Source organism: Stenella coeruleoalba (assembly GCF_951394435.1).
Source record: "Stenella coeruleoalba genome assembly, chromosome: 17".
Lineage (NCBI taxonomy): Eukaryota > Metazoa > Chordata > Mammalia > Artiodactyla > Delphinidae > Stenella > Stenella coeruleoalba.
Genome location: NC_137163.1, coordinates 58,571,685 through 58,632,632, shown reverse-complemented (window position 1 = coordinate 58,632,632; position 60,948 = coordinate 58,571,685). Strand labels below are relative to the sequence as shown.

General features: G+C 36.8%; 1 pseudogene across 1 annotated transcript; it reads left to right on the top strand.

The window, feature by feature from the left end:
• The first annotated feature begins 20,917 nt into the window (after nt 1-20,917).
• Nucleotides 20,918-27,778, top strand: LOC307176384 (glyceraldehyde-3-phosphate dehydrogenase-like; annotated as a pseudogene). Its single transcript has 2 exons — nt 20,918-21,058; nt 27,300-27,778. The product of its transcript is annotated as a glyceraldehyde-3-phosphate dehydrogenase-like (transcript).
• The last annotated feature ends 33,170 nt before the right edge of the window (nt 27,779-60,948 follow it).

The window sequence follows — 60,948 nt, the reverse complement described above, 5'->3', positions numbered from 1 at the left end:
GTCTGTAGAGGTGGGATTAGTGTCTGGATGTGGTATAGAGAAGGATAAAACAGATGGGATGTAATCAACATTTCAGAAGAGGTAATCATCCTGCAGATGATCCTCACTTGCTCCAGGGTCCTTATTTTCAGTAAGAATGTGTCATTATGTTTTGTCTTTAATTGGTTATTCCTTTTTGAATTAAAAAAAATCACTGGGACTGAATTAAGAAGGCTGCCTGAACTACCTTTGATGATCTAGATATACTTGCTGGGCTTTAGATTCCTAGTCTGTTAAATAAAGGTCTAAACTGTAATATTTTATATTTCTACTGATTTTGGAAATCATACTCTGTAAGTCAATTTCTGATCAGTGATGTAACACTGCACAGTTCCAGGTGGTACTCCCCATGTAGAGCACACGGCAGCCCAGATCTGCTGAGTCAATATTTTAATTAATTGTATCTTGTTCTCATTGCAGTTAATTAGTATCATGGCCAGATTTTACTAAGCATACCGAGTTTAATTTACAGACACATAAATCACTGACAAATTCCTTTGGCATTTCAATATAAGAGATACTAAGATTTTTCAACGAATCTTTGGACATCACTTCCATTTTGAAAAATGAGTTAGCCAGGAATCAAAACTAAAATAAAGAAAAGCATTTGAAATTAGGGAGAGAATGTTTATAACAGTAATCTATTTTCTAGACTAGGAAATGTTTGCTCCCATTTTGTTGTTTTTGTTTTCTGGTCAAGTCTTTTTCTGAAGGTGAACAATAAAGAGCAAATGTAGAACTAAGTGAAAAATTCTTCCTTTAGAGTTTCTCATGGCGGGGGGTATTTTCTTGTTAGTTTGATTTTGTTTTTTAAAAACCATCATTCCTGGACCAATCTGCAGCAGCCACCAGCTACTTCTAATCTTATGGCTCTAGTTTAATTCTCCTTATAGAATTTATCATAATTCCATGTTTTTTGGTTATTCATTTATTTATTATCTGCAGCTCCACTAAAATAAGCTTCATGATTATGGGGATGTTGCCTATCTTGTTCATCACTGTATCCTCAATATTTCGAATAGTTCCTGGTATATAGCAGATAGGCAGTTGATATTTGTTGAATAAATGAATGAGAACAGCCTCCTGTATGTCTCAAGAGAGAAGTAGTGGAGTGTAGTGGATAATGACAAGTTCACCAGAAACCAACAACCCAGTTTCAAATCCAAGCAGGATTAGTTACATAATTTACAGGGCCCAATACAAAATTAAACTGCTGAACAACTTATGAAAAATTTATTGAGAATTTTGAGATAGTGACAGTAGAGCATTAAATCAAGCACGGCCGCTTCTAAATATGGGGGACCTTCAATGCAACTACACAGAATGCATGCTCATGAAACTGACCCTGAGTAACCTTAGGCAAGATGCTTAACCTTCTGTACCTTTTTACTCATATCTATTCTATTTCCTTATTAGGATGTTGCTACAATTAAGTGAATGAATGTATGTAAAACTCTTAGAACACTGTCTTTACATAATGAGTACTGTAGAAGTGTTAGCGCTTGTTATAATAAATATATATTATCACTATTATATAATATAATAACAAAATAACATTATTATTGCCATCATTATTCTTTTCTGCTCTATTCCTAGAGCACTTACTAAATAGCAAGGACTTAATAAATTGTGTTGAATAAGAAGAAGGAAAGAAGAAAAATGCATGTTGTCAAACTGAGGTCTTATGAGTGTATAAAACATCGCATACAGAGACATAAGTGAAGCTTGTAAAGAGTTTTTTTCTAAAAAAAGTACTTATCTTTAAAGAATCATCAGTAGATACCAATGCAATCTACGTCTTTAACTTAGGACATCATAAAAACTGGAAAGGAATCGAGGATGATTAAATCTATAATTTTGGAATAAAGTTTTATTTACTTTATACAATTAATTTTGGTATGCAAATGCATACATAGGCACACTATTTACAATGATATTAGATAATATGTGATAATTTTCTAGTATTAATTTCTAATCACTTCCTAAAAAAGAACTGATGATCTATCCTGTCAGATGAAAGTAAGGGAAATATCTGTCTTTATCTGGTCTCCTCCTGCATTTCTCTTATTATCTGGCCCTTCCCATGTCCCAAACTTGTTTCTTATAATAGGTGTTTTCTAGAATAAGGGGCCTTCAGTTTTTACAATTGTAAAATATAGCAAAATTCCATGATGACAACAGTTAGATTTATCAAATCTAATATGTTGTCATATTTGTTTTAGATTACAAAAAATACTAATTCAGTAAATTCAGCCATTCAATATTTTTTTGAGCTTCTACTGTATGACAGGTGCTGTACTAGTTATAAGAGGTACACTATAACAATGAAGCAATATCCTTGCACCCAGGGGTTTACATTCTAATGGGGAGAACATGCAATAAACCAAAACATCAGTACAAAATACACATATTGTATACAAAATACATAGTATGTCAGGGGTTGAGAGATGCTGTGGAGAAATTTATGCAGAGAAGGGGAAGAGAGTGACGGGGGTGCTACTTTGGATAAGGGTGGTCAGGGAAATCCATTCTGATCTGGTGGCATTGAAGCAGAATCTTAAGTGAGGTGAGAGCACAGCCCATGTGGAAGGAAGGGTGTTCCTGGAAGATGGAAGGGTCAGCCCCATGCCTGCAAAAGTGGAAACGTGTTTACAGTGTTGAAGGAGCATTAAGGAAGTCAGAGCAGCTGGATTTCATTCTGCACATCATAGGAAGCTCATGGAGTGCTTTGAGCAGAGTCCTGACATGATTGAACTAATCTTTTAAAGGAAAGAGGTCTGGCTGCTGTTTAGAGAACAGACTCCAAGGGGTTAGTTTGGAGGCAGGAAGATGAGTAAGAAAACTACCACAGTGGTCCAGGCAAGAGATAGTGGTAAACTTAGCTAGTGTGGTGGTGAAATTGGTAAGTAGTGATTCAGTTCCATATACACTGTACATATTTTGATATTTGAACCATCAAAATTGGCTTATGGATTGGATGTAAGGTGTAAGAGATAAAGAAGAGTCAGGAGTGTCTCAAAGGATTTTCATCTGAGCACCTGGATAAATGGATTTGTCATTAAATAAAGAATCATGGGAAATGCTGGAAAGGAGGAATTCTTTTGTTTGTTTAAAAATTTTTGGTGCATGTGGGGTTCTTAAAATCATGTGGTCAGTTTTTAAAATGTTAACTTTCAAAAAGCTGAATTTCAAAAGAGTTCAAAAGTGGAAGATTTTTTAAAAAATTGAAGCTTCCTTTTATGATCCAGAGGAAACTGTTATCCTTAATTTAGTGTTTATTATCCTCGTGTGTCTGCTTTTATTACTACTATGTGATTATGATCAAAAATAATATACATCTTCCATGTTTTTAAATTCTATATAATGGATATCATACTAGATAGAAAGTATGGCCACTTTTTTCTTTCCATATTGGATTGCATAAGATTTATCCAGGCTATATATCTATCTATTTCATTCATCTAAACTATGTTATTCTATGCCATTGAATAGATATTAAAGTAGTTTCCTTTATCTATCATAAAAATTCTTTTAGATATTCTTGTACATGTATTCTTGTGCACATGTGCTAGAGTTTCTCCAGGAATTGTATCTAGAAGGTAATCTACTGGATCAAAGGATACAGACATCTGCAGATATAGTTGAATTGCTGTGTTTTATCAATTCATTCTTCTATTAGTCTCCATGAGTGTTCATAATTTTCCATACCATCATCAACGTGATTTTAATTTTGTCAGACATTTTTTTCCTTTTGCCAGTCTAATGAGTTGGAAATTATACTCATTGTGTTTTACTCTGCATTTCTCTGCTTTCTACTGATGAGTTGGGCATTCTTTGATATGTTCATGAATATTCTGTTGTTCTTTTTCTGTAAATTCCCTGTTCACATCCTTTGCTGATTTTTCCATTTGATTATTTATAGTTTTATTATTAATTTACAAGAGCTCTTGTTCTCTCTCTCACTTTCTTTCTCTTTTCTTTCTGGATGTTAATTCTTGATTGGTTAGGTGTATTATTTGTTTGTTTGTTTGTTTTTGCGGTACGCGGGCCTCTCACTGTTGTGGCCTCTCCCGTTGCGGAGCACAGGCTCCGGACGCGCAGGCTCAGCGGCCATGGTGCACGGGCCCAGCCGCTCCGCGGCATGTGAGATCTTCCCGGACCGGGGCACGAACCCGTGTGCCCTGCATCGGCAGGCGAACTCTCAACCACTGCGCCACCAGGGAAGCCCAGGTGTATTGTTAATAATATCCCTGAGTTGATTGTCTCTCTTATTTGTTGAGAGTTTTAAACAGTAAGGAAACTTAACGTTCTTATGCAGCACAAATTCCAGAGTAGTTGTCTTAAGATTGGTCAATTTGGTGACTTCAGCAGTCATCAAGGATACAGATTCTTTCCATCTTTCAGCTCCATCATGCTTAAGGTCTCTGTTTTGCCCTTTGGCTTGTTCCTGTGTTGTCACTGAGGCGTCACACCCAAACATGGAAAAAATTACTAGAAAAGTTGCTGGTTTAATGTTTTAAGAGCAAGCACTCATCTTTTCTGAGGCACACCCATCACATTTCCAATGTACTATTCATTGGTTCAAAGGCTATCCCAAAACCAATCATAAGCAAAGAGAATGGTAAAAATCAGTAATTGATAAAGTCTTCAAGAATTTACTTCTGAGCTGGGAATGGTGTCCCCTTCTTTGAGAGGTAAGAATTTGAACACCATCAGAGTCCTTTTAGCAAGGAAGATGGGAATTCATGCTTACTTTGTAGGCAAAATGCTAGTTACGTTAATAGTTTGTAGCTATTGTAAATGGGTAGGTCAGCTGGATTTTCTAAGCATTTACTACTGATTAATATTAATACTAATAATTGTATTTTTTTTTTTACAAGAAAACTTAATGAATTTCCTTACTAGCTCATCATGCTTCAGTGGTAGTGTGTCTTGCTAGGTAACTGGTAAGAAGTTCCTTTACTATTCTACTGTAGCTTAAAACATTAAGCCCAGTTTAAAATTATTTTATTCTGACAACCAAAAATCAGCTTTGAATTCTGCTGAAGTCTATTGCAGCCACCAGTGACCCAGTCTCTTATAATACACACAGGATTCACAATGTGTCCCATTCACAATTGACCACAAAAAGGGAGATAAGATTGGGATTGACATATACCCACTACTATATATAAAATAGATAACTAATAAGGACTTACTGGGTAGCACAGGGAACTCTACTCAATACTCTGTAATGGCCTTTATGGGAAAAGAATCTAAAGAAGAGTGGATATATGTATATGTATAACTGATTCACTTTACTGTACACCTGAAACTAACAGAACATTGTAAATCAACTATACCCCAATAAAAATTGAAAAAAAAAAATCAGGCTAAATCTTGTACTTAAAATTAAAACCCAGCAAGGGTTGCCATCTGAAGGTTTTTTTTCATCTTGTGCTTCCAAGTCCATCTGGACTAAAAGATAAAGCTTTATATAGATCATGTAAATGGCACATACAGATTACATTCTAGAATTGTCATTAAAAGGCTTTTAACAGGTCAGAGACATTCAGTGTCATCCAAAGGTTGTCACTACCCTGTGGCTTCCTTGAGAATTAAATTACAATCTGAGAACTTCAATAAGTCAGTGTTAAATTAGTTCCTTTGTTTGCTTTTCCTTAGTCTTGTCAAAAGGAAGATTGATGTGCAGTTTTGGGTTTTTTTTGCACTCAATACAGCTTATCTTACAGGAATGTGGTGTCTAAGTCAAAATTCCATTTAGATGCAAAGAAATTCGCTAGTGTGTGATGATCTTTTCACCTCTCCTCCAGTTTCCCTCCCTCTTAAGTAAGCAACCATTTACTCCTGTTTATCCCTCGCTCCATACCCTCTCCACTTCTGTGATGCTGAATACTATAATCTCGAGTCTCACTACATAAGTGGGAAAAAAGAAAGAGTTCTGCAAAGGTGGGAGCTAAGAGAAAACACCTGCAGGGTCACTTTACAAATGAAATACTAAAAAGCAGTGCTTCTTGCTTGGTAATAGCACAGAACCTTTAAATCACAGGAATTAGAGACAGGAGACCCGTCAGGTCACCCTGTCCACCTCCTATAGCATGTTTATGCATTTCATGTGAAATGACATGAACAGTGAAGCATCTGTAGCAGCCCTGGGGAGACTCTACTCTCTGATAATATGTCTTCCTGTTGAGAAAATATAGCTGAGAGCAGTCCAGCTTTTCTTTTGCCTAATTTCACATTGTTCTGCTCTGCTATATCCTTTAAAAGTGCAACCACACTTTCCTTTGTTCCCCCACCTTTAAAACCTACAACCTTGTAATATGACAAAATTGTTATTGTCTTCCTTTGTAATTATTTGAGCCAAGCTATACAGATTTGCCTCTTAAAATACTACTTTGGACATCAGTCCTCATTGCTAAATTCATCTAAATCCACTGCTTTTCTAAAGGGTTATTCACTACACTCCCACTTGCTCTAATTCAGGAACTATGTTTCATATAATTTTATTTTGGGTGTGTGTGTGTATTTATAGAATCAAGGAGTTTGCTCAGTTCTTATAGAAAATGAATATGGTGCTCAAGCCAGTGACTGGACCTCACAGTTCTGCCAAGATTCAGAGAAATTTGCCGTCAGCTCCTAAAGCCATGATTTATTTTTCTCCAAGATATCATTAAGTTTAGTATCCCACAATTCTAAATTTTTCCTGGAGTATCAGGCTGTCCAAATATATCATCTGAATAAATATACTGTTATTTAATACATCTTGCTCTGGGCAAAACTTGAGGATAGCTGCACGACTGACTCTTTCTTGAATAAGTTATTCCATCTAAATGTTTTTAAAAATGCCATGTGTTACACCATCTTCTATAAGAGAAAACGCCACACTTTGCAGTTACAAAACTCCCACTTCTGCTAGCTTGGAAATGGAGGGATAAAAATCTCCACTCAAGGTGTCAGGGTAGGCAAACCCTCAGTTGAATCTTAAAGATACAACTTTCATTCCAAGATTTCTGTGGAAGGTGGAGAGACTCTTGTGGTTATTTCTGTTTCTTCCACACCGGTTCCACCACCACCACCATGCTGGCTTCAAGTTGTGCACTCCTTACTGCTTACCATCCTGACCCAAGAGAGGACATGCAGGCTTTCCCATAGTGCACAAGGGCAAGCAGACAATATTTAAACAAGATTGTGGTGAAGGGTTTTGGGCAACATAGAGACAGAGAATCTTGCATGCAGATTATAACTTGAGTTCTTGGAATTATAGGTCTCATTCCCCATTAATTTTTGGCTTAGGTCCAGTTAGATATTTTCTGTTTCACCCAGGTGTCAAAATGTAGACACTATGATGCTTCAAACTTAAGAGTCTTCTGAACCTAAGAAGAGTGATGCTGAGAGAGCAGTTACTTATCCTACCCTCTGGAAACTTGACCGAAGCTAGGAGTTGGACTCTATTGCCCAGGCAGGACAGTGGAATAGTGATAATACTTTTACAACTTCTCTCAGAGGCGATCAGAATGCTTTTGGGTCAACAACACAACATAAAACAAACCCCCCAACAAACTTGTCTCAGATTGCACTACAGTAAAAGGAAAGAAGGGATGGAAAAAAGGTTGCTGGAGCAGGGGGAGGGAGAGAGGATTGGGGAGAAATGGCTGGTGGGTCTGGAGAGACAGAGAAGGAGGGAGAGAGAATTACGTTTTGAGTGCTTACTGTGCAGGCACATACTAGATGTCCATTATCTCATTTACTCATTACTCAAACAATCTGCAGGTAAATGGACTCCCTGGCTCATACCCTTCTATCCATACAACCCTGCACCATTTTTCAAAGACATGAGATTAATGAGACTATAATGTTGGTAAAGTGTTCCAATTTCCTTTGAGAAAAAGTCATAAAATTTTATTGTTATTGTTACTCTTATTACGGAAGCTCAATGAATGCTTTAGTAGTGCCATTGATGTAACTAATATTACTCTCATTTAGAGAAATAAAATCAGAAAATAAGAATAAGAATATTTGTTGAGTTTTAGATTCAGCCAGTTATTTAGTTTAACTGCAACTTTTTGAAGATCAGAATCCTGAGGTCTAAACCTATAAGCAAGGTCACAGATGGTCTTAGGGGCAAATGTGAGAACTGTCACCCATTAGGTGCTCTTTCTAATGCTTGGTTCTTCCAAGGAGTGAGAAAGAGATTAAATGAAGGTGAAAGGTCTGAAACATTCAGTCTCGTCAGTCTATAATAGTTAAAGATAAAAATGTAGCAATAATTTCTCTACTTTTTTATGGAAATAACAATGGGCTCAATTCAGATGATTTGCTTTTCCAAGAGCGCAGACATTTCCCCCCTTTTTTATGAAGGAGGGTTAATTGTGTTAATTATGAAAAAAAAATGATGTAAAGGACAGAAGGGTATTGTAAAGGCACATAAGGTTATGTACATATTCAAGTACAAACAAGAACCCTGGTATGACTTATTTTAATTTTGCCATTTTTAAACATCTTTCTAATGGGAAGTAATGCAGTTTCCTCAATAGCACCAGCTGGAACTGTCATTGAAGAATGGAAGGAAGAGAATTTGACCTGAGGTTTTAACATGGCCATTATATGTTCAATTATCATTTGCCTAAGCTTGGGCTTTATTATGTTCAGATTTTTTTCAACATGCTCTACATTTTTTTTTTAATTAGTAGAATTCTACACTTTGTTCAGTCTTGTTCCTGACTAGACCCTAAGCAGAAAGAAGTGTTCATGTGATCATACTCTTGTTTTTAGAGAAGAAAACTGAGACCTAGAGAAAACAAATGCTTCAACCAAGGTCCCACAGTTAGCGGGTGCTTGGAATTTAATATAGGGCCACCCTCACTGCAACATTCTTCCATTTCATTGACTATAAATTTGGATAGACAAGTCTTTTAATTTATTTTACCTTGAGTTTCTCATAAACTTTTTTTCTAAAAGGACAATACAAAAAGGAGAGAGGAAATTCTCTGCTGGCTGTCACTAAGGAAAAGGAAGGTAGAAGGTACCCAGTAGCCCTGGCTGTTGTCCTGTGTGTTGGAATAGCAAAACTAAGCCTTTGTGTTGCATTGAAGCCAGCGACTATTACATAGCCATACATATGCCTGGGGATAAAAACTCATGATTGATGCAAAATCTGCAAGTGCAATTATTCCTTCATTCCAATCCATTAGGCATTTCCCTACCACCACCCTTCAGGTTCCTTTTTGTCTTTCTTATTCTTGCTACAGAAAGTGTCCAGCACTGAGAATTGGGGGAAAAGGAAGAGGGGAGATACAGGAAGTGCCCAGGAGGAAGGGAAAAGAGACCCCAGCAAATGACTTTAATGTATAGAAACGCTGTTGGTATCTCGGTCTAGAAATAAATTCATTGTCTGACTCACAGCACCTGCATGTTAATTTTTGGTAATCTCACCTCCTCACTGGAACAAAAAATTTGTCCCCATCATCACCTCCTCTCTACACTCCTATCCACCTTCCTAGGAATCTTGTTTTCCTTTACCAACCTATTTCCTGTAATTGAAAGAAAAGGATAGGGAATCTCTTTGTTTTATAGACGAGCAGTTTGTATTTACTTTACATAGGGGAACATTATAATTTTGTAGCTAAAGCTCTAATACAGTATATAATAAAGATTAGATGCCGAAAATATTTGTTAGCTTGATTGGATTTGGTGATGAGTTTAGTAGTCAGTTTTTGAGTACCTACCACTGGTCAGGCTTTGTGGAAGGGGAGAGAGTCCCTGTGATTAAAGAACTTACTGTACTTAATGGAAGAGAAATACAGGTAAAGAGTAAAAACAGTGCCACCTGATAAATGTCATTAAGAGACAGGAACAAATCTCAGTGGAATCATTAAAGGGAGAATGACAAATTCCCCAGGGGAGTCAGGAAAGGCTTGAAGAAGTATTAGTGCTAGAACTGAATTTTAAAGGATAACTAGGACTCAGGATCATATATGAAAAAAAGCTTTCAGGCTGTGTAAAGACTTGGACATTACAGGAACTTGGCACATTTAGAAGTTCAGTGTGGCAGGAGTATTGAGGGAAGTGGCAGGAGATGGTATAGGGTGGAGCCAGAGTTTGAAAAGTCTTGTACATCATACTGGCGAGCTTGGATTTTATTCTGTGGGCAGCAGAGGCTTTCAACCTGAGAAGTAGTGGGATCAATTGTTTTTCTTTTGAAGAAAGGAAATCTAGAGATGATATGTATGATGGTCTTGACAGAGAAACTAATTGGAGAGCTATGTCAATAGCCCCAGTGATGTGAAGAGGATTCTCAGTGGGAGTGGAGATAGGGGACCCAAGACAGATTAACAGGAGAAAAAACATTTTAATGTGTATACATTGAGGTCTCATAGAAACAGGTCCCCCAAAGTAACCAAAGAAGGCTGTTTATATATCATTTTTAGACAAAGAAACAATTATTTGTGAAGATTTAACAAAACAAAGGGGCTTGTGCTAGGGGTAGCAGACCAATGAAGAATTAACAATTCTTAGCCTTGAATCCCCCCGATCGTGGTGCTGAGGATGCATTCTATCCCCCTGGTATAAGGAGGATACGTTCACATGGGAGATTTATTTCCCGCTTTCAAGGAGAAAAGTCGGCGTCAGAGTGTTGTTGTTGTTTTAACCATTTCCCCTAACTGGCTGTTTCTTTCAAAACTTTAATTCAAAATAACCCATATGCTATTGAGGCACATTTTGGGGGCAGCCTGCCCTGAACCCCAACAGTGGCATGTCAGTAAATTAATTTGAGAACACAGATGCAGGTAAGGTTTTCATTTATTCAACACATCTTTCACTGATTCTTCCGTGCACCAAGAGTTGCTTAGGAACCTGGCATAAGATGACTGAGAAGTAGTTCCTGCCATCAAGAATCTCAGTGCTGGGCAGGGCGGATATGGGATTCAAAGTTAATTACATCGGGCTTCCCTGGTGGCGCAGTGGTTGAGAGTCCGCCTGCCGATGCAGGGCACACGGATTCATGCCCTGGTCCGGGAGGATCTCAAATGCCGCGGAGCGGCTGGGTCCGTGAGCCATGGCTGCTGAGCCTGCGCGTCCGGAGCCTGTGCTCCGCAACGGGAGAGGCCACAACAGTGAGAGGCCCGCGTACCACAAAGAAAAAAAAAAATGTTAATTACATTGTGGTAAATGCAGTAATGATTAATAATGCAAACTTTTAATCTTAAAGGATAACTAGGACTCTCTAAGGGTCATCCATGCTAGCCACCTGACTTAGTGCCTTCAGGCTGCTATAATATAGACTGGATAGCTCAAACAACAGAAGTTTATTTCACACAGTTCTGGAGGCTGGGAAGTCCAAGATCAAGGTCCTGGCAGATCCCATATCTGACTAGGGTAAGGACTTTCTGGTTTGCCGATGGCTGTCTTCTCATTGTATCCTTACATGGTAGAGAGCAGAGAGAGAGAAAGTAAACCGGATTTTTTTTTTAAGGGACAGTAATCTCATTCGTGACAGCTCCATTCTCCTGACCTAATTACTTCCCAAAGGCCCATCTCCTAATACCACTCACATTGAGGGATTAGGATTTCAACATATGACTTTTGGGGGACACACATTCTTCTAAATATTTTACATGAACCACCTCTTTATATCTTTATAGCAATCTTAAAAAGGAGGTGCTATTATTATTCCCACTTTACATGTAACAAGGTGAAGCACAGGAAGATTAAGCAGCTTGTCCAAAGTCATAGAACTGGTAGTGCTGGAGTCAATATTTAACCTCAAGAAGTGTGGCCCCTGAGTCCATGCTATTGAACACTAAACACACTTCCTCTCTGATGGAGGCATATGCAGGATATTCTGTGCGTGAAGGAAAGTGTGTTAAGAATTTTATTTTGGATGTTAAGTTGGAGGTGTAAAATATCAAAGTTTATTTTTCGCTGGAGACAATTGGATATTTGGATTTAGAGGCTGGAAAATAGATGAAAGCTAAAGACATAATTGAAATTTGCATATAACTAAAGCAATGTGAGTGTATTTTCAGGGGAGAGTACTTGGTCCATGTTTAGAAGGCCCTAGTCTGGGAGCCTAACACACAGTGAATGGACAAAGGGTAAGCCAACAAAAGAAAGAGCAGGAATGGCCACAGGATTACTAGACAACGGAGAGAGTTGAATACAGATATCAGGATAGAATTTCTAGAAAGAGGCAGTGAGGGTGAACCATGCCAAGTGCTACAGGGAAGTTATGTAGGACTGAAAATAGGTGGTTGAATTTAGCAACTGGAAGGTTATTATTGATTTGGGTGAGAAAAATTTTTGTCTGACAGTGAAGATAGCCATACTATAAAAGGTTGAGAACAGAAGGTCATGAAAAAAGTGATTAATAATTTCTGTTTGAAGAAGGTAATTTATAGAAGAATGTTATAGTTTGTTAATGCCAGATCATCAGACAGAACTTGGGGAATAGTTTTTGAGAGGGAGGGAATGCAAGAGATCATTGCAGCTTCCATTCTTACAAAGGAACAAGTTAGCCTGAGGATTGGGGGTAGTCAATCACAGTGTCTGTTTCTTATACTTCAGTTCCATCAGAAAGCCACTTAGCAACATATCCATGATACACATTCATTCATTAACTCCTTCATTCTCATTTATTCAAAAACGCTATTAAGCACCTGCTGAGTGCTAGGTATGTGCAAGTGTGGTATGTGTTCAAAGGGTTGGAGGAGGAAATGAGTGTTAGGAGGGAAGGTTGACATGGTAAGCCTCCCTGGCATATAACGTTGATCACAATATTATAAAGCCAGAGAGAGCAAAAGGACATTGCTTGTTCACTCAACTGTGTCAAGTCCAGCAGGGCTAGAGTATATAAGGATTCATGGGACACAGCATTATTATTGGCAGAAGAAGGAAAGTCCAAATCAAGACATGATGATGGTGGTTAGCTTGGATCAGACTTTATTTTTAAAAAATTAAAAACTCTATATCCACATTACTATGTTTTAGGATAAGTACTAGCAATACAAACACGTTATCACGTTATCTTTCTCTCTCTGAAAATCTGCATAACATCATATTTATGAATGTAGATGCATATTCCATATAAAAGTAATTTTATTTTCAAGTTTTAGTGTCCTCAAGTTAATATTTCAATATTTTATCCTTTAATCTTTCTTATTGGGAACAGTTGTCCACTGTGTATGAAGATAGCATTGTTTCCCATGCAAAGCTGCTGGTTGAGATCGTTCAAGGAATAGCAGATTTCTCATTGGATCTCGAGCCAGTTCAGGTGATGTAACTGCCTGTGAAACAAATGTACTGCCATGTACTGGGGAAACAGCCTACATTGCAGTGAATGCAGCTCTATGAACTCTCTAGAGCAATCATTTTTCAGGAAGAAGAGTTGAAAAAAATAAAGGAAAAAATGTCATAAAAAGGAAAAGTAGAATGAATGGAAGTCAGAGAAAGGCTAGGGAAGGAGGAAGAGGGAGAGAGGTCAATAGGAAGTCCTGGAAGAGGAAGTGCAGGATGAGAACCTCTTTGTTATAGTTGGCTTCAGCACTACATATTTGAAAAAACATGAAGCGCTTATTTTGTTTCTGGTTTTCCTATTGTGGCAGGTGGTATGTGAAGTGTTAATTTGTTGTAGATTAAAACTTGAGACACTGAACAGCATGTATTGTTTCATTTTCCTGTGACACCCCTTGCCCCTAAAGACAGAAAACAGGGGGATTCATCATTTGCTCTAGGACAATCAGCACAAAACGACAGAAAACTAATACAGGATTTTCAGCATCTAATGCAAACTGTGTATGCATTTGTATGGTTTAGACATGAGAAGGATCCCTGAGAAATGTGGAGGAGAAGGGAAACTGACATGTTCTTTAATGGAGTCATCTTAGAAGCTGCTTACCACAGCCCCCATTTGACGATGGGAAGAAAGGTGCTTCAGGGTGTACTCTTAGCTTCATGAGACCCTCTCACAGAGCATGACATGCACCACTGTGATTTGGGGGACACAATGACAGCTATCTGACTTCTGGGTTGGTTGGTTTATTGATAACTAAGAGGCCATGTTGGGAGCCAGTCTCAACTTCAGCAAAGGCGGAATGAATGATGGAAGGGGAAGATATCTTGAGATGACCCCATTCAAGAGGATTTTCAGCCAGGAATGAGGGGAACACTTCAGAAAGAGTTTGGGGATGGATTTCCAAGTGCAAATGCTGAAGATGAAGGGCTGTACTTTGTAAGCTGTCAGTCAGTTGGAAGAAGCCATTTCCAACTCGTGTTGGAAACTGTCATCAAAAGTTTCCATTAAGGCAGATATTTCTGAGAAATCCATAAAAGCACCTTATGAGAGAAAACCCAGAAGACCAGATTAAAATCCTTAGGACCAGTCTCTTGGGACCTTTACTGACCCCTAACGTCTCTGTTGAACCCCATTTACACATTCTGAAGAGGCCTGAAACTAGAGCCAGTAGGAGAGAAACAATAAGCCAGCATATTTCACCTAAGATAGAACCAAGATGAGAGGTAAAGATGTCTTTAATTGGCAAAAAGTTGAGAATATTAATATTGGATTTTGTTGGTCATGTTATTAATTACATATTATTCAACAACTAGTGTTAAAGGGAAAGGTAAGAGAAAATAGAATTGTTTTCTGTTAGTATCCTACCAAGTCTACCTCATCCAATAAGTTGGTATTCTTTTATAACATCAGTAAGTATCTTATTTTACATCTGAAAGGCAAAAAGAGTGGTATAATGAAAAGATCTCTCAAATTATAAAAGAAGAGATTGGAGTTTGAGTATCAGATTTCATCATTAGTTATGATGCCTCTCTGAACCTTAATTTCCTCATATATAAAACAAAATCATCATTTCCCTGTTTCACTGAGCTTTTCTAATTTCTAGTTTTAGATTGTTTTATTTTTAATGTACTGAAATCTGTTGGGAAAAAAATCCTGTCTATGATGCCATTTTAGACTGTAAAAGTATTCAGTGTAATTATTATATCTCATCCATTACTCTCACCTTCTAGTCCCTGTATATGTGCTCTTCATCCATGAACCTACTATATTTGTTTTTTTGTGGGAAATTGGACCATATTTCTTCATTGTGTCTTGTTTCTGCATTCTACATGTGTCATCTTTGATTTTGTTGAGTTTTGTCCTAAATTTTAAAAACTACAGCAACTTAGCCATTTACCAGGGGCAACAATTTTATATATATACTGATTAACCTCTGATTAATCTCTAAACACCTGGCATCCATTTCTTCCCTCTTCCGACCCCCACCCTCTCCTACTTCGCTCTCTTCCTCCCTTCTCTCTGTCTCTTTCTCTCTGTCCTTCCTCACTCTTGACTTCTTCAATGTTCAACGTTACCTTCTAAAGGATTGAGAATGTCATCTGGAAAGATTCATTCCCCTCAATCTCTTCCTTGCCTACTTTTTTTCACCAAATTGTCCTGATTCTCCTTCAAAGTGATTTTGTAATCTATTTGTCCATCTTCTCACCTCACTATGATATTTTTGTATTTTACCTAAGTTATTACCACAGATGATAATAGACTTTCTTATCTCTCAGTTTTCATACTCCAATATGTACTGATGTGATATTTCTAAAATGCACTACTAGTCCTGTCATAGCCTGGTTTAAAAACTTCGTATTTTTCCACATTATATTTAGGATGGTTTCCAGCTTCTTAGCATGCGTGACATTTGAGGCTGTTTACAATATGACTACTATTTGCCTTACCAACTTCATTTCTTGTCATTCTCTAGTTTCTTGTCAGATCGTTTTGCTCCTTTTCCCATGATATGCTACATAACTTCACATCTGTTGGTTTTTCCTCATGCTGTTCCTTCCACCCAGGTCCCAGTTGCCCATTCTTTTCTTATCCAGTTGTTAAATTCCTCTTCCTCATATTCTGATCAAATATAAAATATCCAATACCCTCCTTTACCAAGCTTTTCATATAACTTTAAGCAAAATTAATCACTTACTGCTGTGTTTCAATATACCTTCCAAATCCCCATTTCTCTTTAGTTGGTGATCTCTGTGTTTCCCTAGAGATCATCAGAGCCTGCAGACTGAAAATAGGTTTGTTCACCCTTTTAAAAGGAAATGCTCTGAGTTAGTTATTAAAATAGCTGATGTATTTTTAGGGTTTACTATGAACCAAACACTGAGGGCTTTACCTACGTTTTTCTTTTTTTAATCCCAGCAATACTCCACTGTTAATTTCTAGAAGGAAGAGACTTGGTTTATTCATTATAGGTACCCCAGCATTTGGAACAGTGCCTGGCATCTGCAGATGCTCAAGAATTCTTTGTTGACTGACGGAATGAAGTAATGAATGAACAAAACAGCTCTGCAAGGAATGGACTATCATAATTCCCATAGGGCAAATAAGGGACATGAAGCAAGTAAATTTAAGTGATTTGATTGTTACACATAAAATATGTTGTAGTTGAAAGCATGTCTGCTAACACCACAGTCAACACTTTTTAAAAAAATTGAGGTAACATTAGATTATAACATTATATAAGTTTCATGTGTACACATTATAGTTTGACTTCTGTATACACTACTGTGTGCTCACCACCAAAAGTGCAGTTTCTATCCATCACTGTACAGTTGAGCCTCTTTACCCATTTCACCCTCCTTCTACCTCACTTCTCCTTGGTAACCACTAATCTGTTCTTTGTATCTACATGTTTGCTTTGTTTGGTTTGGTTTGGTTTGTTCATTTATTTTTTATTTTTTCATATTTCATGTATGATTAAAATTATACAGTATTTTTTTTCTCCTTCTGACTTATTTCACTTAGCATAATACCCTCCATCTACGTTGTTGCAAATGCCAAGATTTCACCATTTTTATGGCTGAGTAGTATTCCATTGTGTGTAAATGTCTACATATAAATATATATGGACATTTATATATATCTCACATCTTCTTTATTCAACAATTGAATATCTGTTGATGGACACTTAGGTTGCTTCCATATCTTGGCTATTGTAAATAAAGCTGCAATGAACATAGGGTTCAATGTATCTTTAAAAATACTGTTTTTTATTCTTTGAATAAGTAACCAGAGTAGAATAGCTTTTTAAGCTTTAAAACAATAGTGCTCTATCCACCTGGGCTGGGAAACGGCAATTATTTTAGAAGCAGCATTTGGAAAGGAAGCAGCACAGATATCAGTACCTACACAAAGCAAAACAAACAACAATAAAAGATACCACAACACTGCCACCAACACTCTAATCAGGATAAAGAAGATGTGGAAGATGTAGAAAGAAGAAGATGGAATATTACTCAGCCATAAAAAGAATGAAATAATGTCCTTTGCAGCAATATGGATGGACCTAGAGATTATCATACTAAGTGAAGTAAGTCAGACAGAGAAGGACAAATATCATATAATATCATTTGTATGTGGAATCTAAAAAATGATATCAATACAAATGAACTTATTTACAAAACAGAAATAGACTCACAGACAGAAAACAAACTTATGGTTACCAAAGGGGAAAGGTGGGGGGAGGGATAAATTATGAATTTGGGATTAACAGATACACACAACTATATATAAACTAAACAGCAAGGACCTACTATATAGAGCACAGGGAACTATATTCAATATCTTATAATAACCCATATTGGAAAATAATCTGAAAAAGAATATATATATATATATATATATACACATATATATACATACATATATTATATATATACATATATATATCTGAATCACTTTGCTGTACACCTGAAACCAACACAACCTTGTAAATCAACTATACCTCAATTTAGAAAAAAAAAGAAGTGAGATGTAATAGCTGCAGGGATTTTCAAGTGAATTTAATTAATGCCCATCAAAATTCAAAATTAGAGCAATGAGTGAGTAGGATTTCAGATACCGCTGCTACACCAAGGGAAGGTGCTTTGTAATTCATAGCATTCTATGTATCAAGTAAGGATCTGTGTGTCAAGTAAAGGCTGGGCTTTATGATAAAAATAGGCATTGTTCTTTCCACTGCAGTAAAAAATGTTTAATTGCATTTTAGCCATATACCATAAATACATAAAAGATATATCTAATTATGCCTTCAAATATTTTACTGTTTTATACTCCTCAAATACTAGGATTTCCAAGCAAACTAGTAGAAACATTGCATAAAAAATATTATCTTTAAAAGGAAGAACCTATCTCACATATTTAGAGGTATTTGAAGTTTTCAGAGTTGAGTGCTATAAAAAAGAGATTTACTTTCAATTTATTTTAAAAAGCATGGAAATCCTAGTTGCTTATCAATAAAGTGGATCCCAGTGAAAAGCTATATTAATCAAGAGATAAAAATAAGCTCCTTAGATACTGAAACTGTCAAAAAGTTTTTGAGAGGTGCCAGTTTTGTTATTCTTCTTTAAACACATTTGTGCCTTCAATAGCATAGTAGAATGATTACGATCACAGCTCCAGACCCAGAGCTGCATTAGTTTAAAGCACAGCTCAGTCACTCAATGGCTGTAGTATTTCCAACAAGTCACTTAACCTCCCCGGGCCTCAGTTTACTCATTCGTGTAAAGGTAATAGTATAACCTCTACAGGTTGTTGTGAGGATTCAATGAATTAGAAGGCAAAGCACTTAGAGTAGTGTCTGTCATATGAAATCAGTTAGTAAATTTGGTTATTATTGTTTTTGAAGGGGGGAAAATCAAGAGAGAAAAAAAATGTAGTTCTCATAGCAATCCAAATCTCAGTGTCTGCTTTTACCTACTCAGATTTGTTTATGCATTAACAAGTGAGATAATTTTACAAGTGAGGCACCGTGAAAGGTAGTGGGCATGCAGAAATGAATGCGAAGTGGGCCTTGTCCTCAAATGACAAGCCATACAGACTCAACAATCTGTAGTAACATCGGCACTCAGAACGGTTCGGAACTGTTTACAAAACCTCCATGAAATTCTATCTGCTGACATGAAAATAGCATTCCATTAATTTTGATAGTACTCTAATCTCTTTTCTCTCTTATTCATAGCAGTCAGTGAAATGGGAAGAACATGCACTTCCTACCTGCTATCAGCATTGTTCCTTATTTCATTCATATCTCCAGAATGAGGGGCACTTAGCCAGGTCTCTGAATAATGACTCTCAAAGAACCTATGTAATAGTCTTATACTAAAATCAGGAATTTTGTCATTTCAGAGCAAAAGTTGGTTGTCTGTTCAAACTTTCAGCAATGCAGGTTAGGAAGCAGAGCCTATATTCTATGTAATGCCACCAATCTTGCAATTTAAACTTGGAAAGTTTGATGTGTGAGTCATGTTGGGCTTTTGGGTAGCAGCTCTTGGACTCTGTCAAAAGGGTGGCTTTCTCTTACCTGAAAACACAGAAGTAGAATTTGGTGCCTCAAGTCCAAGTCAGAGGGTTTCAACGGTGTGCTGTGTTCTTCTATGACAGGCCAGATCTTGAGGACATTTTATTGCATGAACCAGGAACTAGGAACTTATGTAACGCTGGCCAGGGACGTATTTTTCACAGCTCATCATAGCTTGTCCACGTCATACTTAAGATATTGTATGTTAGATTTGCTTTTGCCAAAATGTTGTTTTCTCCTCTCTGCATCACCAGAATTGTATTGTTTCAGGACTTCCTCTATGGTGTTGGGATTTTATATAGTATCATAATTTTTGTGCATTCTGTGAATTTTAAACTTGGTTACTTTGTAGAATAAGGGCATAGGGACTGTTGATGCAAAGTACACTAAGGACATCCAAAATTCTCCTTCACCCGCAAAATGATATAATCACACATGAGGTCTGTATAAAAATTCTTTCTACAGAACAGGGAGAGGTCTTGCATTTCACATTTAGCTACCGCTGAGAATATGCTAAAAGCTTTTTCTCAAACTGTCATTTCTACAAATGTCAGGCTTACAGACACACCATGCTCCAGAAACTCACTTTAATTTTCATAATAACTAAGAACTTGTCACGTGCTAAGTCTTTGGAACTATTTTCTACTCAATTCTGCAGTAAAGAAAACAGGAAGCTCTCCCCAAGCCTCTTCTATTTTCCTCCCCATGTCCCACAATCAAAATACACTATTTTATATCACACAAAAAATGTTTTGAGTATTTTAGGTCTCCTATGATACATTATTTTGTGTGATTTTATTCCCATTTTTAGAGGCTTCTTTTGCCTTGTTCCTTAATAGCAGCTTCTTATTAGAAACATAACTGTCTCTCTCCTGAAAAAGCATGAAATTTCTGTATTAATATTTATTTTGCAAAGGAAAACAGGTATTAAGTAGAGACTATGACAGATTTACATGTGGATAATGTCCAGAATCTTATGTATAAGTCATCAGTTTCCATGTAGTTTTGATATTTTTCTTCTTATGACTTCTAGAGAACACTGGTTTAAAGATTAGGTATCTCCTCTTTCTTCCTGGGGATGAAGATTAAATAAGGAGCAATATTGATCCTGAGTTTGTATTTCTGAGAATTTTAAGGCTTTATGCCCTTAATTAAACATTGCCATTAGGGGAACAGATACTCCTGAGTTACAGGCAATTATGCACAAGTGGTTTTATTTACAAAGCAATAGGTGGCATATGTTTTAGGAATGTTACCATGACATTGCTTCTCAATTCCTTGTTTGAATCTCTTCAGTATCTTCAGTGACTACCGAGGGACCATCTGCTAGCCCATCGCCTATAACCAAAGTCTGGCTCCTGGGAAAAGGTGAACCACCACAAATAGGACAGCCATCAGTTGCAGATGGCATTCATAGACAATATAGGTATTTTAAGAAGCCATCTGATGAAGGATCTTGGCTTGGCAAGCAGATATTCTATCCCAGTAGTTTGAATCTACAGTGAGTGATGCAAAGAGTCAGGGTCAGAGACTACACCATTCCAGGGGCAGTGGAGGTGGCAGCAGCATCTTTGTTCAGTGGCAGCAGTGGCAGCAACCCCCTGCTGTTCAGTGTCGTGTTACATTGTGACAGTGGTGGAAGTGACAATGTTAGTGTCATTCTCACCAGCTTGTTCTGAGGCCTGAATTTGGTGGTGTTTCTGGCCACTCAGTTTTCCTTTAGTTCCTTAGACTTAGCTTAAAACTCCACCCAGCTCATGGATTCTGGAAACCAGCCAATACACTTGTAACACATTCATTTCTGCTAAAGGAATATTGCAACACGTCGGAGCAGGTCTACTCAAACAATCTGCGGTGAAGAACCAGATTATTTTAATCTGAAATTTTTAATTCCAAATCTGTCACAGATTGATCCTATGCTGTATTAAAAGGGCGGGAACTATATTACCAGGAAAATGGAATTAAGAAAAAAATACATAGAAAATCCTGAGCCCCACTTTTTATTACTAGATTCATCAGACCTAAAATTCAATGTTGCAGTAATGTTCAATGGCTGTAAACATTGCTTTTTTTTTTTTTTTACATCTTTGTTGGAGTATAATTGCTTTACAATGGTGTGTTGGTTTCTGCTTTATAACAAAGTGAATCAGTTATACATATACATATGTTCCCATATCTCCTCCCTCTTACATCTCCCTCCCTCCCATCCTCCATATCCCACCCCTCTAGGTGGTCACAAAGCACCGAGCTGATCTCCCTGTGCTATGCAGCTGCTTCCCACCAGCTATCTACCTTACATTTGGTAGTGTATATATGTCCATGCCTCTCTCTCACTTTGTCACAGCTTACCCTTCCCCCTCCCCATATCCTCAAGTCCATTCTCTAGTAGGTCTGTGTCTTTATTCCTGTCTTCATTTCTAACTGGTTACTCTCAATTTCTGTGCTTTTCTCACTGTCCACCAGAAACTGGCTGTTCATGGACTGGCAGACCACCATTCCATTAGTACTGTAGTGAGAGGACAAAATTTAACACTGAGCCTGAAACACACTTCTAAATATTTAACAAATGTGAAAGAAAGAGGGAAAGGGATAAGGAGGAGGGGAATAAAAAGTAAAGAGAGGAAGAGAGAAAGTTGAAGAAGCATAGGATTAAAAAAGTTAAAGGACTGGAACCAAAACTATAATAGACATTGATAGGCACCTGAGACAGAAGAGTTCACTAGTACCCTAATGAGATGATTGGGTCAGGATTAATACTCAGTGTGGTTATGTAGTTATATCTAGAAATATATCTACATCTTCCTACTATCATCTCACTTTGGTCTCCCAAAATGTACATGTTTTATTGTCAATTGACACATGACTTTAATTCAGAACAACTCTCAGCTTCCCCAGAATCTCTTCTCATGTATTTCTGGGAGTTCTCACCTTGTGTCTCATTCATGCTCATGCTCATGACTAGATATGGTGGGGTATTTTCATTAGAAATTTATGCATGAGGAAAAATATATCCTTGGGAGAGTAACTATACCAACACAAGCCTGATCCAGCAACCAAATCTCAGATGGGTAGAACTAACAAAGCTGAGAACAGTTATGCCTGTTGCTTATGCCTGGGTGATTGTTTGAGTCCTAGAAAGAAGATTATAAGTAAAAGTTAAACGTCTCGTTTAGTAAGCACAAGACATTGTGAAATAAACACAACACTTTGCTTCTCTTTGAAAAAATGTGCAGGAAAGCATTCTCCTTATCTTTCCCCCACAGAATACTGTAAAACTTTGACACCTTGAAGACTGGGTACACAGTAGGGGTGACTACTACAGGCAGAGATACTCTGTGGGTCCAGCAATGTCCAAGAGAAAGGAGAGAAGTGCTCAGATTAATGGTACTCTTGACTGAGGTGGGGAATTCCAGCTGAAATAGTGTCTTCCCGTTGATGAGACAAGTAAAATGATGAGTTTGAGTGGGAGAAGAGAAAAGAAATAAGGTACATCAATAGGGGCTGACCAGACTTGTTTGTAAACCTACCCACTGAAGATTAGAACATAAATAGATGGGGTGGGGAGAAATTTGTCCAAGTTTCTCATTCCATGGTTTTTGGTTTCAGTGCCTTTATCTGTCTATCTATCTACCTATCTATCTATATATCTACCTATCATCTAAAATTTTATTTTTAAAGTCTTATATTAGAAGACTGGCAGATATTATTAAAAAGAGGTCTTTGAATTTTGTGGAACCAACTGATATACACAGTCAACATGCCATGTGTAGAGTGGGAAAATCAGGGAAGCAATACAATGTGCATGGCGTACCTTGCAAACCAGGTTAGTTAGCATATGCTGTTCCTTATACATACAAATATTTTGTCTTGTAATGTCCTAGATAATTACAGTTAAAACTGATTGAAACATACATGTAACCAAAGGGCCTGGCAGTCTGAACATATACTGGTACTGAGACAGGTTTGGACATGCGTGATCAAGTAATGGTGACATGGGCTTCCAGGAGGCAGTTTTCATGAAGCAGTTTGGCGTTGCCCTTAAACTCTGACAAAAATAGTGTAGGGGAAAAAAGGTGGCCCCAAAATGCTAAACACGAGGAGAAATCCCTAGTCATTATAACAATCGAAATATCTCCTCACAGATTCCCAAATGCCTCCTTGAAGAAACTTTTATTTCTCCTTTATTCTACATATCCAGCTCTCTTAAGAGACAATGTGTAAATCTATGGTGTTTAAAGATTGCTCAATATGATGATAGTTAATACTTATTGAGCACCTATTCTATGCCACCATTGTGCTAAGCCCAACACCTACATATTTCATTTATTTCTCTCAGAAAACTTTAAATTTCATGCCATTATTTTATTCATCTTACAGTTGAGTAAACTAAGGTTACAAATGTGAGGTAAATTGCTTAAATCCATACAGCTGGCAAGTGTTTAGTGTTTACATCTGAATACTGGATATCAGAGTACATAACCTGTAAAATGATCTTTAAAGGACAATATACTTCACTTAACATCAGTGGGGAAAATAAGGGCTGAAAAGGGAAAAGCATCAGAGCATTCCTTTCAGATGTTCCTTGAGTATACATACACCTTTACCAAAACACATGCTTTTAATATGAGCTGGGGATACTCTGCTGGTTTGAGCTTCAGGAAACCAGTAGGGCATTGAAGTTATGAGAGCAGCACTGGAATATAACAGATTCTATTCAAATTCTGGCTCTTCTTGATTTTAGGCAAAGTTATTCAAACTGCTTTGCTTTCATTTTTTTTTCACCTGTGAACATAGTAAGGGAGAGAAAACTTAAACTAGTGGGAAAACTATGACTGAAAGTCACAGCCCTGAGACATAGGACCTTAAAAGCCTGAGACTTAATTGGAAGATTATAGAATGCTCCCTCTCCTCCACGTCTTACCACCATTCCAACAGCACTCTGGTATAACAGGGTGGATTACAGCTGAAAGAGCTGCAAGCCATTCTCCCTGAGGTGAATTTAGGGAATCTCAAATAAAGAGGGGAGACAAAAATCAAAGACATTAAGGGAATTTGAGGTCTCTGACACATAACTACAGCAAACATTAAGCACAGCTGAACTTCTAGCAGAGTTAACATAAATTCTCACATTAAAGTTTATTTACCTCAGCTCCTATTACCCAATTACAATATGTCCAACTTTCAACAACAACAACAAAAAGACTTAAAGGCATGGCAAAAAATAAGAAACATACAATTTGAAGAGACAGATTGATAATCAAAACCAGACTCAGATATGGCACAGATAATGGAATTATCAGATAGAATTTTAAATAACCATGATTAATATCGTAAGGTCTCTAATGGAAAAAGTAGAGAACATGCAAGAATGGATAGGTATATTCTATTCACACTTCTTTAGAAAATTATGACAAAGAAAAATCTTGAAAGAAACCAGAGGAAAAGAACATCTCCATATAGAGAAACAAAGCTAAGAATTACAATGGACTTCTCATCTGAAACTATGCAAGCAAGAAGTGATATTTAATTATTGAAAGAAGGAAAAAAAATGAGTAGTCTATATCCAACAAATTCACTCAACAGGGAAGGAGAAAAAAAATTTCTCAGTGAAACAAAAACTGAGGGAATTTTCAGCAGACCTCTCTGCAGGAAATATTAAAATAATTTTTTTTAATTTTTATTTAATTAGTTAATTTATGTTTGGCTGCGTTGGGTCTTTGTTGCTGCATTTGGGCTTTCTCTAGCTGCGGCGAGCAGGGGCTACTCTACATTCCAGTGTGTGGGCTTCTCATCATGGTGGCTTCCCTTGTTGTAGAGCATAGGCTTCAGTAGTTGTGGCTCACAGGCTTAGTTGCTCTGTGACATGTGGAATCTTCCCAGACCAGGCTCGAACTCATGTCCCCTGCATTGGCAGGCAGAGTCGTAACCACTGCACCACCAGGGAAGTCCTAAAAGAAATTCTTTAGGAAGAAGAAAAATAATATAGATCAAAAATTATGATCTACATGAAGAAAGAAAGACCATTGGAGAAGGAAAAAAAAATGAAGGTAAAATAAAATCTTTTATTAATTGATCAAAAAAAAACTGCTTGTTTTTACAATGCAATAGTAAATAGTTTTTACAGTAATAGTAAAAATATATTGGGTGACTATTACATATGAATAAATGAAATAAATTATAACAATGTTAGAAGAGACAGGAGGAAGGAATTGGAAATAATTAATTATGATACCTGCACTAGATAATAAAGTGGAATAGGTCATTTGAAGTTTGATATAGATTAATTTAAAATGGATACTGTAAGCTCTAGAGCAACCACTAAGTTAAAAACAAAAAGTTTAACTGATACTAAGAAAATATAATGAAGTCATATAAAATTCTTAATTAAAACCATAGAAGGTAGGGAAAGAGGGTTAAAAAAACAAACAAGAAAAAGAAGCAATGGATAGAAAAGAGTTGCAAACATAGTAGATATAAATTCAAATACACATAATTACTTTAAGACTTAAAAGACAGAGACTGTTAGTGTGGATAAAAAACAACACCCAGCTATGTGTCACCTAAAAGAAGCACTATTTAACCATAAAGACTTGTGTTAAAAATATATATGCCATGTTAACCCTAATGTTTGAGAAATGCTAAAGTAGCTATATTCATTTCAGACAAAATAGACTTCACAACAAAGAAGGGATAAAGAAGGGCATAAATAATGATAATGTGGTCAATTCTCCTGAAGACATAACAACACTAACAAGAGTGTGTGAAACTACATGAGGCAGAACTGGGTGAAACTAAAAGGAGAACTAGACAAATGCACTACTGCAACTGGAAATTTCAATATCTCTCTGTAAGTAAATGACAGATAAAGCAGGCAGATAATTAGGATATTAACAACCTAAACATCACTATTTTTAACTTTACCTAATTGGCATTAATAGAATATTCCATTCAACAACAGCAGAATACACATTCTTTTCAAGCTTGTGTGGCGCATTCCCGAAGATAAATTGCATTCTGAATGTATATTATGGTAATATAGACCTTAACAACTGTAAAAAATAGAAATTACAGAAAATATATATTTTAGACAACTATAGAATTAAATTAGAAATCAATAACATAAACATAACCAGAAAATTCCCAAATATTTGGAAATTAAGCAACACACTTTAAATAACACATTCATCAAAGAATAAGTCTCAAAAGAAATTTTTCAAAATTGAAGTAAATGAAAATAGAAATACAAATATTAAAATTGGTGGGATGCAGCAAAAACAATGCTGCATCCCACCAATTAGGGAAATTTATAGTATTAAATGCATGCATTTAAAAAAAAAGAAAATCAAACATCAATAATGTAAGCTCCTACCTTAGGAAACTACACAAAAAAGGGCAAATTTAGCCTAAAATAGGCAAAAGAAATAATATAAAAAGTATAGGAGAAAATAATGGAGAAAATTAATGAACCCAAAAGCTGGTTATCTGAAAATATCAATAAAACTTATGACTCCAGCCAGCCTAATCAAGAAAAAAAAAAAGAGAGAAGACATAAATTGCTAATATCAGAAATGAAAGTGGGGTTATCATTACTGAGTCCATGGAAATTCAAGGAATAATGGAATAATATGAACAATCTGTTATGTTCATACATTTGAAAACTTAAATATATGGACCAGTTTCTTGAAAGCCAAATGTATAAAAACTTACAAAAGAAGATATAAATAACTTTAATAGCCCTATATTTATTAAGGAAATTTAATTGATAATTTAAAACCTTCCAAAATGCAAAACACCAGGTTCAGAGGATTTCACTGGTGAATTCTACCAAATATTTAAAAAAGAAATTAGCTCTCTGCTCCTCTCCGTTCGACAGACGTATCTTTCTTGCAGTGCCAGCTGCGTCCCTGAGACAAGATGGTGAAGGTGGGAGTGAACGGATTTGGCCGTATCAAGAGCCTGGTCACCAGGGCTGCTTTTAACTCTGGCAAAGTGAACATTGTCTCCATCAACGACCCCTTTATTGACCTTCATTACATGGTCTTCATGTTCCAGTATGATTCCATGGCAAGTTCCATGGCAGTCAAGGCCGAGAACGGGAAGCTTTCATCAATGGAAAGGCCATCACCATCTTCCAGGAGTGAGATCCTGCCAACATCAAATGGGGTGATGTTGGTGCTGAGTATGTGGTGGAGTCCACTGGTGTCTTCACTACCATGGAGGAGGCTGGGACTCACTTGAAGGGTGGAGCCTAGAGGGTCATCATTTCTGCCCCTTCTGCTGATGCCCCCAGGTTTGTGATGGGCATGAACCATGAGAAGTATGACAACCACCTCAAGATTGTCAGCAATGCCTCCTGCACCGCCAACTGATTGGCCCCCCAGCCAATATCATCCATGACCACTTCAGCATTGCAGAGGGATGGGCTACATCCTGGGCTACACTGAGGACCAGATTTTCTCCTGTGACTTCAACAGTGACACTCACTCTTCTACCTTCGATACTGGGGCTGACATTGTCCTCAACGATCATTTGTCAAGCTCATTTCCAGTTAGGAAAATGAATTTGGCTACAGAAACAGGGTGGTGGACCTCAGGGTCCACATGGCCTCCAAGGAGTAAGAGTCCCTGGGCCACCAGTCCCAGCAAGAGCATGAGAAGAAGAGAGGTTCTCAGCTGCTGGGCAGTCCTTGCCCAAGCTCCAACCACCAACACATTGAGAGTTTCCCAACCTCCGCACAGTTTCCATCCCAGACCCCCTGAAGAAGGGGAGGGGCTTAGGGAGCCCTACCTTGTCTTGTCATGTACCATCAATAAAGTATACTCTTTGCAGAAAAAAAAGAAAGAAATTATATCAAATAATACCATACTTCGCAATCTCTTCCTGAAAACAAAAGCAGAAGGAACACTTCCTAGCTCAATCTATGAGGCAAGACATTGCCTTTGATGAAGATTCTTTGCTTGAGCAAACTTAAGTCAGGCTTCTGAACCTTCTCCTAAGCCTATTTGTACACTTCTCTATAAAATCCAGTTTTAGCAAGAACCCTGCTAAGTCACTTTAACCAGAACTCCCCCACCCTTGAAGTCTGATTACCAATTTTAAGACTACTATAAAGCCATAGTAATTGGTGAAAGAATGGACATATACATCAATGGAACAGAATAGAGAGGCCAGAAATAGATCACACAACTGTAGTAAATTAGTTTTTGATAAGGGTGCAACGATAACTCATTGGAGAATGAAAGTATTTTCAATAAACGGTGCTGGAGCAATTGGACAACTATATATTGAAAATTAACCTAGATCTTATGTCACACAAAAAATTAACTCAATATGGACTGCTGATCTAAATATAAAATGCAAGCTATGAATTTTCTAGAAGAAAACAAAAGAAAGTATATGTGGCCTTGAATTTAATGTTTTTAGATATAACACCAAAATTACAGTCCATGAAAGAGAAATTTTGATTAAGTTGGACTTTATAAAATTTAGAAACTTCTGCACTGTGACATGCTTTGGTAAGAGAATGAAAAGACAAACTACAGCCTTGGAGAGAATATTTGTAAAAAATATATCTGATAATGTACTTGTGTCTAAAATATAGGAAAAAAAATTAGAACTCAATAAGAAAACAACCCAATGAAAAGATGTTTAAAATATCTGAATAGACACCTCACCAAAGAAGATATGCATATAACAAGAAAGCATATAAAAAGATGGTCAACATCATATGTCATTAGGGAATTGCAAATGAAACCATAATGATATACCAATGCAACCTATTAAAGTAGCTAAAATACAAAAGAACTGCTGGTGGAAAGGCAAAATAATACAGCCATGTTGGAAGACAGTATACCAGTTTCTTTCAACGCTGAACCTAGTCTTACCATACATTTCAGCAATCACACTTCCAGGTATCAATCCAACTGATTTGAAAACTTTTATCTACACAGAATTCGGCACACCAATGTTTTCAGCAGTCTTATTTATAATTACCAAATCCTGAAAGTAACCAAGGATTACTTCAGTACGTAAAATGATAAATAAACTATGGTACATTCATACAATGGAATGTATATTCAGTGATAAAAAGGAATGAGCTATCAAACCATGTGAAAACATAGATGACTTTTAAATAACAAGTTGTTCAGATCAAAAACAAATGGAAACCAGTCTTCAAAATTCCCTGCTCAGAAAAAAACAGTTTAGTCATACAAACCAAGCTTAACTTAGCTTCGTTTGCAAGACTAACTTGACTTGGGTCATTTCTCATTATGCCTCTGGAAATCATAAGAAAAATTTAGATATCTGAAATAAATAGATATATATGTATGTGTAACTGAATCTCTTTGCTGTGCACCTGAAACTAACACAATGTTGTAAATCAACTATACTTCAATAGAAAAGAAAGAAAAATTTAAGCTGCTTCCCAAAATGGATATGAGGTAATCACTAACCAATTCCCTATCATTTAAGAAAATTCTAATATTATAATCAATCACTGTGAAGAATAAACAGTCATTGCTTCCCACTGTGTAAACTGCTTTGTAACAATATATACTGAGCCTCACTCCATGTATTGGTTTGCGTGCTCTTGGTTCATGAATTGTCTTTGTTGTGTGTGCAAAATAAACTTACTAATTACTACTTCTGTGATTCATTGGTTTTACTTCTGTTATTTATGAACTTTTGACAAAATTAAAGAAGGAAGTTTATATAGAAAAGGTTTCATCATTGATGACTCATTTATATGACATTTTAGAATAGGCAAAATTGTAGAGGCAGTAAATAGATCAGCTGCTGCAGGAGTTTGGGGAAGAGGGGCTGAATAAGCCCACAGGATTATTTATAGTAGTGAGACTATTCTTTGTAACACTGTAATGGTGGATGCCTGGCACTCTACATTTGTCAAAACCCACAGAGCAGTTTGGCACAAAGTGTGGACCTTAATGTATGCAAAAAAAATCATTCAGGAGGTTGGGGGTTCCCTGTGATAGAATGAAAAATGTGACACAAGACTCTAACTGTATTAAAAATATATGACATACCCTCACTGAATGGAGTGAGGGAAAAGGTGTTGCCCTAAGTAACTTGGGAAATGAAGGGAAAATGTGAGTAAAGACAAAGGAACTACACAGAAGCACTGTGTTCTAGTTAATAAATTTGTTTTCCATGAGGGTGCAGATTAACAATTCTGAAAGCACTATATATGTATACTGGAATTGAACAAATAGGTAAATGGATGGTGTTTCTCACTTTGAAGTGGGAGTTTATAGACGTGCAAGGGAAAAGGCTAGAATGATCCATTTGGTAATGGATTAGAGTTGGAGACATCAGTATGAATTCATGTTTAGATTAACATAGATAAAGATAGTTACATACAGGGATAATTATAGATGTGTATATATACCTGGACAAGTATATACACATATATTTCCATACTCTGTCATCTCTCAGGGCCTAAAAAAACCCTTCAGTAGCAACAAGCACATCTAACACCCAGATCTTGGTTTCTAATACTATTCTTCAGTAAAAGGAACCAGAGCTCTTTGGAGAAATGACTGACTCTAGGGCTGGGGCAGGGAATATACAAGTTGAGTTAACTGACAGAGCTCTCAATGACTCAAGTGGAAATTATTCGAACAAATAAATAAAGTAATAGATTATAATCCAAAGTATAAAATAAATTTTCACGAGTCTATAAGTGATTAAAATAATAAATACTTGGGAGAGAATAGACAAATCTGTTCATATATATTTCAAATAATTTATGTAGATATACCACTGATGATGAACGGGAATACAATTCTCCACTTCTTCAATGTGGATTTGGCATACTGATTACTCTCCAAATAGTACAGTATTGAAAGAGGGAAAGGTGGGAAACATAACTATACAGTATAGAAACGTTAGAAACACCACTTCAGCCAGACGATCAAGGTTAACATCCACAGTGATGGGTCATGTTTATAGTATGTACCCAATAGATGATGTGATAATAATAATACTTTACACCTGTGTTCTCTCCCTAAGCCCATTGCCCCAGTCTAATTCTGAGAAATACATCAGACAAATCCCAACTGAGGGACATTCAACAAGCTACCTGACCAGTATTCCTCAAAACTCAAGGTCATCAAGGACAAGAAAAGTATGAGGAACTGTAACATCCAAGAGGAGACTAAGAAGACATGATAACTAAATGGATTGTTATATCCTAGAAAAAGAAAAAAAGGATATTAGGTAAAAACTAAGAAAATCTGAATAAATTGTAAACGTTAGTTAATAATAATACATCAACATTAGTTCATTAATTACAACAAATGTACCATACTAATGTTGGATATAAATATAGAAGAAACTGAGTCCAAAATCTTTCTACACAATTTTAAAATCCAAAATTTCTTAAAAAAATGTTTTTAAGATTTAGAATAATTTCATTTGGTGGCAAAACATTACCTGTTTACCATCTTCATTTATCCCACTTTAGTGTAAATACTTATATATTTTAATTTGGAAATATTATTGTATGATTGCAGTGTCCTGCTCTAAGCCCTTCCAGAGGGATTACAAAATATATGGCGTATGTATCCTATTGCCTTTCTATAATCCAAAATATTTGGACTTCCAGAACTTATTTCTCCCCGAGGGTTTTGGTCAGTAATTATGAATTTTCAGGGTCTATTCCATTGCATTATGTGAGAATCATACAAGATAATTCACATGACAGACTTAATCCAGTACCTGCCACATAATATACAACCAGTAATAATTTACAATTGTTATCCTAGTTGCATTTTCTAACATTCCGTGAATTAAACAAAGTTTCTTCTCTGTAGCCTGAAATCCTAGGTGGTCTCAGCTCTTTGGAAACGTTGGAGGAGATCTGGTACCTAAAAACAAGAAATATACTTTGCCAATGAGGACCCATTCCCACAATTATATATACCTTCATTATGTGGACATCAGACAGATATTGGCTTGTGTCCATGCAATTTAAGCCTCCTTGCCATTGATCGGATCTGTGTAATAATGCGATCGATTAGTTGCACTGTGCTGAGCTGAAAGATGTCCCAACACTGTGGCTTAATTTCCAGCTCACAAATTATGCTTTCTTCACAGATTTTAATGTGCTTTCACATGTCCTAATCCTAAATCTGTGAGGTAAAACACATGTCATCATGGTCTCTCTGCTCTTGTTTTTAGTGATATAATTGTGTCCTAACAGCTCTTCTTTCCCACAAGAGCTTTAAGTGAATAGAAAGCAGAATGAATCCATCTCGAGATCATCACCTTGTTTTGATGGTGATCCAGGTGGCACCAGATTTATTTTCATTTAGAGATAACCAAACACAGTGAGGACATACACATTGTTGTCCTTTTTTGGAACCTGACTCAGATGCTTCCTTTGCTTCCTGTTTGGACGCCCTGGTGGTCAGGGGGACTTGATATTGACCCAACACCCACACTTATCATCCAGTTGCCAAGAGTGGCCTGACTAGGGGACAGATTTTCCACATGTTTTCGACTGAACGTGGCAGTCCTGGTGTGCATGATTCTTCCTGCTCTGAAAACAAAATTCCTTTATTATGACTCTTTTCTTTCTTCCTTTGTGCTGATTGCCTTTTCACTATTTTCTCTGGTTTGCTATCTTTCCCTTGTTATTTAGTCACATTTTGACTTTAGGGCTCCCTCCATTCGGGAGTGAGCCCCCTTCAATATTTTCTTTTGAGAGAAGACGTTCTCTGGGAAATAAGGTGGATGTTGACCTTATTTCTTAAAGATTGGTTAATTAGAGAAGGTCTAATTTTCTAATTGAGAAACTGTGCCCTTCAGACAGTTTTAAATGAATTATACAATTTTTTATTGTATTGGCTATACATGTGTATTACAGTAATAGAGAAGTTATTCACCTGGAAGACCAATCGCATGTCCATGTCTGCAATGTGAGGCCACAATGGTTTTAGCAAGTTGTACATGGAAACAGAGGAAGGAGCAACTACATGGATTGCTTTTAGTCCAATGACCATAACTCCTCCTTCTCTATGCCTCTTAAGCCCCTCCTCTATTCGATAGTTGGGAGTCTGACATTTTACTCAGTAGAACTTTAACCTAGGGCTTTGACACCTGTTATAAGTTATGTATTATTTAGAGTGAATGTGAATCTGAAAGTAAGCTTTAAAAAGTAGAGGAAAGAGGAAGTAAGAAGACATGGGGGCCTGAGTTGGTAGAGGTGGCATTGCCAAGAGTGAGGGAGGAGGTGATGGAAGGAAAGCTGGGGACGTAAATACCTGACTGCTTATTTTAAAACATGATGTCAGTCTACACTTCTGAAATTACCTTTGTTATCTGGCAAGCTTTATTTTTCTCCCACTTTCAGCTAAAAAAAAAGTATCTGTAAGTCATCCCAACAAGATCTGTTTCTGAAAGCATAGATTATTGCCTTTAAAGGGAGAAAAAAAAAAAAAGACCATTACACTTGTAAGTGGCCTGAAAGTCTTCAATGTATTCAAAATTGTACCAGTAACTAAACCTGGGTCTAGACTTCAAATATGTGGACTGTTGACGATTATCAGTTTGGGTACATCTGGAGCTGCTTCAGTGATTTGCTATGATTATTCATTATTTTCTCTCTGTTCCCTTTTGGGTACAAAGAGGATCTTAGCTTTTTCCCTGTCTTTGATCTTAGTCTCCTCTGCAAATAAGTCTACATGTGAAAAAAAAAAAAAAAGAATTTCTGTAAAAGAAAGAGTTGCCATCACTGCTAAAATCACATAAATAGTTAAATTAAAAATTCAGTCAATTATCCAGATAATTCATGTGAAGGAGCACCTTAGCCTTTGAAATTATTAGGTTAATGGCCATGGTTCTTTTCATTTTCCAAGAATAGATAAATTGTGGTGCCTGTTATAAAACTTTAATGCTCTTTTTTCAAATTTAACATTTCCTGTCAAAAGATTTTAGTTATGGATTAAAAAAGTCATACACCAAACCATATGATAAATTAAATTTGGTGATTTAAAAACTGAAATGTTGCTGTGATGGACAGATTGTTTAACAGGAAGATAAGATTTTGCCAACGCAAGAGAGAGGTCCCATGAGCATCTTTTTGGAAGCAAAGCATCTGTTCAGTTGGTTTATTTTTCTTCTTTTTAGATCTACCAAAAAGTAACTTTTTCAAGTGAAGTTCCAAGAGAGCTCTTAAAGGTCCACATCTCTGTTCATTTGTCCTTTGGAATTTCTGTTAATTTTTAGAGGGGATTCAGAAAGGTCTATAAAAAACATTTTTCAGTTTTAATTATTGTAAAAAATTCAAATGCCAAGATTAGTCCCCTTTGCTGCCACCTGTTGTTCTACCAAGGAAATGACTCACTGGTAATACTTTTTGTTTTAACCTAAATTACTCATCAAAATCATTATTTCCAATATTAAGATGAGATTCTCTTCTTGATACTTTTTTCTACAGGAAATCTTTTCATCTCTAACAGTTGGGGAAACAGGTTTTCAAGTACTCACTCATGACCATGCAGAGATTTAGATTTTCCTCTTGGCATATGCAGTAGACATTTGAGAAGGTTGAATAGACAAAGAACAAAGAAAGCCTGATTCCTAAACAAGCTCATCATACCCAAAAGAGCTTGTAAGCTAGTCTTTGTAAAGTAAAAGTGTTTAATTTAATGGCAGCACTCTTAGCCCTGTAAGTAAAATTTAAATTCAAGATCTCCTTCCACCCCCTCAGTTGCTGTGTATTGGGCACATGGTTAAAAACTGGAAATACAGACATGAATGTAACATGGTCCCAGACTTTGAGCATTTCAGAATTTAAAAGAGAAGATAGATTATATTGAGAGAAGGAAGTCCCTTGTTCATGTCGATATAGGATGCACTGGTGAAGAATCAGATAATCAAGATAGGAGACATTGATGGCAATCCTGTTTTGAAGTAACAACAGTGGTGATAGAAATGAAGAAGATGCAATGAAAGAGATAATTTAAAGATTGAGACTTGGTGACTAAAAGGTTTGGGAGAAAGACCATTTTATGTTCAGAGTGAAGCAAGTTGGAAGGGGGTGTTGGCTGCCAGGAAAAATGGTTTTTTAGCTGTGTTTCACTTACCAGGAGATCCATAAAACTACTCAACTATCTGAAATATAACCACCTCCCAAAAAACAAACCATGATAATAAACAAATAAAAATCATACAGCAAACAGTTGAGTAGCTCCAAAATAGGTATGACAAAGGTATCTTAAATTAAGCTCTTACATTCTATCCATAGTAGGTTATTTTTGTCTCTGGCTAAGATGATATTAACTCTTATTTTAGAAACAATTTTAACTTAATTAAAATTTTAATGCATGGAAGATGAGAAGCGGGAAATTAGGATGAGGAACAAGGTTGGGGAAATCATTTCTGGAGGCAGACATACTGGGAGCTGTAAGAGTCATGGCTGACAGTTTAACTTTCTAAATATTTTAGATTTCAGATTTTTAAAATTTCACCTAACTTCATGTTTCAATATCACCCTCTTGCCTTTCTCAGAATCTTTTACCATTCACCTTGGCCTTAGATTGATGCTTCAGCCAGGAGAGTTCACTTTGTGAATGTCCTGACTTGAGTTGGCAAGGGGTCTCCTGGGAAGAGTGCTGGGTTGACTGTTTCTTAGGTACTGGCCCATTGCATAATGGCCAACCACATCTTAACAACAACACAACAAAAATAATGCAAACATTTATCACTAAGTAGGTGCCAAGCACTGTTCTAAAGCTTTACATATCATTAATTTATTGGATCCTCCCCATTACCCTCAGAGGTAAATGCTATCCTTAAGCCTGCTGTACAGATAAGGAATAGAGCACAGAGATCACACAGATAAGGAGAGGTGGATCCAGGATGCAAATCCAGAAAGTCTGGGTCCAAAGCCCATGCTCTTACCCACTACACACTACGCACTACAGCTTCTTAATGATGACAGCTGGTAAAGAGCTTTTCCAAAGGGAATAGGATTATATTAGTCTCAAAGTATGCAAAGTGTAGACAGCTAAAGCTAAAGATACTATGTCAAGGCTGGTATTTTGTGTTCTAAACCATCCTTTCGCTTATGGTGAAAACAGTTTACACTATGTTTTTCTCACAGAATTGACTTTACAGGTAGATATATTAATTCAATGAATTAATCTGTCTCAGTAAATAGACTATACATCTACATGCTAGTGCTATGTGTTGTTCTTGCCAAATGACTCCTCATAATTTTCAGGGTTAATAAATATTTTATTGAGCACCCTCTGCTCCCCAATTTCTGATTAACATGTTATATTTCTTTAGGTGGATTTCCACATACATTATAAATACTAAATTACTCTTTATATATATGGAGTACCATATGATAAAAATATGATAGAAATAAAAGGAATGCAAATCGGAACATATTAGTACACAGCATAAATTCATTGTTCCTTTAGTTTTTCCCTGCTAGATTATCTAAACTACAAAACCAATAATTGTTCATTTTATTTACTTATTTATTTATTTAATTTTTATTGGCATACAGTTGATTTACAACGCTGTATTAGTTTCAGGTGTACAGCAAAGTGAATCAGTTATACATATACACATTCTTCTTTTTTTTTTAGATTATTTTCCCATATAGGCCATTACAGAGTACTGAGTAGAGTTCCCTGTGCTATACAGCAGGTTCTTATTAGTTATCTATGATGACTGCTCATTTTAAAGAGGAAGCTAAAGCAAGATTTATTAAAAAGTAAACATCTTTTTCTCTTTTTTCTTCAATTTCTACTCATCTGAGTTATCTCATATTAACAGCCTGGCCTATGAAAGACAGGGAAAGAAGAGTGGCCAGTGAAAAACAAAAACAAAACACAAAATCAATCTAAACTGATACCAAAAAAGAAAAAAAAAATTCTCCCAACATTTGTGACGTATCCACTCAACTAAAATTGTGTGTGTGAAAGTGCTCAGAGAGGGAATAAAGACATACACCCCACACATGCACACACCCACACTTATATTTCACTTGTTTATCAGGAATATTCCCGATAGATTGCCTAGTGAAAATAGCAAGTCACCAAGTAATGTGTGCAGTATGATTCTATTTCCTTACACAGAAGCAAACCATTATGTATGTGCATATGCTTGTATATATTCATATTTGTTTAAACAAAGATAAAGGTGAGGTAGGATGCACCTTAGGCTTGTTGGCATTTGTTATCACAAAGAGTGGCATTGGAGAAAGGGAACAGAGAGGTGGGATGCAGGCAATAATTAGCTTTCCTTTGTATATCTTTGTACTACACAGCTTCATTTGCTACAGCAAGATTGTTTTACTCTTTAAAATTAAAAAATATAATGTAAAAGAAAGTTTAAAAAGGGGAAAATATCAAACAGCAACAAACACACTGCCTAATAGGTGTGTCTTCCCACAATTTTATTCATGTTCCCAGAAACATATAAACACATATGTAAGATTTATTTTATATAAAAACTGAATCATATTATACACTTTAATTTATAATTTGATTTTTGTATTGAAAAGTACAACATACACATCCCATCAGGACAACAGAGACACCTCAAACTCATCCCTTTATTTATATTTATTTATTTATTCATTTATTATTTTATCAAAGTATAGTTGATTTACTATGTTCTGTTAATTTCTGCTGTACAGGAAAGTGATTCAGTTATACATATATATACATCCTTTAAAAAATATTGTTTTCCACTATGGTTTATCATAGGATATTGAATATGGTTCTGGGTGCTATATGGTGGGACCTTGTTTATCTATTCTATATATAATGATAGCTTACATATGCACCTTTTAAATAGTCACACCATATTTCACAGTTCTTCCATCCATGGGCATCATACTAGCTCTATATTACTAAAACCAATGCTGCAATGCAGCTCCTGTACATATGCATTTACTTCTGTGGAATAAATTCCAAAGTGACCTTCGTGGAACATAAGTCATAGTACGTTTAATTTTAATAAATTTTGCCAGATTAATTCCCAAAGACTGTAGCAATCAACATTCTACCAACATTGGATGATACCATTTCTTGAAACTGTAGGCCAATTTAATGTGAATAAAATGATATCTCACTATAGTCATAATTTACATATTTCTGACCACTTATATGATTAACCATCTTTTATTTGCTCATTTTCCATTTTAATTCCTCTCTCATAAATAGTTTGGTAAATTATTTAAATTATTGAATTATTTCTCTTTTTCTTTTATAACACTGGTAAGAAATTAAATAAATACACTTTCTCATAGTCACAATTTTTTTTCTAAATCATTAGTATTTAACTTTATGTTATTTTCTGACATGTGAAATATTTTGATTTTGGTGGTCAGATTTATTCTTTCATTATTTTGAGTATTCCAGAGTCCCTGACTTCTTGAGAGATCTCTTACATGCTAAGTTTACATAAATTTTTTCCTGAAATTTACTGTAATATTTAAATTCAGAAAACCATTTAAGGCATTCACTCATTTACAAATAAAGATAAATCAGCGTATTCTTGAAAATTTATAGTATTTAAGTTTATTGTTTTGAAGCTTTGTCTAGGAAGTCTAAAATAATTTTGAACTAACCGTAAAGATAATATTTTTCTTTTTTATGATTTACTGGAAACGGTTACAGTACTTCACCGTTTATAGAATTTGCTATTGATTTTGGGTAACCTTTAACATGTTTAAGTAAGTTTTTTAAATTAAGGTATTTTTAGGAATAAGTTTGCATTTTATCACATTCTTTTACAGCAGCTGTTGTTATAAGAATGTTTTTTTCCTTTTTAACTTAATGGTGCAATTAATTATGTTGACAGATTTTCACTTGTTGAACTACACCAATAATTTTAGTAGAAATCTTAGTTATGAAACATTAAATATGCTACTAGCTTTGATTTGCTAATATTTAGAATTTTGTTTTGTTATTCTTTAGTGAAATTAGCCTATGGTTTTGTTTTTTGCATTATTTTTGTCAAATTTGGGGTCAAGATTTTCCAACTTTATAAAATGAATTAGAGAAATTTCCATTTATTTTTAAACTACCTGAAATGGTTTAAATAACATAGGAATTATCTGATCTTTAAAGGTTAGAAAGAACTCAGCTGTTCAGTCTAGGCTTGTTGCCTTTTAAATTAGCAGATATTCAATTGTTTGATCTTTTGTATGATATTGATCTACTCAGATTTTCTCCCTGTGTCAAATTCAGGAGGTGAACATCATTTCCTCTGTGCTGCCCCATGTGGTAGCCACTAATTGTATGTGACTACTGAAATGTAAATTGATCAAAATTGAATAAATTTTAAAAGTTTAGTTCTCCAGTCTTATTAGCCACATTTCAAGTGCTCCACAACCACATAAGGGTAAAGGCTACCATGGGGATGATGCAAAGAGAGAATGTTTCCATCATTGCAGAAATTCTATTAGGCAGCACTGTTCTAGCTGTCTAAATATGTTGCTAGGAAGTTGTGTGTTATATTATCTTTAATACTTTTAATTGCTTATCTAAGCAATTGTAATACCTTATCCACATGTATATTCCTTAATATTACTCTCCTAAGCTTTCTTATTTCCTTATTCAGTTTGCTTATCTATTTAAGTAGTCATAAAAAAACCTAGATTTTGCTTTTATTATTCTTTCAGTATTTCCCTTCTATTCTATTTTAATTATTTTCACTACATATACTATTTATTATGATTAATTCCATTTTGATTTATTTCTTCCTTTTATTTTCTTAAGTTAAATGGTTCATTTATTTTCAGTGTTTCTGCACATTTATTCTGGTAACATAACAGTGGTTTTATTCCTTAAATTTTACTTTATCTTCTTTTCCATTACTTTTTTCTTCTCTTTATCTTACTTCATTTTTGTTGTCTTGGGGAAGTTTCTCTGTTCCCCTTTACCCTTATTAATTTAGAATTAGATTCTGATTTGATTCCCTTCCAGTCTTTACCAATCAAAATTAGCGTTTTAGAATATTTTAGGAGTGTTGAATATTCTCTTCCCAAGATATTTCACTTGCTGTGTCTTCACACTTCATGTAGAAATTAAACCGTTAGAAAATATTTAGTTTCCCACTTCCTTCCACCCTTGCTCCAAATCCTTAGTTAAAACAATTTAGAATTTTTAGTGTCATGCTATTATGAGACTGTCTCTTAAATTATGTCTTTTTATTTCAACAATTCTTTTAAAATACGTTTTACAAAATTCCAATCATTCTGCCATCGTCAACATAGACTTAACTCTAGTGAACAATGATTTGGAAAGTGTGTCTTCTCTCTTTCTTTTGTAACTTTCTCTCTGAGAGCTGTAAAATTTTCTTTTTCTCCTTGCATTTCAGAAATGTTGCTATGATATGTCTAGATGTGTGTGTGTGTGTGTGTGTGTGTGTGTATTCATCAATACTGCCTATGGCATAGTGAATTCTTTTGATCTGAATACTGTACAATTCAGGGTAGCTTCTTTTTTCTTTTTTGGTAGCTTCCTTTAAAACAAATTTTTTGTCTAATGATCCATTTTCTGTCTGTCCTCCACTGCCTTTCTGGGCACTCTCATAACACTCTCATTAGATCTCCTGAATCTGTTCTGCATGTCTCATGTTCTCTCATTCATAAATTCCAGCTCTGTGGGCGTTAAGTTTTCGTTATGGCATATCACTTTCTCCTAATCCTTGAGAACCCTAAATAGCCAACTGGCATTTATCATTCTCTTATTTTTCATTTTCTAAATTCAACTTTTTTAAAAAGCAGAAACCATATTCATTTATTCTAAAAAGTCTTTTTGGGGCTCTAATTTTATCTCCTTGAGGTCCCTTATTACTTTTGGCCCAAAGATTTTGTTCATCTTTTCTATTGGTTCTATTTCAGTGGAAGCTACCAGTTTTTGTTTTTCCAAATTGATTTTTCTTCTTAAGTGAACATTCTGTTGTTCTGCCTTAAATAACTTCTATTTCTTATTGTTGTTGTTTATCCATAGATGTCTTTCCCCTTTGTATCGTGAATCAGGCTGTTGCTTTTATATAGGTTGGGAAAATGGGGCTGCTTCTTTTCTTGTGACTGACTGCAAGGGGTATAAATGGTACCCCTCTGCTGACAGCTAGAAGGCATCTGCGTGAGCCTCTTAGGGTGTGCTTGCTACAGTCATTTGTTTCCCGATTGCCAGACTGGGGCTCTTCCACCCACTAGCGTGTAGTTTCACCAGTTCACTGCTTTCTAAGGGTTGGCGGTACTCAAAGACACAGGCAGCAATGGGTTGGAAATGTCCCTGAGGTCCTGTAGAATTCTGTCAGGATGTCACTGTAGAATTCTAGAGAGAAAACGGAGAGAGAAAAAGAAGCCAGTTAAAGAAATGTTTTGAGACGTGGATTCTGTCTGGAAAACAGATAACTTGCAATTCAGTAAGAATAGTTAACTATGAAAGTTGTCTATAGCTCCAAGTTATATAGGTTTCAAAATTTATGAACACATAAAAGTATCAATTTACTATGCTTTAAACAATTTAACCCTCAACTTGTAAAAATATCTGTTTCCTGATGTGCAGAATAAGTCTGGAAAATGCTTAAAAAGAAGGATTAGGAATTGATCTTGAAGTGATTATGTAGGAAATTTATAATTTTAATGATTTGCTAGGCACAGTTCAGGAGATCTAGATTGGATGCAGTACATCTATTCACCATTTGTTGACCCTGAATATGTCATTTAACCTCAACATAACTTAGCATTTCTCATCTAAAATATACAAAATATGAGCAGAATTTCAAGGATTAGCTGAGCTGACCCATGACCTACATAACATACTCTTGCAAAACAGCCTCAGAAATTTTTTTTTGCCTCGGCTAAATTAAAAATCACAAGATCTCATGGTCCTTTGAAGTTTTGTTTTGTGAATAGCGAAAACTTGGGATGCTAAATCTGTGAATACTATGCGTCCATGCCATAATGCTGGTCTCATTTTGAATTGTCAACATGTGTGTGACATGTGTGTGCAGAAACATGCATAATATGGGCCATGTGAGAATGTGATGCTAAGCATTGGACCTTATTAATAAAAATTACCAGAAGGTCAATATTGAGCCAAGAAAACATTATGAAAACACTTTAGGATAAAAACTCAAATTTAGGAAAATCCAATTCAAGCTTGGTCCTTTAGAAAAACACTACTGTACGGAGAATACTAAAGAGGGACAGAAATTAGGGCAAAGCTTAAAGAATCATAGATTGATGCATATAATGCTAGAATGTTTCCTACTTGATATTTTTTTCCTGAAATTCTCTATTAGCAGTTACTACCTACCTTTGAGTGATTTATTGGAGCTACTTAAATTTCCTACAAGCTGTCACAGCTGAGTAGACTAAGACGCTTCTGGGAGGTTAAATATGTCCCATTACATTGATTGCTTTTGTATCCAATTAGAACACCTCAGTCTGGCAAAGATATTGACAGAGATTACAGCAGGTGACAGCCATGCACCTAAAGGGGAGGGGTGTGTGTGTGTTTAGGAATGAGTGAGACACAAAGATTGGACCCTTGCTGAGTATTTTGCTAGAGATTTAGAAAACAGTATACTTTAGCCATTACTGACCATTACAAGCAAATATTTTGATTTTTCATACACAAAAAATGAAAACGACACATTGCTCTTTGCTCATCTCTGCCTTGCTGCCTTTCCACTGGGGGTCTGAGACCTTCATTTGCTGGCCCTTGGCTTTTCTATTCTGTGGGTAAAGCCTGTAAAGCCTGCAACTGTTTGTAGTTCGAGCCACATTATATATTTTCTGCTCAGCAATACCGTCAAGAAATATGCCTTTCTCGGCTTGGTCCTTCTAATGGTATGCTGTGGCACACACATATCTGGCCTCTGACATCTGCAGTTATCACAGGTTGGTTTCTCATCTCTGCATTGCATTGCTGTCTTTTGAAAAAAAGAAAAAAAAAACTGTTTGCTTTGTGAGAATCAAGATTTTAAAAAAATTATTGCCATTAGCACCTTCCCATTATTATATTCACCGGCACAAGTCAACCTATTGCAACCAACCATTTAGAATCAAGGTGCTTTGGGTATTCTGTCTACCATCACTCACACACATCACCACACATACACTCTTATTCCTGAGAAATTAGATCTTTATCTGTTGCCTGACAACTTTATTCTGAAAGAAGCCCAAGTAATTGGATCAAGATATTTCTCAGCAGGGCTTCATTTATGTTTCTAAATATAGCGTGTTCACTGCCAATTTTTCCATAGGTTGCCTGCTCAGCTATGCTGGAAACAAAGAGAGATTTGGTGTTTAATAGAATATTCCTCTGTTATTTTCTTTTATGTGACTATATCTCTAACTCCTTTACCTTGGGATTTAGTTCAGCCCATATACACTACCAGTTGATCAACAATCATGTGTAAAGAGCCTTCTTAAGCCCTTCTAATAAAATGTGACACATGATAAATATTTCTTAGTAAATGAGTGTTGTATTTTGATTCTAATCAGTCCTGATTTATATTGAAATCAGTGCTGACAGCCTCATGGTTTATAATTTCATTTATCTCTTCCTTTGACTGTCAGCACAGCCTTATGTCAATCAGTTGAAAAGTGAAAGTTCTTTTTGTCTGTTAATTACTTTGTTTACATAGGACTAAAATACTAGTTTAACTGTTTTGTCACAGTTAAGTGATGTAAATTTTAGCAAGAATTTAATGTGGGGGCAGTAGCAGTGAACAATGAAGTTAAGTATTATGGTTAAAAATAAACATTTAAAAAATAAATATATAGATCTGTTTTGCTATAATGACTGAAAGGAAAAAAGATGGCAATTTCTTGAAACTCACAAAAAATGTATCGTGTTTCTTTCAGTAGAGTCAGCTTAGGATGTCTGGCATTGCAGTGGAAGGCCTGACATTGCAGCTCAAACCTGTAATTCACTCCCTGTTCTGTCATGAGGCTGTCTGACTTTGCTGATTTTCAAATAAGCTGTATTATTTTTCACTTCTGTAAAAGGATGAAATTAGAACACTGCTTAACACCATACACAAAAATAAACTCAAAATGGATTAAAGACCAAATGTAAGGCCAGACACTATAAAACTGCTAGAAGAAAACATAGGAAGAACACTCTATGACATAAATCACAGCAAGATCCTTTTGGACCCACCTCCTAGAGAAATGGAAATAAAAACAAAAATAAACAAATGGGACTTAATGAAAGGTAAAAGCTTTTGCACAGCAAAGAAAACCATAAACAAGACCAAAAGACAACCCTCAGAACGGTAGAAAATAGTTGCAAATGAAGCAACTGACAAAGGATTAATCTCCAAAATTTACAAGCAGCTCATGCAGCTCAATATCAAAACAGCAAACAACCCATTCCAAAAATGGGCAGACGACCTAAATAGACATTTCTTCAAAGAAGATATACAAATTGACAACAAACACATGAAAGAAGGCCCAGCATCATTAATTTTATTAGAGAAATCGAAATCAAAACTACAGTGAGATATAATCTCACACCAGTCAGAATGGCCATCATCAAAAAATCTACAAACAATAAATGCTGGAGAGGGTGTGGAGAAAAGGGAATCCTCTTGCACTGTTGGTGGGACTGTAAATTGATACAGCCACTATGGGGAACAGTTAGGAGGTTCCTTAAAAAACTAAAAATAAAACTACCATATGACCCAGCAATCCCACTACTGGGCATATACCCTGAGTAAACCATAATTCAAAAAGAATCATGTACCACAATGTTCATTGCAACTCTATTTACAATAGCCAGGACATAGAAGCAACCTAAGTGTCCATCAACAGATGAATGGATAAAGAAGATGTGGCACATATATACAGTGGAATATTACTCAGCCATGAAAAGAAATGAAATTGAGTTATTTGTAGTGAGGTGGATGGACCTAGAGTCTGTCATACAGAGTGAAATAAATTAGAAAGAGAAAAACAAATACCATATGGTAACACACACATATATATATGTATATATGGAATCTAAAAAAAAAAATGGTCATGAAGAACCTAGGGGCAGGATGGGAATAAGAAGCTGATCTACTAGAGAATGGACTTGAGGACACGGGGAGCGGCAGGGTAAGCTGGGAAAAAGTGAGAGAGTGGCATGGACATGTATACACTACCAAATGTAAAATAGATATCTAGTGGGAAGCAGCCGCATAGCACAGGGAGATTAGCTCGGTTCACTGTGACCACCTAGAGGGGTGGGATAGGGAGGGTGGGAGAGAGGGAGATGCAAGAGGGAAGAAATATCGGGATAGATGTATCTGTATAGCTGATTCACTTTGTTATAAAGCAGAAACTAACACACCATTGTAAAGCAATTATACTCCAATAAAGATGTTAAAAAAATTATATTAATACCATGACGTCTATTTGACTGAAATAACTATTATGAATTGTTTGAAAATAAATATAAGAAATTATTTTTTAAAGAAAAGAAAATACATTTTATCAGGTTCCTTTTATACATATTAATCTGAGTCTGTCTCTTATTACTAACACTTTAAAATTAAAAGGATTTTGTGTCTAAGAAGAAAAAGAACTAGTTTTTTTTTTTTTTTTTTTTTACGTGGGCCTCTCACTGTTGTGGCCTCTCCCCTGTTGCGGAGCACAGCCTCCAGACGCGCAGGCTCAGCGGCCATGGCTCACGGGCCCAGCCGCTCCGCGGCATGTGGGATCTTCCCGGACCGGGGCACGAACCCGCGTCCCCTTCATCGGCAGGCGGACTCTCAACCACTGCGCCACCAGGGAAGCCCAAGAACTAGTTTTGAAATATATATTGGAGTGAATGTGATACAATGAGTAGACAAATCTGGAAGCCACCTATATATCTCGCTCTGATTTGCCTGAACAATATGCTACCTACAGGAAGGTGGGGGTCAGGGAAGGTCCTTCATGCTCTTGGCTGGAGAGGCTGAATTTCCCACAGGATTGGAGAAAAGGCTCTACTTTCCATGGATGCCAAGTTGGCTTGAATCTCAGACTGACTGGAGGTCAATTTTCTGTTTATCCACCATTTACCACGTAAGAAGGAAAAATAACAAAGTGGATGAGATTTTTCTACTCAAAAACACACCATGTGTCCCTCAGTGCCTGGGTACAAATTCCCTCTCTGTGGGTTGATGGAAGAAACAGGAGGCTGGGGCCTTCATATACAGACCCTAGACTTACAAGTTTTTCCAATAAAGATAATTATTTTACCCATACTAAGTGACATAGTGGGATTCACTTTCCTTCTCAATGGTGAGTCATCCCAATCTATATCCTTTCTCTCTTCTTCTCCATACCCCATCCATCCTGTGTTTAGTCCTTGGACAGCTGAGGAAGTTTGTGATACTGAATAAGAAGAAAATTTCCAGGCCTTACAGGAGACTTTGAAATGAGAGATCCAAGCTGGTCCATCTGTGTTGTTGTGGGCTGTCAAGGCCAGAGTTTTTCATTTTTCTCTGCATCTTCCTTTTCTAAACTCTACTTTTCTTTCTTTCCATAGGGACAGATGGTAAAAAGGACTTTAAATAATAATGATATGAACTACAATGGCAGAAGCATGTAATAGACACATTTCCCCCTATACCTCCCACTAAGTTCAGCTACAAGTCCTGGAAGATATATGTAAAACAAACAAAAAATTATTAAAGATGGAGAGAGAAAGGCAGACCAACTAGAAACCACAGTACCTGGAGAACAGCATGGTGGTGAGTTTCCTGGATTTTCTTTTTCCCACATATATCCTGGACTGGGTGATAGAAAAGCTAGCAACCCATAAACACTAACAGGAACAAACAGAAAAAAACAAAACAAACAAAAAAACAAACAAAGAAACAAAAAAACAGCAAGAATAAAAACTTTCTCTCTCTGGCCAAAGGACCAGGCAAGGGGAAAGACAAGAAAATTTTAGAACATAACTGCATTATTCCAGCCAAACACTATGGAAAAATTTATGGTCTCACACCCAACACACACCAGAAAAGGCTGACTGGCTTGCCCTGTGTAACAAGGCACTCTTCTTGCCAGGTTGGTGCCAGAAAAGACCAAATGGGGAGCTGTACATTCATCCCCACCATGCAGTAGTGAGCTCTCCCATCCCTGTTTCAGTGGAGAAGACGTGGGGAGCCTCGAATTCCATCCCTACTTGGTAATAATGAGACATCCCTCTCTCTCCCTGTTGAGAGAGTATCAGAGGATTCTTAGTGACTAGTCAGAGTTTTCACCAATGTCCAATGATAACAAAGCCACATGACGCAACATCAGTGGAGGCCACACAGTGAGCAGTAACAAGGCACCCTACCCCTCCTATCTCCATGGTGGTATCAAAACCAAGCAGGACCTTGTGGGACCCTCCCAGGTACAAAAGCCTTTCTAGATTTCTATATATCTTTCTTTTCTTTTCTGCTTGAGCCTTTGTAGGGTCAGTATGACCAGATTTAAGCTAATACATTTTGCAGGAGCTGCCCCAAACTGCTCAACCTTTAAGGGACAAAGATAAAAACCTGTAACTAAAGTCTATGGGCAGGAGGGGCAGGCTCCTTGTCCAAATTCTGGAAGCTCCTCCTCCCTCATCTTAGCCTATAGCTGCTGTCTTTGATATTAACTCACCTAATCTTAGATTTTGGGGGGAGAAAATGTGCCAGCATCGTTGATACATACAAGAACTCAAGGTTGCTGACTACATCTCTGGTGTCACACAGGTGGTGTCCAGACTTTCACAAGACATCTGGAGCCGAAGATTAACCACCAACACCACTTGCCCCAGTTTTGCTTCTTTGTTCTGCCTCTCCCTTTAAAAGCCCTTTGGCTGCACCCTGTTGTTAAGATGGTTTTTAAGGAGACAGTTTTTAAGATGGTTTTAACTAGTCCACCATCTTCTTATTTAGCTGGCTTTCTTGAATACAGTGGCTTTCCTTGCCTCAGCACCTTGTCACTCAACTTATTGGCCTGTTGGCAGCAAGTAGCAGAACGTGGATTCTGTAACAAATTTTGGCAAGCCATCCAGGATCTGACCCTCTGGGGCCTCTGGGGCCTGCCTCGGTTCCCAACAAGCTAAGCAGTAGGCTACAGAGTTTCACCTGGGCAAACAAAACTGTAGCCATTATTATAAATAAAATAAAGGCAATCTCCTTTTGTTTTTAAACTAACCACAGTGATGCACAGTGGTTAAGAGTATGAGTTCTAGTTTTACAGAGCTGAATCTATTACCTTGGTGACCTATAGCCAGTTATTTCCCTTCCCTGTGCCCACATTTTTTCATCTGTAAACTAGGAATAATGACAGTACCTACCTCTAAGGACTATTGTGAGGATTAAATGTGATAATCACTGTAAAAGGTTTAGCAGAATGCCTTGCATATTGTAAGCCCTCAACACATGTTTGCATAATTATTATTATTTTAAAGGAAATACAGAAAATTGTATTATGGTCATCATAAATAAGATCAACAGCTAAACCACATTTATTTAAACATAAAATCATTTTGAAAAACCTCAAGAAATAATGGAAGCTATTCCAGAAACACCTAAAAATTTCATTTATAAATGTAATAATCTCAAGAGCAACAGAGGGATTTAATGAGATCCTGATAAAGCCAAGCAGTGGCCTTGGTTATTCTCCATCATTTACCAGATAAAATGCTTTCTGAAATTTGCCAGTTAGGAAAAGAATCTAAGCTCAGATTTTTGCTAGACAACTTAGTTATCTCAAAAACGATTTCATAGAAAATAAATTCAATAATTGATGTATTTGAAAATTTATAAGGCAATCAATATGTCACATCTTTGGCAGGGATTTGCTTAATTTCCTACAGTTGAAGTTTTCGGAGACTTGTTCTTAGACTAAAAGAGATATTTTGTCAAATTTACTGAAGAATATATTGTTAATAAATATTTTCAATTTTGAGTTTTCTCTATTGTCAACATTTCAGATTCAGTCTAATCCTACAGTTTTCTCTGGCCTCTTGGTATGTAGTCTACTAAATTGTAATAAGAGCAAACAGGTGCTTCCTGTCTACATCAGGTAAGGTTCAATCAGAAAAGCAGGGCCGTTAGGAGATACATACAGAGAAATTTATTCAATAAATTATCTTATGGGGGATGTTTAAGCAACTCCAAAATCCACTGGGTAATCCATCAAGAGAGCAGGCTAGAAGTCTTGGGCATAGGTGGAAGCTATTGTTAGACAGGCGGAATTTCTTCTCTCAGGAAACCCTCAGCCCTGATTGGATCAGGTCCAGCCAGATTATCGAGGATACTTTCCTCCCAATTGATTACAGACTTTAATCACTTCTACAAAATACCTTCACAGCAACACCTAGATTAGTATTTCAATAACTGGGGCCTGAAACCTGGCCAAGTTTCACCTCAAAAATACCACCACAGTTGGACATCTAGACACATCTCCTTAACCCATACTTAAAATCCAAATAAATCCAGTAACAAAGTCATATTTCTACTTAACAGGATATAACTATTCTGTTTAAAAATGAAGATGCTTTCCTTTTTTTCCCCAGAGTGTACAAAGTTCTTGGATGATGTTCACTCTTCTCCAATATGCAATAACTTATTGTGATACGAAATTGATACATTAATACATCTTATGTTGGATGATAGGGAATAAGGGAGAGAAGAGAACAAAAATATTTTGTTAATATAGGTGCAAACTTATTCAAAATAAAACAAGGAAGAAATACTTAGAACTATTACAGTCCTTATTTCTGCAACTGGTCAAATGATTGTAGCTATTATTTATAACTACTTTCTTCCACTACCCATTCCATATTCCTTTTGCCCTTAGCAACCATCACAGCTGGTCATGGTTCTTTGCCTTGTGGTGTGAACCAAATTGTCATGCCTAAAATGTTGGACCATAAGTAGTCCTGCAAGAAATAGATTGTAGTTTTTCACTGATTTTAATCACAGGTTATGGGAGTACTAAGAGGTACCCTAAGGGATCTCCTGGATTCAAGACATCCTCTTTCTTGCCTCCATTGTGTAGTAGCAACTCAATTTCTCCTTGATAATCAGGATCAATAACCCCAGCCAGTAGAATATTCTCTTTACTTGCCTGTTGATTGAGAAGGATGAGGAGTCCTAAGTGGATGGGATAGCAGTCTCACCATTCAGTACAATGTCATCTACATTGTGTCTCCTGACTGAAATATTTCTCACTTTGGAACTAAGATCTCTAGACCATGAGAGCCTACACTTGAGGGGACAGGAAGCAAAAATTTTGCTAGTGGATCACTAGTGACAAAATAAGGGGAGTTACTCCCATTTCTATCCTTTATTTCCTGGACCCATGACTCTGGTTATGGGAGAAACAGCACCATGTATTGGGCACTGACTCAGGGCATATACATCCTCCTGGAGAACCTTGCTCCACCTCTGTAAGATATTGCAATCTAGCTGACACGGTAACTGGGTCTTCAAAAGACCATTCCACCATTCTATCAAGCCAGCTGCTTCAAGATGATGGGGAATGTGGTAAGCCTAGTGAATTCAATGAGCATGTGCTCATTGCCACATTTATCTGTAAATTTCTTCACCAGAAGCAATGCTGCATTGAACATCAATATGGTGCATAAGATATCCTATAAGTCCACAGATAATAGTTTTGGCAGAAGTGTTTCATGCAGAGAAGGCAAATCCATATCCAGAGTAAGTGTCTATTCCACTAAGAACAAAGCACCTTCCTTGATGGAAACATCCATTGTAATCAACCTCTCATTAGATAGCTGATTGATCATCTCAGGGAATGATTCCATATTGGGGAGGCAATATTGGTCTCTGCTGCTGGCAGGATGGGCACTCAGCCATGGATGTAGCCAGGCTGGCCCTGGTGAGTGGAATTACATATTGATGAGCCTGTGCATAATCTCCATTCCTGCCTCCATAGCTACTTTGCTCATGAGGCCACTTGGCAGTGATAGGATTGGCTTGAGAAACGGGTAATTGATATCCACACAGTTCATCCTATATAAGTGGTTATTAAAATCTTCTTCTGACAAGGTCATCCTTTTGTAAGGATTCACATGGGACACAAGTATCCTCACCTACTTTGCCCATTCATAGGAGTCCACCCACATCCCTCTTTCCTATCCTCCTTGTTACCACTTTTTCCAATATATTCCTTCCATGTCTCACTGGACTCAGACCATTAAACTATATTGACTCATACATCTAACCATTTCCCATTCCAAGGAAATTGAACCCCCAGGTGAACTGCTCTAAGTTCTGCTTACTGGGAGGATTTCCCTTCACCAGTGTCTTTCAGGAATGTAACAGAAAAGAACTACAGTGCTGCAACCAAACATTTTCCAGTGGTGTCTGCATATTGTACAGAACCACCTGTAATCCAGATCCAAATTTTCTCTTCCTCATTCAGTTGATATTAGGAAACTCCTCATGAGGTGGCAGGTGTATGCAGAGAGATAGAAGGTAATGTAATAGGAGTAGGGCCATAGGCAAGTGGGTCACCACCTCATGTAACTTACTTGTGCCGTCAGGACCTGCTCCCGCCCAAAATTATACATACCACTTCTATTTGGTTCTGGAGTGCTACTATGCATGCCCAACTCTATGGCTTGGAAAGTCAGATAACAACCAGCTCATGATGGGCAGCTCAAACTGCCTGGTAACTTGGTGCCCCGTGGTCAAATATTCAGTCTTTTCTAAGGCCCAGTAGCAAACAAAAGCTATTTCTCAAAAGTAGAGTACTTATCTGCAGAAGAGGACAGAGCTTTACTCCAACATCTTAGCACTCTGTGTTGTGATTCACTTATAGGAGCCTGCCAAGACTCTAAACCGCATCCCTATTTGTCACTGACAATTTTAAGCATCATCAGAAACGCCAGATCATATGGTTCAAATGGCAAAGCAGCTTGCACAGCAGTCTAGGCCTGTTGCAGAGCCCTCTCTTTAGACCTCCTCAAAATTAGCAGCTCTTCAGGTGATTTGGTAAATGGGGCAGAATAGCATACCTGAAAGAGAAATGTATTGTTCCCCAAATCCAAAGAGGTCCACTAGGCATTATGTCTCTTTTCTGGTTATAGGTGGGCCAGACAGAACAATTTATTCTTCATCTTAGAAGGGATGTCTTGACCTGCCTCTCATTATTTTATCCTTAGAAACAGCTGAGATGCAAGACTTCTGAATTTTTGTGGGATATATTTCCTAACTTCTGAGACACAAACATCTAGAGTAGTTGCTACTTTCTGCTCACTAGATCCAATCAGCATAATATCATTAACATAAAAGACCAAGGTGATATTTTATGGAAAGAAAAAGTGATTGAAATCCCTGTGAAGTAAATTATGATACAGGATTGAGAACTGATATACTCCTAGGTAAAGCAGTGAGGTGTATTGCTGACCTTTCCAACTGAAGGAAAACTACTATTACTGATGTTTACTGGCATATATAGTGAAAAAATGATTTTCTAGGTGAATAGCTGCATACGAAATACCAGTGGTGTGTTAATTTACTCAAGCAATGAAACAACATCTGGAACCGCAGCTGCAATTGGAGTCCTTATCTGATTAAATTTATAATAATCCACTGTCATTCTCCAAGATCCATCTGTTTTGTGCACAGGCCAAATAGCTGAATTGAATGGGGATGTGGTGGGAAGTTAACATGCTTACAACTTTCATGTCTTCTAGGATTGTGGTACTGCTTTGGTTTACTATTTTCCTAGGTAGAGGCAGTTGTAGTGACTTCCACTTGGTCTTTCCTTCCCTAATATCCCTTACTCAGAGGTCAGAGAAACAATGAAGAGTCTGGCAATTTCTAAACATGACTATTCCAATTATTAATTCTGGAATAGAGAAATAATTACAGATGGGTAATGACACACACTGAGCCCACTGTGAGGTGGACTTGAGCTACAATCCCATTGAACATCTGATCTCCATTAATCTCTATTATGACAGGTAGAACAGAGTGACCTTTTTGGAATGTCCAGAAATTAATGTCAGTTTAGAGCCAGAGTTCAGTAATACCCCGCAAAGTGTGATGATTTCCCTTTCCCCAGTACAGTCACCTTGGTACATAGCCCTAGGTCCCTTTGGAGAAGGCTAGGAGAAAGATGAAAAATACTAATTTTTAGCAGATAGTGAGGTTCTTCTTCAAGGGAATCTATCCTTACCTTCATTAAAGGATTCTGGGAGAACTAGAACAAGAAATTTTACAATTTGTATGGAAACACAAAAGACCAGAAATAGCCAAAGCAATCTTGAGAAAGAAAAATGGAGCTGGAAGAATCAGGCTCCCAGACTTCAGGCTATACTATAAAGCTACAGTAATCAAGAAGGTATGGCACAAAAACAGAAATATAGATCAATTAAACAGGCTAGAAAGCCCAGAGATAAATCCACACACATATCATCAACTTATCTTTGACAAAGGAGGCAAGGATATACAATGGAGAAAAGACAGCCTGTTCAATAAGTGGTGCTGGGAAAACTGGACAGCTACATGTAAGAGAATGAACTTAGAACACTTCCTAACACCGTACACAAAAATAAACTCAAAATGGATAAAAGACCTAAATGTCAGGCCAGACACTATCAAACTCTGAGAGGAAAACATAAGGCAGAACACTCTCTGACATAAATCACAGCAAGATTCTTTTGGACCCACTTCCTAGAGAAATGGAAAAATAAAGATAAACAAATGAGACCTAATGAAACTTAAAAGGTTTTACACAGCAAAGTAAACAATAAACAAGACCAAAAGACAACACTCACAATGGGAGAAAATATTTGCAAATGAAGCAACTGAAAAAGAATTAACCTCCAAGATTTACAAGAAGCTCATACAGCTCAATAACAAAAAAAAAAAAAACAAACAGCTCAATCCAAAAATGGGCAGACCTAAATAGACATTTCTCCAAAGAAGATATACAGATTGCCAACAAACACATGAAAGAATGCTCAACATCATTAATCATTAGAAAAATGCAAATCAAAACTACAATGAGATATCATCTCACACTGGTCAGAATGGCCATCATCAAAAAATCTAGAAACAATAAATGCTGGAGAGGGTGTGGAGAAAAGGGAACCCTCTTGCACTGTTGGTGGAAATGTAAATTGATACAGCCACTATGGAGAACAGTTTGGAGGTTCCTTAACAAACTAAAAATAGAACTACCATATGACCCAGGAATCCCACTACTGAGCATATACCCTGAGTAAACCATAATTCAAAAAGAATCATGTACCAAAATGTTCATTGCAGCTATATTTACAATAGCCAGGACATGGAAGCAACATAATTGTCCATTGACAGATGAATGGATAAAGAAGATGTGGCACATATATACAATGGAATATTTCTCAGCCATAAAAAGAAATGAAATTGAGTTATTTGTAGTGAAGTGGATGGACCTAGAGTCTGTCATACAGAGTGAAGTAAGTCAGAAAGAGAAAAAAAAAAAGGTCATGAAGAACCTAGGGGTAAGAGGGGAATAAAGACACAGACCTACTAGAGAATGGACTTGAGGATATGGGGAGGGGGAAGGGTAAGCTGTGACTAAGTGAGAGAGTGTCATGGACATATATACACTACCAAATATAAAATAGATAGCTAGTGGGAAGCAGCTGCATAGCACAGGGAGATCAGCTCGGTGCTTTGTGACCACCTAGAGACGTGGCATAGGGAGGGTGAGAGGGAGGGAGATGCAAGAGGGAAGAGATATGGGAACTTATATATATGTATAACTGATTCACTTTGTTATAAAGCAGAAACCAACACACCATTGTAAAGCAATTATACTCCAATAAAGATGTTTAAAAAAATTAAAAACAAAAAAACAAACAAACAAAAAACTAAGAATAGAACTACCATATGACCCAGCAGTCCTACTACTAGTCATATACCCTGAGAAAACCATAATTCAAAAATAGCATGTACCACAATGTTCATTGCAGCACTATTTACATTAGCCAGGATATGGAAGCAACCTAAGTGTCTATCGATAGAAGAATGGATAAAGAAGATGTGGCACATATATACAATGGAATATTACTCAGCCATAAAAAGAAATGAAATTGAGTTATTTGTAGTGAGATGGATGGACCTAGAGTCTGTCATATAGAGTGAAGTAAGTCAGAAAGAGAAAAACATATACTGTATGCTGACACATGTATATGGAATCCAAAAAAAAAACACAAAAAACAAAAAACGGTACTGATGAACCTAGTGGCAGGGCAGGAATAAAGATTCAGAGGTAGAGATCGGACTTGAGGATGCAGCATGGGAAGGGGAAGCTAGGACGAAGTGAGAAAGTAGCATTGACACATATACACTACCAAATGGATGGCTAGTGGGAAGCTGCTGTGTAGCACAGGGAGATAAACTTGATGCTTTATGACGACCTAGAAGGGTGGGATAGGGAGGGTGGGAGGGAGGCACAAAAGGGAAGGGATATGGAGATATATGTATACATATAGCTGATTCACTTTGTTGTACAGTAGAAACTAACAAAACATTGTAAGGCAATTATAATCCAGTAAGGATGTTAAAAAAAAGCAAAAAACAAAAAATGGTTCTGGGACAGTAAACTAACTCAGTCTGGGAATTGATTGAGGTGTCATACCTCAATAACCTGACTTGGTGATTCAAGTTAAACTTCTGTTCACTAAAGGTCAATAGCCCTTCTATTTGTTTTTCCCCCCTGTGGACACCATGATTTACTAACTAATGCCATACATCTCTGTGAGTTAGCTTATTCTGCTTACTGCTTAGAATCTGCTGTCTATTACAGTAACAATGGTTAGCAGTTTCCTTTGTAATTCCTACTTACAAAGAGGAACAAATACAGAGCTCTCAAGGATGTTGGAGTTCCCCTCACAAATTTATTTCTTATAATGGTTGTAAAAGATTTCCTCTGGACCCTTCTAATTGGGTGATCAGGTCTTACATGATAAAGTCATTTGAGTATTCCAACTTCCCTAAGACTCTGGATACTTTCTTCTACAGTATACTAAGTCAGTCCTGACATTTCAACTTAATGTAGTATAGGACTCTTTTGGACCCATGTTTCAAACAATGAACCAAACAAGCAAGCCATTCTAGCCCATCAAGCTTAGTGATCACATATCAATAAATTCAGTCTGATCCAACCTTATATTCTTTCTTCCATGATCCATACTCTAAAGATCGATTTCTATAAATATACCCCAGATTTCTGAATATACAAGTTATAAAAATTATGCAGTTCTGCTGTGGGTCACACTTTTGTACTTTACTCTTTGGCATCTGCTGAGACTTCTAGTTAATAGGTCTAGAAGCAGAGAGGGGATGTAGATCTGGAAGCAGAAAGGAGTGATGGAGCTAGATACTAAGGAGAATGAGCAGTACCTTGCAAGACAAGTACAAAGTTCTTCAGATAAAACAGGGCTAACTCCCTTAGGCAGGGGTGGGACGGCAGTTTCTACTAGCAAAGAAAACATGACAAAATTCAAGGGTTCAATGTCCCCAGCTTCACTGGAATCCATCTATCTATCCGTATTCCAATTTTCAGAATCATATTTCTTTCCAATGTTTGCCCTTATTTTAACAGTAGACACACTGTGAGGTTGGAAATTCCAGCTGTGTTGTAATTCAGCCACTTACGGGTTGAGACTCTGGGTTTAATTTTCAGACATCTCAGCTCTGTAACTATGGAAGATAGAGGTCTATTTTCATATAAAGAGGATTTTGAGTCACTTATGCAGAACCTGAGCTGGGAATTTGAAGGCCTGAGCTAATTCTCTTTTTTCCCCTACTTTCTCCAGCACAGTTAGGAGCAACTGGCTATTCCCATTATACTCCTCAGTTTGACTGAAATGTTCTAAGGTGACAAATATATATGAATGACTCATAACCTCTCCCTTTATGTATATTTGATTAGAACTATCCAATGGTGATATTTTCCATATCTCTTTTGCATATCATGCAATGGATTTGTCATGTCTTTTTTATCACTGATAAAAAAAAATCTTTAAATCGAATCAGATGACAGAACCAATTCCAGAAACCCCATAAACTGTTCAGAAAAATTATCTTAATGATTGTGTTCCTCTAGAACAACTTCTGATACCAAAATATGTTTCAATTTAGATTATCAGGTTAATCCAAAGAAACAGAACCAGTAGGAGATACATATGATATTTTTTGCAAGGAATTGATTTACATGATCAGGGAAACTGGCTAGCTTAGTCTAAAATCATTAGAGCAGGTCATCAGGAAGGGCAGGCTGGAACTCTCGAGTATGGGTGAGAATTTCTGGCCACAGGTTAAATTTTTTTCTGCCTCAGAGAAGCCTCAGACTTGCTCTTAAGGCCTTTCAATTGGTTGAATCAGGCCCAGCGAAATTACTTATTAATAATCTCCCTTATTAAAGTCAACTGACTATGGGGTTTACTTATATCTACAAAATACCTTCATGGCAACACCTAAATTAGTATTTAATTGACTAAGCAGGAACTATAGCTTAACCAACATCTTAAAAATTCCATCACTTTTCACATCAGAAAACATCAACATTATTGAAAAATGGGCTATATGTGTCCCATAAGTCATCACCGTCTCTTCTGTTATAAAAATGTTCCTTTAACTTCTTAATAGCACAAACTTTTATGTACAAAATAAGCTACAAGGGTATATTGTACAACATGGGGAATATAGCCAATATTTTAAAATAACTATAAATGGAGTATAACCTTTAAAAATTGTGAATCACCATATTGTACACCTATAACTTATACGATGTTGTACATCAACTATACTTGGATAAAACATTTAAAATAATTTCCGTTTATTTCTTAAAGAAATTACCCAAATCTCCACATATTAATGTATTTAATTCAAGAGAACATAGCATGGTCACTTTGAATATCAATAGTAGAATTACTATACCAACATTTTTACATCTGTTAGATATTATGTTAGATGTAAGTTAAAAGTATTTTACATATTATGTACCCATCTAAATTTATTACTTTAATTTGTAAAAAAACATTGTAAAGATTATAATATAATGTTAAATGAAACAAAGAAGGATACAAAGTAGACTAAATACAATTATATTTGTGTATGAGGTAGGTGAATTAAGAGGCAGAATTTAAGACATTCTGTCCATATCTCCTGTGTGTAGACAGAGAGCTGTGAATAATCTGAGGGCTGATTTTTGATGATTTTAATTTAATCACTTGAACAGTTTTCTTTATTCATGAAATTGTAAGCCACCCTGGCACCCATTGCTCCAGAGCAGGTTGAAACAGGACATTCTGTGGCCTCAAAAGATGGCAGTACCACCTGGTACCAGGAGCAGTCCTTGTGGGATGAAGTGAACCAATTTACACAGGTACCTCTTGGGAGGAAAGAAAATACAAACCTGACCTTTTCTTCTAGAAAAATAGTTCTGATAGATTAAGGTGGTCTGGATCAGGTCTCTTGAAAGAAAGGAGTCAAAGACTCCAAAGAGAAATTCACCTACAGCAAAGAGAAGGGTTCATCTGGGCTGGTGACTGGAGCTTAACACAAGGACTGATGTAATTTTAGACAGTGGCTGGTTCTGCCGCAACATGCAAGAGGGAATAGAAAGCTAGGTCAATGGAGCTCCCTGGCAGACCTGGGAAATATTTATTGGAGCAGCTGTAGTTTCAGAGCCTCAGGGTTTGGCAACAGTGTATCCTTTAAAAAACAATCTGAGGCTATGCTCTTGTGCCAAAAGCACTTTCTTGTTATAGGTAATACTTATCATTTTAACTGTGATAATTCTCACAAGTATAACATAACATGAAGCACATATAACCATAGACACATAACCATAGACACATAAGTAGTCATGTGAATTTCATGTACAATTAGCCCTCTAGGCAGTTGAAATTAACTTTGAAATTAACTTTCCATGCCCACTCAAGTTTTCGTCACAGTCATCCAAAGTTACAGAAGCATATAATACTGGTTACACTAAAAAATAAATTTATGCATAGAAGAAAAGGAAAAGGTTATAACAGTATACACCAGGGGATTTTGTTCAAGACAGCGGAATAGAAGGATGTGCTCTCACTCTTTCTTGCAAGGGCACCAGAATCACAACTAACTGCTGAACAATCATCAACAGGAAGACACCAGAACTCACCAAAAGAGATAGCCCACATCCAAAGACAAAGGAGAACACACAATGAGACAGTAGGAGGGACATAATCACAATAAAATCTAATCCCATAACTGCTGGGTGGGTGACTCACAACTGGAGAACACTTATACCACAGAAGTCCACCCACTGGAGTGAAGATTCTGAGCCCCACATCAAGTTTCCCAACCTGAGGGCAAGGCAACGGGAGGAGGAATTCCTAGAGAATCAGACTTTGAAGGCTGGCGGGATTTGATTGCAGGACTTTGACAGGATTAGGGGAAACAGAGGCTCCACTCTTGGAGGGCATACACAAAGTAGTGTGTGCATCAGGACCCAGGGGAAGGAGCAGTGACCCCACAGGAGACTGAACCAGACTTACCTGCTAGTGTTGGAGGGTCTCCTGCAGAGGCGGGGGGTGACTGTGTCTCACCGTGAGGACAAGGACACTGGCAGGAGAAGTTCTGGGAAGAACTCCTTGGCATGAGCCCTCCCAGAGTCCACTATTAACGGCACCAAAGAGATGGGGTTGGATCCAGTGTTGGGTCACCTGGGGCCAAAAACCAACAGGGAGAGAATGCAGCCCCACCCATCAGCAGACAAGCAGATTAAGATTTTACTGAGTTCTGCCAACTAGAGCAACAGCCAGCTTTACCCACAACAAGCCCCTCCTAACAGGAAACTTGCACAAGCCTCTTAGATAGCCTCATCCACCAGAGGACAGACAGCAGAAGCAAGAAGAACTACAATCCTGCAGACCGTGGAACAAACACCACATTCACAGAAAGATAGACAAGATGAAAAGGCAGAGGGCTATGTACCAGATGAATGAACAAGATAAAACCCCAGAAAAACAACTAAATGAAGTGGAGATAAGCAACCTTCCAGAAAAAGAATTCAGAATAATGATAGTGATGATGATCCAGGAGCTTGGAAAAAGAATGGAGACAGAGATTGAGAAGATGCAAGAAATGTTTAACAAAGACCTAGAAAAATTAAAGAACAAACAAAGAGATGAACAATACAATAACTGAAATGAAAAATACACTAGAAGGAATCAGTAGCAGAATAACTGAGGCAGAAGAACGGATAAGTGACCTGGAAGACAGAATGGTGGAATTCACTGCTGCAGAACAGAATAAAGAAAAAAGAATGAAAAGAAATGAAGACAGCCTATGAGACCTCTGGGGCAACATTAAACGCAACAACATTCGCATTATAGGGGTCCCAGAAGGAGAAGAGAGAGAGAAAGGACCCGAGAAAATATTTGAAGAGATTATAGATGAAAACTTTCCTAACATGAGAAAGGAAGTAGGCACCCATGTCCAGGAAGTGCAGAGAGTGCCATACAGGATAAACCCAAGGAGAAACATTCTGAGACAC